This window comes from Vipera berus, assembly GCF_964194415.1.
Source record: "Vipera berus genome assembly, chromosome: 2".
NCBI lineage: Eukaryota > Metazoa > Chordata > Lepidosauria > Squamata > Viperidae > Vipera > Vipera berus.
In genome coordinates, this window is record NC_138203.1 from 183,095,433 (window position 1) to 183,164,964 (window position 69,532).

At 39.6% G+C, this 69,532-nt stretch overlaps 4 protein-coding genes across 5 annotated transcripts; 2 read left to right on the forward strand and 2 right to left on the reverse strand.

Annotated features, from left to right (window-relative positions):
• The first annotated feature begins 7,459 nt into the window (after nt 1-7,459).
• LOC308664145 (uncharacterized protein) lies at nt 7,460-11,821 on the forward strand. The gene is made up of 2 exons (XM_081321153.1): nt 7,460-8,204; nt 10,721-11,821. Exons 1-2 carry the CDS (start codon nt 7,805-7,807, stop codon nt 10,744-10,746), a joined length of 426 nt encoding a protein of 141 aa, XP_081177279.1. The 5' UTR covers nt 7,460-7,804; the 3' UTR covers nt 10,747-11,821.
• A 1,685-nt stretch (nt 11,822-13,506) lies between these two features.
• C1QTNF2 (C1q and TNF related 2) lies at nt 13,507-23,613 on the reverse strand. 2 transcript variants are annotated; one of them, XM_081320980.1, is made up of 3 exons: nt 22,211-23,613; nt 17,793-18,044; nt 13,507-14,884 (listed from the first exon to the last, which is right to left on the reverse strand). In XM_081320980.1, the coding sequence occupies exons 2-3, from the start codon at nt 18,034-18,036 to the stop codon at nt 14,271-14,273; spliced, it is 858 nt and encodes a 285-aa protein (XP_081177106.1). In that variant the 5' UTR covers nt 18,037-18,044; nt 22,211-23,613; the 3' UTR covers nt 13,507-14,270. The 2 variants fall into 2 exon arrangements, with proteins under 2 accessions (XP_081177106.1, XP_081177105.1); XM_081320979.1 differs by lacking the exon at nt 22,211-23,613 and having other exon boundaries at nt 17,793-18,389.
• Nucleotides 23,614-23,716: 103 nt separating this feature from the next.
• SLU7 (SLU7 homolog, splicing factor) lies at nt 23,717-42,826 on the reverse strand. Its single transcript, XM_081320978.1, has 16 exons — nt 42,758-42,826; nt 40,392-40,563; nt 39,493-39,646; nt 39,084-39,164; nt 37,061-37,225; nt 36,381-36,449; nt 35,378-35,425; nt 34,826-34,957; nt 33,513-33,610; nt 32,732-32,799; nt 31,515-31,654; nt 30,018-30,179; nt 27,960-28,064; nt 27,774-27,845; nt 26,013-26,126; nt 23,717-25,213 (listed from the first exon to the last, which is right to left on the reverse strand). The coding sequence occupies exons 2-16, from the start codon at nt 40,538-40,540 to the stop codon at nt 25,034-25,036; spliced, it is 1,737 nt and encodes a 578-aa protein (XP_081177104.1). The 5' UTR covers nt 40,541-40,563; nt 42,758-42,826; the 3' UTR covers nt 23,717-25,033.
• Nucleotides 42,827-43,944: 1,118 nt separating this feature from the next.
• PTTG1 (PTTG1 regulator of sister chromatid separation, securin) lies at nt 43,945-48,106 on the forward strand. The gene is made up of 5 exons (XM_081316380.1): nt 43,945-43,976; nt 44,357-44,468; nt 45,026-45,195; nt 47,242-47,332; nt 47,630-48,106. Exons 2-5 carry the CDS (start codon nt 44,378-44,380, stop codon nt 47,785-47,787), a joined length of 510 nt encoding a protein of 169 aa, XP_081172506.1. The 5' UTR covers nt 43,945-43,976; nt 44,357-44,377; the 3' UTR covers nt 47,788-48,106.
• Nucleotides 48,107-69,532: the final 21,426 nt, after the last annotated feature.

Consider the following 69,532-nt stretch of genomic DNA (forward strand, 5'->3'; position numbering starts at 1 on the left):
GGACAGAAATCGGAGGTGACTGAATTATTAGGCAATTGTGCTCAGCATGAAGATAAATGTATTTAGAAAAGCTCAGCCTATTGAACTCTTGCTAATTGCTGAAGCCGGTGGCATCCAGTGCTTAGGGAGAATAAAAGCAGTCTACAGCATATCTCACTGTTAATTTTGTTTGGTTCCAGACAGTGGCCTCAGCATGTCACGCTTGGAAATTCCTAGGTTGTAGGGTAGACCAAACAGTAGTGTGCGTGTGTGTGGGGAAATCTGACAAAATACTTCCATACTTTTGTCAAAGAATTTTGTGAACAAGTCAAACTCAACTCAAGAGAAAAGTCACCTTTTAAACAAATCTTAAGTTTGACTTCACACTGTATCTTAGGAATTATAGTTTGATGAGGAATCAGAATAGAGGTGAAAGGGATCTTTGAGCTCATCTAGTACAAACACCACCACCCCAAGTAGGAGACCCAGATTGTTAACTTGCTAACAGAGGTCTTTTATCCACACTCCCTAGAGAGTGATAATTATAAAATGTTACCTGATATTAAATGTAGAGAACACAGAGATGATCTTGGAGAAACTGCTTGGCATCCATTTAGAAAACATTATTTCAGTATAGGACAATTAGAAACAAACTCAAACTAGTTCTGCCTTAACTGTCTTGAGTTAAGAAGGAGGAGGATAGAGAAAACACAGGCTTTCAGGATTCTGTTACTATAGCTAATATCAATAAAATAGAGTTCCAGTTATTCTTGTGGAGTCTGTTTTTTGACTTGGTCTCCCTTGAAGGGCTGACAAAAACATGCTTAACATCTGAGCATTTTGCAATATTGAGGGCTCAGATGCACAGTGATACTCAATATGGCCATTTGGGAAGGGGTGCCTTCAAGTCAATTTTGACTCCTGGTGACTGGTTTTCTTGGCAAGGTTTTTGGGGAATGCTCTTGTCTACTTCCTAGAGTGGAGAGAAAGTGACTAGCCCAAAGTCACCCAGCAGGCTTTGTGCTTAAAGGTGGGATTTGAACTCTAGTCTCTCAGTTTCTATAGCCTGGTGCCTTAACTAAACTAGTTTTCAATGTGACCGACAGCAAATACTTAGATATTGAATCTCAGCCTAATGCTAATGCAGTAAATTAGTTCAGACTTAAGGCTGGTGTCCTATTGCAGATAGCCAACTTGGAATGTGCAAGGGAGGAGCAGTACTTACTGATATTGATGTTTATAAGTTCGATTGAGAAGAGTAGTTATGCTTCATACTCCTGGAGGGTTTTTCTCACTGTTCAGTGCTATTTCTACTATCCTTAAAGTTGCAACAAACTAAACTGACATGACCCTGGCTGTTGTTGATTTCTAACCTACCTATTGCCTCTCTTCTCAGTCATTGTCCAGTCACTTGACTTCCCTACAGGACAATGATTGCAAAAGCCTAACAATTTTATCCACCCTGGATGATACTGAAATAAAGGAGATAATGCTTCTTTGAAGGATGTTAAGTTGCCCCTCTTATGGTCTAGGGACAAGAATGGTAAAATAGCTAGCCAGATAGCCAGATGGATGGATAGATGGATGGATGGATAGGAGAGGTCCTTGGTGCTCTCTGAGCTTGCTTGTTTTCTTGCAGACATTTCATTAACCTAACTAGGTAACATCATCAGTGCTACTAAGGAGTGCTGCTTGCTGTCAGTTTATATTCTGGTGTCTTGCTCTGTCAGTGTGGGTGGGGGTGGTCTTAGGGATTGTTTGGTTGGGCTGTTTACTAATGGCTCTTTAACAGTTTCTTGACTGAGGTATTGCTTTACTTGATTGTTGGTCTGAAGGTGACCTTGGAGTTAATCTATGCTGATCTGAGTGCTGGTTACTGGTGGGGAGGTGCTGGATTCTTTATCTAAAGACTTTAGATTTATGTATCTGTTGTCCTTTGGCAAAATCTTGTTTGTTTGCCAATCATTGGGCAGATGAAAGGATAAAATTGATAGGTTATTGCTGAGAAATACAGGCAGTCCTGGATTTGCAACCATTCATTTAGCAACCATTCAAAGTTACAACAATAGTATAAGAAATGACTTATGACTGGTCTTCACTCATTACTATCACAGCATCCCCAGTCACACGATCAAAATTTGAGCACGTGGCATGTACTTTAAACAGTTTCAGCGTTCCGGGGATCAAATGATTGCCATTTGCAACCTTTCCAGAGGGCTTCCAAAAAGCAAAGTCAATGGGGGAATCTGGATTCCCATAACAACTGCAATGATTCACTTAACTATGGCAAAAAATGTCACAAAATCAGGCACAACTTACTTAACAACTGCTTGTCATAAGTCAAGGACTATCTATAGGAAGGTCAATGAGAGAGATTTAGGAAGACTGACGCAAATGGAAAATATCCCATTTAGTTAGGAATGCTGACTTGTTTATAGAAGGTGAGATAACTTTGTTATTGGGAAATTATGTATGGGGTGACTATTTCATGAATTATGTTTTGGATCAGACATTCTAATTTAGCCCCACAACTATCAGCCTCATACATTCTAAGGCAGGATAGAGGAATAAAACATACAGCAAGTTTGAACTACAACACTAATGAACAGCATTCTTTCCTACTTTTGCCCATCAGTGAATTTTTTTATCATACTTAAGAACATAATATTTAAAACTAAAGAAAATAATGTCAGTTATGAACCAAATAACAACATATGTACATTTACTTTTGAGCTATTCATGAGGTATTCCCAAATAACATTTTCAATTTTTGCAAGAACATCAAATACTTTCACACAGCTAGAACAATGTATTACCTCATTTTCTTTTGCATAAAATGGATAGCTAAATGTTAATATATGTTTCTTTTCTTTCTACAATCATAGTACTTATATATACAGATGAAAATGAGATATAATATCATGAAAGCCTTGAACACATCTTTGAATAGTACAAAGAATGCAGACCTGAAATTGAGTTAACTGAGGAAGAACCAATGTTCTTTTAATATATTCTCAAACTCTCAGAAATAATGAGATCTAGAACAGACTTTCTCAACATGTGCCCATCAGATGTGTTGGACCCACATCTCTCATTGTCTGCAGCCAATTTGGCACACTGATTGAGGAAAATCAGAGTGTAGTCCTGGAGGATATTAGATGGGAGAAAGTTATACATTCTAGTCTTACACTTCAGGGTTTTTTTGTCCAATAGCACTGGCTGGGAAAAATCCAAGTATGTATATTGTACAGCAAAATGTGTAGATAACAAAATATGCAGGAATAAAAATACCTATAAGGCAGTTGATTCATGTTAAGCTTACAGTATAGCCATACCTATTAGTTTCTTCATATCTAAACACAGAGTTCATGAAGGTATCAGAGAAAACAACAACACCCTACTATTTTTTTTCATTTTGTCATTATTGCACAACAATTTGCCCTGGCAGTATATAAATGAAGAAAAGTTATAGATTCCAAACATTGCTAGATTTTCATCTATCATACCATGAGAGACAAGTATTCTAATAAGTAGTTGCAAGAAGCCAGAACTCATAGTTGTAATCTTAACACCTATCTAAACAATATCACTGATATTATACATAGACTTGGATCTCTTGAAAAGTGTTTATTGCTTGGAAAGATGGATGGAAAAAAAGAGATGGCCAACAGCAAGGTAAATGGTCTGAATTACTGAAGGATGAACCATTAAAAAACCTGAAGGGTCAACTTGGAGAGAGATTATCTGAAGATCTATGTGGTTGTTGAGAGCTGATATTGATTTGAGGGCACAAATCACTGTGACGTGGAGGTTGACAGGATTTATTTTTCTCAAGACCTTCATCAGAATACAGCTCTAAAAATTATTTTTCTAAGAAGACTGTGCGGTTAAAAGCTCCAGGATCGATAAAGGTGGTGTTTGGTATATTATAATTTACCTCCTAGAGTTTCATTATAGTGCTGACTTGCACACAGCTTCTCTTGTAAAATTGTGAGGTTGATTCATAACAATGTAGAGAAGAGATTATAGCTACTCTTGGCAACTCATCAAATATAAACAGTATTTAATATTAATATATATATATACTACTAACAACATAAAAATGCCATTGCCTATGACTTTTTAAAGAACAGAGTGAGTAACGGAGACAAAATAATAGTTACCAAACACATCTGAGATCAGTAAAAAAGGCAAACTCTTTCTAAGTTGATCTCTTGAGAACATCTCACAACTGCCCAACTGTCAAAACAACAGAATCTTGGAATACCCAGGAGAAGCTTTCTAGGTTGCAAGTCACCTTGCATGCCAATAGCACAGATGTCTAGCCAAGATATGCTTACCTTTGTTCACATGCTTACAAGTAATAGTGAAAGCTTTTCAATATGCTCGAAAGATTGTAGGAAGAAAGTATAGCTCACATCAGAGAAGAAAATATGAAACCTCTTTTCCTGAATAACGGATACAGAGTTCCTTACTTTGAATTTAAATGCTCGTTGTAGAATTTTGCAATCTCCAAAAGGACGTACTGATGCATTAGAGAGCTAGCTAAAAGCTTGAAAAACATCAGACAATTTTAAAGAGGCAGTTGTAGCTTTGTCATCCATATATCATGTATATGTATGGGAATCTTTCCATTGCCACCTCTAGTGTGTGGGGGACAACATTCCGCTGCTTCAATCTTGATTCATCTGGAATACATCATTAATGGCACACTTCAAAGAGCCCCATGAAATATGAGAGAGGCAACAGGCTTTATATATTTACAAAAGATACTCATTTCCAGAACTTAAGATGTGCAAATGGAAAACCATCTGATGTTTTAGTTATTTGCAAGTGTGCATTAAGAGCATGTACTAAAACACTCCTAGTTCTGTTTTGAAAACAGCTTTAATTCAAAATTGTATTTCTGGCTCAGCATTTTGCACAAAGGAAAGTAAAGAGGGCCCTACCTGTTTAGTTTCTGAGTGGCCATGTGCAGTGAGCACTGTTGTGAAACTTCAGAATGATAGTAGGTTATTTGGCCAATAAGTTGCTGAGTTTCTGCTTTTCTTTTCTTCCCTTACTAATTTCACTTTAGATTTGCAAGAAATATCAGGTAAAATATCAGTACATACAAACATCTACCAAAATATATTCAGTTTATTTTGTGCCTGAATAAAATGGTTAATCTTTTAAAGAAGACACAGTTTTATGCTCAAATCACAAAACCCTCGTATCTTTTTCCACTGTCATCATCCTCCAGCTATATAATTATTTGGGTGGACATATGCATTATTTACCTGGGAGGATTTCTTATTTTTCTGCTTCTGGGGCACAGAGATACATACACATCTTCTACTTGACAATAAGCTTTCAGGTCAGGTGAAGCAAGAAAGCAAGAAATACATGCCACTGTATTTCTTCAGTATGAAAGTCACATCTAGCAATATTTTACTATAAAATTTTGTAAAGCCATAGGCAAATTTCACCTCTGTGAGTTATCTGCTCGGGTTCCAGTGTCTACAGAGAGACTACAGGGATCAAAGCCTTTCTGGATTTAGAATTCTCTCTCTTACACATGGAAGGATGTGAAATCTATCAGACATTTTCCTCACAGATCTCTGCACCATTTTTCATACACGTCCCAACTTCTTATGATAGAAAATACTTTGCCTCTACTTTACACTTTTTTTTGTTACTTTTCTCCTGCTTCTTGGTTTTGATCAATAATTTAGCCTGATGAAAACTCTGTGGAATTTGGAACATTGTCCTTAGCTACATGACATTTTAAAGGCTTAAAGTTACCACTATAGTTGTTTTTCCCCTTCTGATTAACTTCATCTGCGGACTTCCACAGCACTTTATTCCACCCCAGACTTACTGCCAGATAAAGAAACAAAATCCAACTCCACAGAGAAAAGAAATAAGATAAAATTCCTACAGCCTTCTTTCTTTCGGTACAATACAGCATTTGTGTGCGTGTTTCTGGTGGCATACAAAAACAGGAGTAGCTTCAGGAGGAAAGAAAAATTGTAAAGGTTTCCCAGCTATTTTACAGTATTCCTCCATCCATTTGAGTGGGAAGATAAAATGCTAGCATTCTGACAATTTTGCAATTAAATGCTTGTTCTTATAGTTGTATCCATGAGATGGGCAAAGATGGAGACATGTTTAAACAATGCATGCAGGAAGAGACATGACTCAGGAACAGGATCCTGTACTTCTATGGAGGGGAAGGGGAGAGAATAATGGCTAGCTTGAGCCAGGAGAAAGCGTGAGGCAAGCATTCCCATCAGTGGAAAAATGGACTATTGAGAAGGTCTGCAGAGTTGTAGAAATCAACTATTTGTGATTTCCATTAGATCAGAATGTAGAGCAACCAATTTTTGTCAAAAATCTTGGCTCTTAGAATCCACTTAAATCCTTCCCACTGCCTGCACTCAATATAGGGCTTAAGGCATCTTTGCACAATCTGAATTCATTATGTTGGACTAGATCAGAAGTCCCCAACTTTTTGGGCACCAGGGACCAGTTCCATGGAGAGAGGTTTTTCTGCAGACCAGACAGTGCGTTGTTTTGTGTGCTGCCTGCATCTCGCGGATGGGGCTTTGCTTGTTTGTGTGGACCGGTTGCTGGCATGCCATGGCCCGGTTCTGGTCCACAGACCGGGGGTTGGGGACCCCTAGACTAGACGGTTTGAAATTAGTTCATGGTTGTCATTAGTGATATGACACTTAATCACTCTTAAATTAATGCAATATTTAGATAGCATAGCCCATACGTTGGAGATATTCAACCTAGAGATACAAACTGTAAACCTCACATGTTGTAAAAGGACAAAGATTAGATGTCTGGAAGTTCCCTAAATGATTATACAGTGATCTAATAGGAAGTTACAGTAGGACAATTTTGAAACATGATTTCTGTTGTGTATGTAAATAGTTAGCAATAAGCCATGGAAGAGATTGCAAACACAGTGCAGCTTTGTAAGGTTTAAAGCGGGAAAATAAGGTGCAATCATTGGACACCACAACCAAGGAGCGGGAAAACAGACTGTTTGTATTGGTTACAGTTCAAACGCTTTCTCTATAAAAGGGTTGCAACATTTGACAGTTGCCAGTTGACTTTGTGTATTCAATAAACTCGTTCAGTGTTAACCACTCTGAGTCCTCGTCAATTCGAACCAAACAACTGGCGACGAAGGTGGGATTGACAGAAGACCAGAGATTAGGAAGAATTGTCGTGAAGGCGGCAAATTCAGAGCGAGTCACAGTCAACCGAGCGGCCGCGGCAGGATAGGAAAAAAAAAAAAATTCTCCGAATGGCGCAAATCGGGTCACTGAAGGAATTCGACCCTAACTTCCCCGAAGATTGGGAAGAATACATCGGTCAGGTCGAAGGATTCCTGTTAGTGAATGGAATCACTGACGACCGAAAAAAAGCGGCGGCACTTTTGACAATTTGCGGCACACCGGTCTACAGAGTTGCTGTCGGGCTGTGCCAGCCACAACCAGTCTCCAGCGTGCCCTATGCCGACCTCCTCACAAAACTAAAGGTTCACTTTACTCCCCGAAGGTCCGAACTCTTTTGGCGGCGCATTTTCGAGAAGAGAAATCAGAGACCGGGGGAGTCCATACAGAAATTCGTCGCTGCCGTCAGGGAAGCCGCAGTACGTTGCAAATACGATAATTTAGAAATTAGAATTCGGGACAGAGTCGTGCTGGGCTTACGTGATGAACAATTACAAAATAGAATAATCACCAAACCTACCGGCGATTTACAGGAAGTGCTCGACGAACTCCTAACGTATGAGTCAACCGGGTATCGCGACCCCCCCCGCAGTAGCATGGCGGCAGCACCCGAAATTAACCAAGAGGGCTATGTGGACTGCGGGGAGGTGGATCAGCAGTGGGAGGAAGAGATCGCCGAAGTCTCCAGGCGATTCGGGAAGATGGCACCAAGACAACTCAGAAGCGAGGGGCCTGAACCTGGCCGCCGGCAACAACCCGCAACACCGCAAAGACCACCGACCGGGGCACAACGACCGTGGCGGGACACCGCAACCAGACCGCGCGACAACGACACCCAGAACCGATGTGGCAGCTGTGGCGGCAACCATCCCCGCGCTTCCTGCCGATTCCGCACCGCCAAGTGCAGGGCTTGCGGCAAGACCGGCCACATCCAGGCCATCTGCAGAAACCGCGTTCGGGACTCCCGTCTGAACGAAGTCGATGTGTGGCCAGAGGGTAAGGTAACCCCCAATGCTAGTGGCAAGGAGACCCCTAGAACCCGGGTGAAATTTCCAAACCTAAGGGAGGTGGCCCGAGTCAATCGGAGACGGCGGGGAAGGGGGCACAATTTTCCGGACGGAAAATTAAAAATCACAGTCCTTCTGCAAGGGGTCCCTTGCAGAATGGAAATCGACTCAGGGGCTTCAGTGTCGATAATTTCCACTGAAACCCTTGAGAAAATTGAACAACTAAGCGGAAAAAGAATTCCACTTAGTCCAACAAATATTCAATTAATGGACTTCCAAAAAAGTCCAATAATCGTAAAAGGAAAGACCAGCCTTAGAGTAAACTTTAAGGGGTTTAAGGGGGTCTTAGATTTGATAGTTACGGAGGGAAATAGGACCAGCTTAATAGGGCTTAATTGGTTTCCTGCCCTGGGAATTTGGATAGGGGGAATAAATTCAGTGATTAGAAATAAGACCCTCGAATCCGTCTGCAAAGAATTTGCAGACGTATTCGATGGATCTCTAGGCAAGTACAAAGGGCCCCCCATTAATTTTAACCTAGACCCCTCAGTAAATCCAATCAGGCTAAAGGCCCGGAGGGTACCTTTTGCCTTAAAAGAAAAAATCGAGGCCGAGCTCGACCGGCTTGTAGGCCTCGGAGTTTTAGAACCTGTTGAGGGCGGTTTGTGGGAGACGCCGATTGTCACACCCCTCAAACCCAATGGGGATGTGAGAATCTGCGCCGACTACAAAGCGACCCTCAACATTGGAATGAAAAAGCATGCTTACCCGGTCCCGACGGTGAAGCAGGTCCTCGCCACGATCCAGGACGCCGCCATCTTCGCCAAGCTCGACTTGGCGCATGCGTACTTACAGTTGACTGTTTCCAAAGAGGCTGCAGAGGCACAGACAATTGTTACCCACAAGGGGGCGTTCCGAGTCCACAGACTGCAATTTGGAATTGCAGCAGCTCCAGGCATCTTCCAAGAAGTGATGGAGAGGACCTTAAAGGGCATACCTGGAGTATGCCCTTACTTTGATGATGTCCTAATAGCTGGAAAAGATGAAGGAATGTTAGTAGAGCGGCTGGAACAGGTACTGGGTAGATTTAGAAAGGCTGGATTAAAATTAAAAAAGGAAAAATGTAGCATAGGGGTTAAATCCACTGATTTTTTGGGGTTCAGGATTGACAAAAGCGGAGTCCACCCTACCCCTGAAAAAATTAAAGCAATAAAAGGGGCTCCTGAACCACGGAACAAGGCTGAGCTACAGGCCTTCCTAGGCTTGGTAAATTTTTATCACACTTTTGTGCCACATAAGGCTGCCATTGCAGAACCACTGCACAGGCTTTTAGATAAGAAGACCCCTTGGCATTGGCAAGACAAGCACAAAGCGAGTTTCCAGACCTTAAAAGACATCCTTTCCAGTAGCTCAACTGTAACCCACTTTATAGAAAACAGACCAATCTACCTGGCGTGCGATGCTTCGCCTTACGGCGTTGGGGCAGTAATCAGCCATTTAGACACCCAGGGAATGCAAAGACCCATTGCTTACTACTCCCGCACACTAACCAAGGCAGAGCGGAACTATGCTCAAATAGACCGGGAAGCTCTAGCCATAGTGGCAGGAGTTAAAAAGTTCCACGACTACCTGTATGGCAGGAACTTTACAATACTGACAGACCACAAACCCCTGCTGGGACTGTTTACCACAGATAAACAGACTCCCCAAATTATGTCTCCCAGGATGCTGAGATGGTCCATCTTCCTCTCAGCATATTCATTTTCCCTCCAATACCGACCAGGTAAGGACATGGGTCACGCAGACGCTCTTAGCAGATTGCCCCTTAGCACAACTGAGGAGGACCCTGCCCCAGTGGGACAAGTAATGTCCCTACAAGATATTCCTGATCTGCCCCTAACTGCTAAAGACATAGCTGAGGCAACCAATAAGGACCTCATCTTAAGGAGAGTAATGGCCTGGGTCATGAGTGGTTGGCCCAACGCCAACCCGGACGTAAAATACAGTCCATTTTTCAGAAGGAAAGATGAACTATCAGTTCATATGGGTTGCTTACTCTGGGGAACTCGTGTAGTAATTCCAGAAATCCACAAATCAGCTATTCTATTTGAATTGCATGAGGGACACCCCGGAATAGTAAGGATGAAGGCCCTGGCTAGGAGTCACTTGTGGTGGCCAGGATTGGACCACGACATTGAGGAATGCGTTGCCAATTGCCATCTGTGCCAACGTTCCAGGCCTGAACAACAACACATCCGCACACATAAATGGGAGCTAGCTAGGAATCCTTGGTCCAGGATTCATATTGACTTCGCTGGTCCTTTCCAGGGGTTAACGTTCCTGGTAGTGGTCGACAGCTACTCTAGATGGCTAGAAGTAGTACCGGTCAGTTCAGTAACGGCAGGCAGAACAATACAGGCATTAAGGGGCCTCTTTGCCACTCATGGGTTGCCGGATTTAATAGTGTCTGATAACGGGCCACAATTCACATCTATTGAATTTCAGGATTTCCTCAAGGCCAACTCGATTAAGCATAAGACTTCTGCACCCTTCCACCCCTCCACCAACGGATTGGCTGAAAGGAATGTGAGGACCACGAAGGACGCGCTTAAAAGAATCATTCGAGGTGACTGGCATCAGAGACTAGCTGAGTTCTTGTTGGCTCAGCACACAACCCCTTGTTCGGCTACAGGGAAAAGTCCAGCTGAAATGAGGTGGGGCAGGAAAATTTTGACCAAGTTGGACAGACTACACCCCGACAGACTCCAACCAAACATTGAATTAGACATTCCTAACAGAACTTTTGAAGTGGGGGACTTGATTTGGGCCAGGAACTACGCCCAAGGGGACAAATGGATTCCAGGGGTGGTAACTGAAATCTTAGGTCCCCTATCATACATCATTGAGGGGGAAGGGAATAGGATCTGTAAAAGACACATAGACCAGCTGAGGAAAAGATCTAGTGGGTGTGTGCCGGCTGAGGGGGACCAAAGCTCAGTAAGGGGAAACAGTACAGACAACATTAGGCCAGAAAGTGGTGTAGAGGTTGGGCAAGATGACACATTCCCTGATGCCCAACAACAACAATTCAGTCCAATTGATTGGGAAATACCCCTGCGAAGTAGGCCAGTGACCACTGAATACCAAACACAACCTAATACACAAGGCAGTACATCTGAAGCCAGTAACCCTGAGCCCAGGTCTAGTAGTAACCAGCATAGTAACCAGCAGCCAAGCAGTCAACCAGGAAGAAGGGTCCCTAATAGCCAAAATAACAGATACCCGTCCAGAATACATAGGCCACCAAAATACCTAATGGATTTTGTAAAGAAATGACACCAACTGGGGGGTAAGGGGTGTTGTGTATGTAAATAGTTAGCAATAAGCCATGGAAGAGATTGCAAACACAGTGCAGCTTTGTAAGGTTTAAAGCGGGAAAATAAGGTGCAATCATTGGACACCACAACCAAGGAGCGGGAAAACAGACTGTTTGTATTGGTTACAGTTCAAACGCTTTCTCTATAAAAGGGTTGCAACATTTGACAGTTGCCAGTTGACTTTGTGTATTCAATAAACTCGTTCAGTGTTAACCACTCTGAGTCCTCGTCAATTCGAACCAAACAATTTCAAAGCATATTATGGTACCTGAATGCCTTGTTCAACGATAGGCTTCTTAAATGTTGCTTCATCTCTAAGGATTATTCTTTTAATTTTTATCCTAACACATAGTATTCCTTGTTATAACAGCAGTTTTTATCCTGTAGTCCACAGCACGATGCTATCATATCCTGATTTAAAATGGCCTGCTGGTTTATTTAAAGAATTGTGGTGAGAGAACTCTCTGGGAAAATGAAATGCTTCTAGTTTCATTCTAGTTTGCTTTGATTCATTATATGTTCTCAAACATTTGTGAAGGGCTTCATAACATGATTATAACTTCCTGAATCATTGTAGTTTATTGAAAATTCTGGTGAAGCCTCTGGTTTTGGTAAATCAGAAATCCTGGATTAGAAATCTGACCACGGTACTCAGATATATCATTATCTAATGTCTGAAGCATAACCTAAGGCAGGGGTCTTCAAACTTGGCCCTTTCGTGACTTGTGGACTTCAACTCACAGAATTCCTCAGCCAGCCTGGCTGAGGAATTCTGGGCGTTGAAGTTCACAAGTCATAAAAGGGCCAAGTTTGAAGACCCCTGGCCTAAGGCATGAATGAAAAAAAACTGCAGCTGAGAAACCATAGAAAACATGATGAACTAGTCAAGCCCCAGCTGTTGGCTGCACAGCCCAGAGACTCTTCTGTTTGAGGAGTATATTAAACAGTCACCCTCTGATATTAAACTAGCAGAAGGTTCTCTCCCCCCGCCCTTGGCCATAGGAGCAGAGCAAAATTGTGAATGAGAGATAGGCAGGAGGAAATGGTTATGGCCTAGGCACCCAGGCAGATCCTCTGGGTACCTGGCAGGACAGCAAAAGAGAGGAGAGGAAAGAGCAGAAAGCTCCCAAAATATATCTTTAAATTAGTGTGGTCTGGGTTTGATCCTGAAGTGCTGTAAAATACTGGTTTTTCATGTACATTGCTTCCATTCACAAGAATAGCTACCAACCACAGTGACTTTTTAAAAAAAATGAACAAAAAAGTATGTTATAAGAAACCACCTGGGAATATGGTCTTCTAGAGCTTTCAATATAATGCTTTGTTATTGAACTGTTAAGCAACAAACTCTTTCTCCTGGTCAATTCAAGTCAAGAGCAATTATAGTTATTTGGCTATCCCTTACCTTTAGGTATTTCCAAATGAAATAGTTTAAGGCAAATTGAAAATATTTTCTCAATGCTCGGAAAGAGAATAGGGATTAATAAGATTAAATCTTTTAAAAATCAGAAAAATCTAGATTAATGTGGCGTTTCCCTTTCTTGCTATTATTGTAGTCTGCAGTATTAACATGTTATTGCACAATAAAATCATCCCGTTAATTCTATTTGGCCTGTGGGTACTGGCATTATGCACTGGCAATGATGGAGTGGGAATCCAGCATCCCTTTCTCAGGAGAGCTTTAGATCAAGTCATTGTTACAGATTCCAGTTATACCACTCACCCTATAATGCTTTGCTAGCCAACATACAATCAGTTCCTAATGAAACAGGATCATGTGTAGAATAATCGATGCCACATTTGATTCTTTAAACATGTCAGAGCTACTTGCTTATATATTTGGTTTGAGAACCAGATACCATTTATATTTGCTCATAGAATAAAGGAGATTTTTCAGGGAAAATGGAGTACTTGTGAATATTTGTGACGGTTTAATAGTAGCATATTTTTTTAGCATATCAAATCCTTTTGGTGTTATTAAAAACATGTAAAGTGATAAAGAGAGACGATGTCGTGCTGCCCTGAATTTAGGGGAAGGACCATACACTTTCAGCATTGGAACACATGCTTTACAGCAGAAGATCACCAGATGCATCTATGGGTTTCCTGATTAAAGATAGCATTTTTGAAAAGCACATTCCTGAAACTCTCAAAGGCATTGTCCTTCTATGCAGGCATTCAGAAACTAGGCAGATAAATTCAGTTCTAGTTTAAGTAATATCTGACCATCATTTGCAGCACAGGATAAGTATCTCTTTCTATTTTAGAGAAGGAGCATCAGCATTGGTAGGTATAAGATAAAAATTATTTCTTTTGTGTTTTGCAGGAAAGGACATTGATAATAAGCATCTCGCATACTCAGGACCACAGAAGACTTCTCATCCAGATCATGGAGTCATATAAATCGATAAAAAGTTATCTCTTTTTCTCCCATTCCCTCTCATTTGGAAACCATTTGTGAATGCATATCTATGGAAAAGAATAAATCTTTAAGGGTCTGTACCATCCGAGACAAAGAAACTCCAAGATTTAGATTAATGATATAAATATTGGAGGAGCTGTAGGCCATTGTCCTCTGAGGCCTGCTTTTGTGGCTGAAGGACTTCTTCAAAGATAAATGTACATAATTTTCCATGCTTCTTGTCTTCCATTAGGTTTGTTGAGGTTGGCAGTCCCCTTTACATTTCATTGAGATAATCCTGATCAGCATATATCAGAAAGCCAGTAAAAATGCTATCTGTCCAGTAAGGATCATAGAACAGCCCATTCTGTTCTGAGTAATATATCTGCAGCCACACTTCATCCTTCTGCTTTAGGGAAAGGATTGTCGATCCAGAAGCAATGTCATGGTTCCCAGTGTTGGCATCAAATGTCTTTATCCTGTACTGACCATTGTAGACCAGCCCAATAGCCAAGTGTTTATTGGCCAGTGTGATATCGTAAGTGAAATAATAGACGCCGGGGATGTTGCATATAAATTTCCCACTGGAAGTGTTGTAATTTCCACCTTCATTCATGAGGATCCTGTCAAATTTGATGGGCAGTCTCTCTTTTGGGTAACTTTTAGTCACAGCAACAGAGAAAGCTGATCTGGCTTTCTTGACCTTGCATTTGCAAGGGCCAGACATCCCAAGGTCTCCTTGGGCTCCTCGGGGCCCTTTCTTTCCAGACCCCCCGCCTTTTCCAGGGAGGCCCTTGGGGCCTTTTAGACCACGGAGACCAGCTTTGCCAATGGCTCCTGGTTTTCCTTTTGGTCCTGGATGGCCTGGATTTCCCATCCTGCCTTGGGTACCTATGAGAAAGAACAATCACAATGAGTAATCATACAAGGGACTCATGGGTCTTTGGAACAACCAGAGGGCCAAAATTGGTTCTGCAACCCAGGAATTTCCCACCTATTTTGAACTGCATTATTTTATGGGAACAATATCCCCATCTTTTTTGTCCTGGTCATTGTGTTAAAAAATGTGGATGAGAGAATATATTCTCTTCTAGATAGGTATTTGAAAGAAAGGAAGAAAAAAAAAGGATTCACACATCCTGTAAGTTTGTTTTATTCTGGGCTTGTCATGATATGTAACTATTACTGAATGGGTAAATGAAACCACTGCAGCTTCATGAACAAACCACCGTTGTAAAATTCAGGCTTATTGTTCTGTGGGATTGGAATCAATATTTCTAGCACAAATTATTTTTGTAAAATCTACTACATCAGACAAAGCCAAGAAGTGATTTTTTCTTCTCTCTTTGTACGTTTATTTCTTCTTTTTATCTAATAACGAAATTTAATAAAAAAATTAAAAGTGGAATATCTCTAGCAGAAGGATGCTACATAATCAGTAGCTGTATGCTAAACCTCCCAGTTGAATTATCGTTCATATTTGCAGTTATTACTACCTGTTTTTATGCTAAGTAGGGGTTGGATCAGAGTTTTTTTGCAAATGGAAGGATCCCAAGTGAAATTTCATCCAAACAATTTCCACTCTCTTGCCAATTCTTCTGCTTTCCATACCCTAATTGTTTTGAAAGCTCTGTCAACCTTCTGGAGAAGATTTTTTTAGAAGGAAGAAGGTAATTGGTGAAAATCATGTCCCCTTTCTTCTAACAGAACAAAACTCAATTAATTTCAAAGTCCTCTCTAAGTGAGGAGTTTGTAGAAGGAGCACCATGTTAATCTATGGTAGCTGAAAATCGGAAGGAGTGGTCTTTTCAGAGAAACAATTTTTTTATTAAAAAGCATACACTTTTAATAAAGATTACATGGAATTTTGCCAACACAATTGAGTGAGAGATTGCTGAATCTACATCAAAAGGTTTAAAGTTGTCTCAGAAGGTCTTAACAAACACAAGTATTTCTAACACATTACATTTGTTCATTGATAAATGAGCTGTAATTTGTCCCACATGTAAGCTATATTTCCATAAATATCCTGTTTTCTCCACCTCATCCCAATTTAAATCCTATATTAAATCCAAAAATCATTTGAAAGCCAGTCTAAGTGGTGATTAAGGCACCTGGCTAGAAACTGAGAGATTATGAGTTTTAGTCCTGCCAAAGGCATGAAAGTTGGCTGAGTGACTTTGGGCCAGTCAGCTCTGGTGATAAGCCAGTAGTTTAATTTCTGTTGCAATCAAAGGATCAACACTTGGTAGATCTGGAAAAAGTGGACCCTGCACTTGCAAGAAAACACTAAGATGAGAAAAAAAATCCAAATTAAATCCTTCATGTGTCTAACTGCTCTGTGCATCTGATAAAGTCAATTACAGTTTGCAAAAATGTAGACATTATAACATCTGTTAGTCCAAAAATGTGCAAAAAAGGCTTTTCCTGATATTTGTTAGTGGTTAAGAGTCCTCTTGGCAGGAAGCTAATTCTCCATCCAACCCAGAGTTAGATAATTTCTATTTATAAACAAAGTCAGCCAGACAGTACAATTACAGCCCAATTTGGCCTCATCGTTCCAGATACAATCTTTCTCCTCTGTATCATCCCTGAGCAGGCCTAGGAACCAGAAGAAATATTAATATCTGTGTCCTTTCAATTTCATTTAGTTTATATTGTGGTTTTTTTTAAAAAAAATTAAACATGAGCCAAACTATCTAAAACCTGCCCAACCATGTCCAACTGATAAAAAGCTCAGTTAGAATTAAAAATACAGAGCACCTAAAGAGCCTTCTTGGGTCATTTTATCGTCCTCCTTCAAACATATACCTGGACAGACTATTTATACTTGCTGTTTAAAACTAAGGAGTCATCTTACCATCCTACCACACATCTCAATTCTGATGGAGATATAGAATAGACCATTTGACAATGATACCTATGTTTTATTGTCTGGGGTCCCACAGTGTGCTGAATATGAAGTGCAAACTCGTGTAAATAAGCCATTATGGTTTGTAAACGAGGATAACCTATTGAATTAGCATGACGTGTGAATCTACCCATAGTTAATTGTGCAACCTATAATTGGTGAATATAGCCTCTGTTACGTGGAGGACCATATCAGACTTTTCTTAATATGTCACATTGTTCCCAAAATGAGCAGGTTCAAAGCCTGATTTGGGAAAGAGTTTCAGTGCTTTTTTTTTAATGATATATGCCTTAAACCAGCGGTCCCCAATCTTTTTCTGGCTTTGCACACCTGTGGTGGTGGCAGGTGAAGGATGGTTTCCTGTGAGCGCAGCTTCATTTATGGAAATGGAGCTTCATGTGCGCACGTGCTCACCTGCTGCTTGTGCAAGTGGAGCTGTGCTCACATGACCCGATTCCAGGCCATGGCCCAGCGGTTGGGGACCCCTGCCTCATATAGCTATAACGCTGAAAAAAAGAAATATTTTACTATTTAAACTCTACTCCCCAAAGTGTGCAAAGTTTTAGCCCCAGCTGCTCTGGGAAGTTTTGGGATACCATAAAAGAGTAATCTTGGTGGGCTGAATGAAGCCTCTGAATTTCACCTCTATCATAAGTTATGATTATGGACTTCTGAAATAATAAATTAAGATACCATTAACCAATACCTTGTTTGAATATATTAAAAAATGATGTTCTTCCTTAATTTGATTTTGGAGAGAGGTAATATGTGGGAAGGGCTTATGAAAGAAAATGGATTTAGTACTGTAATGGCTGATTTAGACTTCCCCATTCTTTTTAGACTCCTTCTGAGATAGAAAATTATCTTGAAAAAGAAACTGTCTCTTACCTTCCTCCCCTGGTTCTCCTTTCTGTCCATCTTCTCCATCTCGTCCATCTTTTCCTGGAAAACCCATCCTTCCTATATTCCCAGGAGCACCCGGAGCTCCGGGAGCACCTGGAGGGCCTTGTGGTCCTAGCACACTGCAGATTACTTGCCTGGAATTTTTCTGAATTTCTGCTTTCGCAAAGCTACTGAGAAATTGATTAGCTATACAGGGAGTAATCCAGGCAACCAGAAAAAGGAAGATCATGGTGATACCTGCAAGAAATGAAACAGAAGCAATTAGGGGTGCATGTTGCAAGAAGCAGCTGGGACTGGCAGGAGCATTAGAGGAGTGGGACATGTTACATAATTAACAGGACAACTCACTGTAGGACAAGAGTTACACTAATATCAAAGAAATAGTGGGATAGAATCATTGAAGAAAGGTTGCAAAAAGAGGGACAGAATGAAATGTGAATGACAAACATTAAAATAATTTTTTATTTTAAATAATTAAATAGAATTGTTAAATTGTCCCACAGCGAGTTGTCCATGGTGAGTTGTCCTGCAGGGAGTTGGCTGTGGCAAGTTGTCCCATTTTACACCCAGAAGGACCCTTTTTGCAATGTTACAGGAGTTAGAAGCATAGATCCACCGATAGTTGATGGAATTATAAGCATTAAAACGAAATGAAGAAATTAAAGGAAGTGGATTCTGTGATTAATGATGGTCATTTCCCAGGCAATTGTTAAGTAAAAGGTAAAGGTAAAGGTTCCCCCGCACATGCATGCTAGTCGTTTCTGACTCTAGGGCCCGGTGCTCATCTGTGTTTCAAAGCCGAAGAGCCAGCGCTTGTCCGAGGACGTCTCCGTGGTCATGTGGCCAGCATGACTAGACGCCAAAGGTGCACGGAACACTGTTACCTTCCCACTGTAGTGGTCCCTATTTTTCTACTTGCATTTTTACGTGCTTTCAAACTGCTAGGTTGGCAGAAGCTGGGACGAGTAACAGGCGCTCACTCTGGTACGCGGCACTCGGGATTTGACCCGCCAAACTGCCGACCTCTGATCGACAAGCTCAGTGTCCTAACCCACTGAGCCACCGCGTTAAGTAGTAGCATACAAATACACTCTCTCTATTGGATAGCTGATTTATGCAAATAGTGGGATTTTTCTTTAGCAAGACTGTTTTTTTTAAGCCACAAGACATAAAATGGAAGGCTGAAATGCTTCCCCACTTATTTCAGATTTGCACCAATTTCTTTGTACAATGAGACTAACCTACCTGGCTGGTGTACTGAGACTACCCCAGCATAATGCAGTGGCCAGAGTTATGGGAAAGTCTAGGTTCAAATCCCTTCTCAACCACAGAGCTCATGGATGAGTTGGGGCCCTTCATTCTTTCTCATTGTCCAATCTCATAGTGTCATGATGAAGATGTAAAAGTAGGAGAGATCCCAAGTAGGCGTTGAGGTTTCTTCAAAAATGAAGGATGTAAATTCATAAATGAATGAAATAATAACTGCAAAAAATAGCAGGGCACTGGTAGAAAGTAATAGCATGTATCATATTGGAAGATTAGTAAATACATAAATTTGTAAAGGTTTGAATAATATTATTAGGTCCTGAAATGATGTTGTCAGACAAGATACGGGGAAGGGGAAGTAGCACAACTGGCACCTGACACAAGATCTACTTCCTTTGTTGGTATTTGTTGATGATCTGAGTGGAGCCATCCAGTGTGTTCCCACATTTTGTGTGATTTCTGTGGAGGTGGGGAAGCTCCAGGGTAATACTGCAGAGAGAGTTTTACGGTGTTTCTCTGGAGTGGCGGAGAAACATGAAGGAGCTTTGGCCCTTTCTAAGCTTGGATTTTCTTCTTTCAGTCACAGTGAAAATTATTTTCATGGCTGTGAAAGGACATCCTACAGGGGAAGAGCAGAGACCATTTCCCTTGAATCATCAAGCGGGAGTTTTGACCACCGGACAGACGAGAACGTTTTCTTAGGACATGAAAAATTTGCTTACAACTGGGAGCGACAAACTAATGACCACCAGATAGAAGATGTGTCTGAGTGCAGATCATGGAGAAAGAGACACAGATATATAAATGTGTGTATGTGACAGAGAGAGAAAGAGATCTCATATTTTTTTAAAAAATGCACTGGAGTGTAATTTTTTTACTCCAAGTTAAAGGGAAGAGTTTTAAGTTTAAATGACAGAATATAAAATCAAACTATGACCACTTCCTAGAATAACTTAAAGGTAAAGGTTCCCCCGCACATGCGTGCTAGTCTTTTTCAACTCTAGGGGCCGGTGCTCATCTCCGTTTCAAAGCCGAAGAGCCAGCGCTTGTCTGAGGACATCTCTGTGGTCATGTGGCCAGCATGACTAGACGCCAAAGGCGCACGGAACACTGTTACCTTCCCACCGTAGTGGTCCCTATTTTTCTACTTGCATCTTTACATGCTATCGAACTGCTAGGTTGGCAGAAGCTGGGACGAGTAACAGGCGCTCACTCTGTTACGCGGCACTCGGGATTCGACCCGCCAAACTGCCGACCTTCTGATTGACAAACTCAGCGTCCTAACCCACTGAGCCACCGCATCCCTACCTAGAATAACTTAAACTGGGGGAATTAGGAATGATAGAAACAGTCTGTATGTCTTCAGAGAAAAGGAGCAATGGAGATCAAACACAATTTTTTCCTCATTGCAAATTGCTTGTTGGAGAAATGTGTTATGAATTATTTTTATGTACAGAGTTCCACCATATATATGCACAAGCACGAAGCCAAAGACACCAGCCTGAAGATGACGAGTGGGACCTCGTCGAAACGTCGCCAAGACACTATCAATCTTGCACAGGAAAAGACCCGAATATGCCAAGACCTACACACACACACACACACACACACACACACACACACACACACATATAACCACACAAGAGTTAAGACCACACAGGAGAGTGGGAAACTGAAAGAAAGATAATGATTAATGATTTTTGTCTTTAGACTAGTCTCCAATATTTTCCTCTATTTCATGTTGTATGCACTGAGCTAGTGAAAAATTCTCACTAAGGCACACTGAGTCAAATTATTATATTTTGATACATGAGGCAAAGCATAAGATAATAAGATAAAAACATAAGAAAAATAATAGTCCAACATAAAAATATAAGATAATCAGGTAAAAAACATGATAGAGTCAAATTTTGAACACTAGAAGGAAGCTTCCAATTAAAGAACACATAAATCTGACTAACAGTTACAAAATGATGCAGAATATTGAAAATACTGAAGGATATTTTTAAATAACGGAATCATTATTTAATTACTATTAACAATGACAACAGAAATATCTGCCTCTATGGATAGAATGTCTCTAAAAGATATTATGAAAGAAGAACAAATTTTACCTGACAAGACAAACTGAACTGAAAGTGGACTTAAGGATAAAAGGCTACAAGAATGACATGGAAAAGGGTGCTGGGCTGGGCATACAAAAGAATCTTCCCTTGAGATGGGGAGGGGAGGAGAAAGAGACAGGATATGCCCAAGAACAGTTAAAAAATCTGGGAGATTAACCAGTTTAATGGCGAGTATGTGGGAAAGAAAAGCATATCAAATTTGTTTGCCGGAGATATGGGAAAAGAAAAACTCATAGTTTTAATGGAATACACAGTGTGATTAGTTATGGAAAGTGAATCTGCTATTTTTTAACCTCTTAAAGTTTCTTTTAGCAGCTAAAGAGGAACAGATGGATCTTATTAGAAATGAATCTCTCCTTCATTTGTATCACAAAAGCCATGGCAAATATCTCTCTGGATATTTTTTGTTGTTCTCTTAGTTTTATTATTTAGATACTTAAAATGAATATTTTATTTCTGGATTAATTTTATCCCTTCCCTAGAAACAGCAAAGATTTTTTTGGGGTGGGTGGGTTTCTTTCTTTTTTGGTGTTATATCTTTATTTTAAAAAGTTTCTTGGTTGAAATCAGATGGGTTGTTTATGAGAGCACAGAATCCAAGACAAATCATTGGTGTTCAGTGAGAGAAATGTGCAAATTAAGGACTATCGTGGCCACCTCACTTTTATTTTTACAGTTTTAAAACTGAGCTCATCAGAATTTTACCTTCTGTCATTGATCATGTGTGACCTTATTCATGGGAGAGTCACAATTCCAGCGATTCCTTGGCAACACTTTTTTTTTGCATAAGACACAGACTTTGCAACTGCAATTTTAAAACTCAGCATTTTTGCACTGTACTTTTTCTTCCAGCGTCCTGTCAGTGGCATACAAACCTCAAGAAATCAACTGTTTTAAGGTGGCATGCTTACTTTAGCAGTAAATTGCTCCTACTTTTAGCTTGCATAGCTTCTGGCTGAAAGCCCTACTTAAAAAATGCTTTAACAAAGTTAAAAATAAAATGCTACTTACCAGCACCACTTTCTTCAAACAGCGCCTGACATCCAGTCGAAATCTGCTGAATCTTAAACAGATGTCCGTCAGCAGGACCTTGTCCACTTTTGTTGGGAGTTACTGCCACAAAGCACTTCCTTTAAATGAAGCATCTGGAAAGCTTGCCTTCTCAAATAAAGTTTGTTGAAGTTGCTGCCTTGCATTTGCATCCCAGTTTCTTCCAGCAGCTTGTTTTTTTGGCTCAGCTTTGCCATAGGCATATTTTGATTATTGTGTAATGTGTTTGAGCGTCTGCCTTGAGTCATGTGAGATAGGGAAGAAAACCTTCCACACATGTGGCTAAACACTTGGAAAAATCCCTTCTCCTGTGTCAAAGGCTTCCAAGGATCAGGAGCTTTTCAACATGCTACCTGGTGATGCTAGATGTTTTTGTCTTAGCAACTAAGATATGTGGACTTCAACTCCCAGAATTCCTTGGCCAGTCCACGGCTTAAAGCTTCTAAGGAAGAGGATCATAGCCCATTACTGGTCAGTGGGTAGCCCTTAATCTAGCTCAGAAGTACAGTGGGACAAAAAAGTATTTAGTCAGCCACCAATTGTGCAAGTTCTCCCACTTAAAAAGATGAGAGGCCTGTAATTTTCATCATAGGTATACCTCAACTATGAGAGACAAAATGGGGGGAAAGAATCCAGGAAATCACATTGTAGGATTTCTAATGAATTTATTTGCAAATTGTGGTGGAAAATAAATATTTGGTCAATAACAAAAGTTCATCTCAATACTTTGTTATATACCCTTTGTTGGCAATGACAGAGGTCAAACGTTTTCTGTAAGTCTTCACAATTACAGGCCTCTCATCTTTTTAAGTGGGAGAACTTGCACAATTGGTGGCTGACTAAATACTTTTTTGTCCCACTGTATTTCTAATTCTGTTGCTAACCATTTTGCCAAATTTCAACAGGAGCAGGTATCATGTATTTACTTTTAAGATCAGTGATATACTGTAGTGAAAAGAATTGTGCAGATGCTCAGTGACAAATACTGTACATATATTAAGGAAATCTTTCAAATATGTTTTTGTGGCAAGATTCTGAAGGGTTCTGGAACAAAGGGAAATTGTTTAGTTTAACTGTTGCTTTCTTGCTTTTTGTAATCGGTTTCTGCACCAGAGAAATTTCATGCAAGTGTGGGAAACATGTACATCGATGCGATATGCTGAAGGAGGGAATAAGGGAGTGAACAGGAATGATTGAGGTCTTCTTTATGATGTAATGGCTCTGTTGTTTGATTTTCATTGGCTAACAAAGTTTATAAAGTAATGCTACCAACTTTCTAAGGCGTGGCACTTCTGGATGTAACTTTGCCGGCGTTTCAGATTGTTGGCCACCCAGCTGCTTAATTTGAAAAAGTAAAGTGCTGCTTGATCAAGAAGTCTCTGCTTGGGTTATCTGATTAGATTGATATGGTATCTCAAGTTCATGTAAAGGGACTAAGACTTTACAATTCCAAACCTAATGCATGAACACTTTGGAGAAAGTTTTATTTAAATAAACAAAGCTTCCATTTATAAAATACACACATTTAACAAAAGGCCTTTTAGCCACCTAGAATGCATTCTTTTTTTGTTAAAGAAATGTAAGGAATACTACAACTGTCATAAATACATGCCAATTGCTAAGCGTCCGAATTCTGATCACATGACCACGCGGAAGCTGCAACGATTGTGTGAAAAATAGTTGTTACTTTTTTCAGTGCCATTGTAACTTCAAATGGTCACTAAATGGTTTTAAGTAAAAAAACTACCTATAATCCCAGTTCTTGCTGTCTTTTTCAAGTGTGACATTAAATGGTGCAATAAAACTGACAAGAGTATATGTTTGTGATCTTTTTACTTGTTTCTTTATGTAAATCAGTGACCCCTCACCACCAGGATGCTTTGACTGTGCTTTATTGTACTTCTTTTTAGTTGTCCTGTTTCCCAAGCTTTAGCCCCCTTTGTTCCAGCCTTGGCAAACTGAAATATTAGAGCTATGTTCTTTACTGGAGCATTGTTGCTTCTTATGAAATCTGGGAGAGTTTGTGCAGCGTCCAAGAGATCTTGTAAACTATTCTAACAACAAAACAAAATGCTTAGCTTAGTCTATATTAGACTTTATGAGGCAAGCCAGGTTTTAGCTGCTCTGTTTAGATTTGTATAGCTAAAAATCCTTAAAATGTTCACAGATGTGAAGCAAAAGAACAACACTACGATTTAGTTTAGGCTAAAACGGGGCTCATATTTAAAATTAGCACTACCTTGTTTATAATTAATAAAATATGCCAGAACATAGTCCAATATTTATGTGGTAAATAAACTCCAGTGTGATTTGTATTAGGACAATCACAGATGGTGATATGCTATTTTGGATATCAGCCTTCTACCACACGCACTAAAGAGAAGGAGAGGTAGATGAAGACTGTGGGTAGGTTCTCCTGCTGTTAGCAATTACAATGCTTTCAGTATAAAATAAAGGAAAGGTATAAGAAAGATTATGTGGAAAAACATGGGATAAGAACTGAACTAGAAAAACCCCCAAATATGACAAAACGAAAAACCTTTCCTGGGCTGCATTGGATGTGGCTCATGAAAAGAATTTATTCATTCAGCACATTCCAAAGATTTGAGCAAATCTGCTTAACAAATAGAACTCTGGCTGGCTCTTTTTCTACTTGGGGAGCTCCAGGATGGCTGGGCCATTGTCTAGTATGATGCGAAAGAACAAGCTACCTCAGCTAACAATTTGCTAAGGGAAAGTGACCCACGTACAACATTGATCCATTTACAAGTCCTTTGCCCCAAACTACTGCCCCAGAAAAGAGGCCATGGGGTCATCTGGTCGCTGGCGCTTCATTTGGTAAGCCTCCATTTCCTCCTCTGTTGGTTCTCGGTTTTCATACATGATATTATATGGTCTCTTTCTCTCATCTAATTGCATGATTTCTTTCACATGAAGGAGACGGGCTTCTTCTGCATTCAGTGCCTGAAAATAAAAATTCACTCCTGTATTACAGTGGCCCCTGGAATTACAACTATGTTTAAACAATCTAGTAAGAAGATGGAAAGACTCAATATAGTACAAAGGCTGAAGCTGTGCTGAAAAGATAAATCAGGAAAAGTAATGAGAAATCTGGAAAAAGCTGCAATCCCATAATAGATCACATGGTTCAAGTAAAAGTCAGATTTGATCCAAAGGATTCCAGTGACTGGCCAATATAAAATCTTCAAGAGTTATAGATCAGAACAGTATAAAAAAATCATCTCACAGATGATTTCACGGAAGTGAAACATATTTTCATCTAAGCTAATAGTGTATAAATTATATCATATTGCAAATTTATTCAAATTTCACAGACTACTAATAATTAATGCTAAATATAAAAGCTTCAGCATTCCTTGACATTTTCAGTAATCAATAGGAACTTGTTCCTATATAGCTGAGAAAATGCAGCTTGCTATTCCAATATAAGAATATAATTTCACAGTGGTATCAAAAGGGACACAACAAGAATTTCGATTCTCTTTATTATGCAAATATGTTCTGATTGGAAAAGGCAATTTCTCTTCCCTAAATTCAATATGGGTCTGTGAAAATAAATATGGATCTATGAAGATCTGTTGCTGGAAAGACAGCTGTAGGGGAAGGAAGTTCCAGCATGAGAATTGAGAGAAATAAGCCTCTACTCTCATGTTGGAACTTGGTATGCCAGATAGTCTGTACACTTCAAGAGGATTTGAAAATTCTGCAGGATTAGTACAGTTGACAAGGCTTTTAGGCATACCTTTTTCAATTTTTCTTGTTTCTTTCTTTCTTCTCCCTCGCTATCAGAACTTGTACTCTTCTTATGCTTTTTCTTTTTCTTCTTCTTTTCTTCTTTTTGTTTTTGTTGGTGTATCTGTGGCAAGATGATAAAATAAATGCAGACAGACATGCATGTGGGTACTCTAGGCTACAGGCAATGGGTACTCAAGGGAGTTACATATACATGAAACTGATGACCTAGAAATTTCCTCTTAGGGACAGATACTTGTATCTGTATCACTTACCTGGCAGACTCCTGTCCTGCCTGAAAATTTCAACAACTGCAATAGATGCGTAATTGCTGTTGTACAATAGCTGCATTTTAACTGCCTAGAAAGTGTTATTGTCAAGCTACGAAACCTACTGGCTTTAGGACCGCTGCGTGCTTCTAGTTTGCCAACAGGACGGGGAAGGGGAGGGGGAGAGGTTTGAATCCACAGGTGTCCTTATCAACGTGAGAGCCAAAGCAATTGAAGAGTTTTGGCGAACTGAAGTTTCTTCTCATAATAATTGCTGGAAAATGTATTGGGACAACCTGACTTGAACTGTCAAGAGAGGGGAGGGAGGGTTTCGTTCTTTTAATTAACTGCTTCCCTGCAACGCTCTCTACATGGGGCTGCCCTTGAGGACCACCCGGAAGCTCCAACTGGTACAGAATGCAGCTGCGAGAGTTGTGCTGGGAGTCTCCCGATACTCCCACGTTACACCTTTGCTCCGTGAGCTGCATTGGTTGCCAGTTGCCTTCCGGATGAGATTCAAGGTACTGGTAATGGTGTTCAAAGCCCTTCATGGCATGGGGCCGGAGTACCTTAGGGAACATCTGCTGCCGGCATCAAGCTCCCTGCGCCCTGTGCGTTCCCACAGAGAGGGCCTCCTCAGGGTGCCACCGATCAGAGAATGTCGATTGGTGGCGCCCAGGGGGAGATCCTTCTCTGTGGGCGCTCCGGAGCTGTGGAATCAGTTGCCGGTAGAGCTCCGGATGGCGCCCGATCTTCGCTCCTTTCGTCGCGATCTCAAGACGTTTTTGTTTGTACAAGCCGGCCTAGCCTGATGGGGATCGGTGGGGTTTTTATTTTTTGTATTTTTAATTTTATTTTTGGGGTTTTATTATTGTATTAATTGTTTTAACTTGGGCAATTATTTAATCTTTTTTTAATGTTTGTACTTTGTATTTGACTTTTGCCCTGTGAACCGCCCTGAGTCCTCAGGGAGAAGGGCGGTATATAAATATTATTATTAAATTAAATTTCTTCTTCACTTTAATCCTACCGGTTTGTTATTGCTCAATAAAGTATACATTAGAGAACGCAATGGCTCTGGTGTTTTGCTTGGTTGGGCCTTTCAGCCGGAGGTTGACAGCTATAGCAGCTGCCATGTCTTTAGGGCTTCATATAAGGCAGAAACAAGTAACCTGAAGTCCATTCACACTTCACAACTTACTTTTTGATTGGCCTCTAAGATCATGCCACTGAATAATGGCAGAACGTTTATTTTTTACTTTTTGTAAATTAAGCAGCAAAAAGTGTGGCACCTCCTTAAAGCTCATATGTACTTATTTGACTTCCTGCCCTCTAAAATAGAAAAAAAGGGAGCTGCCATATCCTGTGACATAATTATACCACTGCTATCCCTTCTGGGGCCTTTCTATCCCAAAATAGCTTCTCTTGTCCTTGTCTGGCAATAGGCTTGTAGGAAAGCCATCCATCAGAAAGAAAACAAAGCAATAAAACTAGAAACCCACCTCCACTAGAGTTTTGGGTTTGGTTAACTGCTCGTCCTCATGCACCTCAGTTAGCAATTCTTCACTGGCATTCTGTGTGTAGGAAAAAGAATGAGGAAAAAAAAACCAATTGCACAAAGAGAGTTAAGTATTAGGTTTGTTTTAAAAATGTCATTTTATAGTTCCAGTAAATAAACTATATCTTACAGCAATTTCCTTTCCAGCTTCTCCTGTACAATAGGAAAACTTGACAAATGAGTAGCAGCATTTATAGCCCCATCTTCCTTCTTTCCAGTAAGAACCCCAAATACACTGTAAGGAAAACAAAGGAATTAACTGCTTATAATAATGGCTCACAATTTCATGTAGCACGTTTCATAAAGGTTTTTTTTGTTTCCCAAAGAGATCATGGTAAAATTTAAGAAATACTCTATTCTTGAAGAATACAGTATTTAAATTTCTATACAGGTTCGGTATAACCTTCGACAGGAGAGAAATGAGCAGAGACAATGAAAAATACACTAATCAGTTGAGTCACATGTAATAATTCCTTTGTATCAAGAACCAAACCCTGTTCTATTATATTGGTTTATTTGAAAGAGTTAGCATCTGCTTAATTCTAATGAAATCAATGGAATCTAAAACATATGGGATAGATTTTACTTGCAATATTTTTCACACTTTATCCTCATTATCTTCCCAGACAGAAGGTTCAAACTGCTAAAATTAGTTAACAGGGCATTTCTATAATTACTTGATGAACGTTCTCCTTGCATTTAACCTTAACCAGTAAATATTAAATGCCTTCTCATAGAATATTTTGAAATAAATAAGGAAAATAAACTGGTGGTTCAATGAAAGAAATGTCAAGCCTCTAGTTCAAGGAAACACGCTGCATCTAGAGTATAGTTTCAATTCTGCTAAAAACTCCTTCATAACAAATGTTTCACAATATTCTCTAAGAACTTATTCATGACTAACATCAAACACTTTGTGATGACTAACACCATAGTGTTATGAATGACTAACAAAAAATAGAGACTTAATGTTTAGATAACAAACTGATTGAACATTACAAACTGATTTCTCATGTTTTAAATTTGATTTTGAGTAAAGTTAGTAACCAAGCCCCAATTCAATCCGTTGGCTTCATCTTAATTGTGCCATGAAAATTCCCTAATGGACCACATGCCACAGAACAAGATTATGAAGACAATAATAGAACAAGACTATTTCCTAACGAAAGCAATCCTAAAAAGTAATTTAAAAAAATCACTGAAGCCAAAAATTATATTGTCCTCTAGATTTTTGCTGGCCTTTTGCAATTGTAAATCTCAGAATAATCCTGAGCAGAGAATCCTTGTTAACTCTTTATTACTTGAACAGAGTGATTTCTAAGACAGAGCTTTTTTATTTTAGGTCAGACCAGGCATTTTATTTTTAACCAATGACAGCAATTCACTGAGAATGACGTATTGGGGAGAGTACATGCCAGGGCAGGGCTGAAGTTATCAGCATAGCAAGTCTTTGATGTATGACCATTCTTTCATATGATGGTGCTGAAAGTATGGTTATAATCGATCCTCAGAGTTCCAGCCATCCCAGCACCCTACAAGTCATGAAATTATGATCCAAGTGCTTGGGAACTGATTCACACTTACGATTACTTGCAGCATCCATGATTGCGGTTTGTGACCTTCCCTGCTGGTTTCCCCATAAAGTCAATGGGGAAGCTGGCAGAAAAGAAGTCACTAGGATAAGTCTCTCCAACCTGTACACCCTCTCATAGCCCGTGTGCTCATGCTGGCCCCCCGCACCCCTGTGCGCCCTCCGACTGCCTCCTTCAAACTGCAACATTGCACCTCCTTCCTGACCCACACGACTCTTACACACCCCTGGCCATGCCTCTTGTGCACCCCCCTCCGAGCTCCCTGACTGTGCCGCATCTCTTGCACACTGTGTGCCACTCCACCCTCCCTGACCCTCTTATGCACACCCTTGCCATCTCCATGCACCCCTTTGCTCCCGCCCAGCAGCAGCCACTTACTTCCCTGCCGGCCTGGAGCTTGCAAGCCGTTGACTTCGGTGGTGGGAAACCAGTATTGCCTAATGACTGTGGGATATGGTTAACAATAATGGCAACTGAAGACTGCAAGGATTGCCATCACTAAGCAATGCAGAGCCTAGTTACACTTATTCTACGTAGAAAATATTTGAAATTAGTTCAAGAACCACAAATTGCCAAGTCCTGTTTGAGGAGCTTACTGTGTGGTTGTTGATCATTACATCCTCCTCATATTTAGAGCGAGCAACAGCCTTCTCTTGTCCTTTAATAACTGTTCCATGCCTAGAATACTCCACATAGTCTTCTGTCTGAGCAAGTAACAATTCTGGTGGTGGGGCATCCAGATGTTCTTGGCCTCCATACTACAAGAAGAAGAAAAAAAAGAAGTCTGAAAGATTCATTTGCAGGACTCCCTTTCCCTGAAGATATCTGCCTATTCACCAGATTGGATAGGATGGAGAGGCTCCAGATCCCTTCCTTTAAATGTGGCTCTCTAGCAGGTCCTAGGAAATGTGCCTCTCCCATAATGGTCCCTGCCTTATGGAACAGCCTCCCCCCAGTATCTGGTAGGCCCTCAGAGTCTTTTGGATAACTGTAAAGTGCTGACAGGGACGTGGTGGCTCAGTGGGTTACAACGCTGAGTTTGTCAATCAGAAGGTCGGCAGTTTGGCGGGTCGAATCCCGAGTGCCGCGTAGCAGAGTGAGCGCCTGTTACTCGTCCCAGCTTCTGCCAACCTAGCAGTTCGATAGCACGTAAAGATGCAAGTAGAAAAATAGGGACCACTACGGTGGGAAGGTAACAGCGTTCCGTGCACCCCTGGCGTCCAGTCATGCCGGCCACATGACCACGGAGACGTCCTCGGACAAGCGCTGGCTCTTCGGCTTTGAAACGGAGTTTCCCTAGAGTCGGAAACGACTAGCACGCATGTGCGGGGGAACCTTTACCTTTTTAAAGTGCTGACTGGGTTGGAACAGGGTGAGGTTGCAGCCCTAGTATGGGTTTTTTTTTACATACACAGTGAAGGATGATTCAGGTGCCAGGGTTTGTCTTTATTGTTTTTGTTGCTGTTGTCTTTTATCGTTACTGTGAACCACCCAGAGTTGTGTTTTAAGATGAGTAGCTGTATAAATTTTTCAAATAAAAAAATATATATTTTTGTAGCATTTTACAAGCTGCGTTCCGTCTATAAGATTCCTATAAAGGAAACAGGACCGATAAAGATAGGCCATGTGTTACGATGAATCACGTAGTGACTGCTCAGAGTTACAATGGACTCCCCCCAAAAGGTCCTTACAACCATGGTTCATAAGTTCAGACCCCCGCCCCCCCGCAATGGTCAACATGTTTAAAAAAACTGCCTCAAAATCATCTGAGAATTTAAGTTCCCTTACATAAAAACATCAAAAGCCAAGAATTACATAAGTTTATTGTGACTTTGAAGCTAGATATGTTTATAATTGTGAAGCTTTTAACTTTCTCTGGTGATATGTGCGATTTCCCCCCCCCCATTTTTAATTGATTTATTGTTTAGAGTAATATTGATCTGGTAAAGTCTCCAATAATTTGGACATCTAATTACTTTATAGAATTTTAATTAATTTAGAAATGGGAAATGACATCATAGTGTTGCAAACATTTTTTTCATCTACAATGGTAAAAAAACTTCAAAAAGGATATTCTGAAGGAAACAATTTACCCTCTCTAAGATGCTTTCTTTCTGCTGCTGTTTAAAGTCCTCTTTTTTCACTTTGAAAGATTTGTACAAGAGTTCAAGTTTTGTAGGATCTGCTTGAAGATGAACTTCAGAGCCTTTTTCATAGGCCTCCCAGGCGAATACTTTAAAATAAAAAGAAAGGAAAATATTTTGAGTTTTTCTGAAATACACGAATGTTGAACTATTAATAATAGGCACTTAGAAAATATTGTGAAAACTCTCTGTTGAAGGAAACCCTACAAAAGAAGATTCTTCCTCTGGGATGCTTCAAGAGACAAAGGGAGGAGAGAGAATGAGGAGGATAAGCACTCATCATCCCCGCCATGTCCATTTCTGGACCAAGAATCTGAGAGAAGTAAAAGGGACTGGAGGACATTTCACTTCATACCACCCCATCCGTCCGTCTGTCCCTCCCTTGATGTCTATAGGTTAATTCACTTCCAGCTCCAATCTGCTAAGAATTCATAAAGGTAAAGAGAAAGGTAAAGTTATCCCCTGTCTAGTTGTATCATACTTATCTCTATTTCTTAGCTGAGGGAGCCAGAATTGTCTGAAGACATTTCTATGGCCACGTGACCTGCACAGCTATACACCAAAGGCACACAGAACATTGTTACCTTCCCACCCGAAGAGGTACTCGTTAATCTACATGCATTTGCATGCTTTCGAACTGCTAGATGGGCAAAAATTGAGGCAAGCAACAGGACCTCACCTCACTGTGCAGCACTTGGGTCTTGAACCCAGCCTGTTAGCTTTCTAGCTGACAAGTGCAGCATCTTTAACCACTGAGCCACTGCACCCCCTAAGAATTCATGAAAGCATACATTTTCTTTCTGTAGTCAGTGGCTAACAGTATAGGCCACTGTACTGTATTCTGTAGTCAGTATAAGGAAAGCGTGCGTGTACAGTCTGGAAAGGTATATGCACAGCACCTTTCAAAAAAAGCAGTGGTTTTAATATATCTTGGGAAAGGGCAGTGTTAGAGGACTTTGCCTGTAGTATTCCCCCTCCATCTTTGTTTGGGAAATATAGTAACAAATATGACATTCCTTGCAGTAAACTGGGCACCTATGAGGGAGATGGGCAGTTAAGAAGTGTGATATATATATTCTTCCTTAAAGAATAATCTTATCTGAAACAAATTTAACTTAAAAATAAGTGAGCAGCATTAAATAATTCACTTTAGATTTAGTACTTACACTGAGTTTGGGCCATGGAAATGGTGGCTCCTGTGTAACGAACAAAGTTATCTCCTGCATAACTGACTCTGTAAACAAAAATGGTTATTCTGTAAGTATTTAGCTTGTGATTATATTTTGCACAAACAGAAGCAAAGCAAATACAAGGCATTCTGATTAAAAAGTATAAATTTAATAAGACCCATTCTTTGTTCATTAATGCGATTCCGGAATTCATTATTGCTTCTCCCATTGCATTTTGATTACAGCAGCCAATCTTTTCGGTCATAAAATGTCATTTTAAATTACTCTGTTAGTAATTTAGATCAATGTGTTGACAGAGTAATTTGTAATTTATCTGTCATCAAAATGTATCATGAGAAAAAAGCTCCAAATAAAACCTGAGTAAGAAAAAAAGATAGACATTCTTCTGCAGCAAAAAGTCCATTTCAACTACATGTAAGGGATTAAAAACTTTTTCCTATACGGCATGGTTATTCACTGTGACTTAAAAGCTTTCTGAAGATAATTACAGTAATCTGAGACACTTGTTTTACGGAGGTTATATGGTAGGCAACTAATATTCATCCATGTTCGCCACCAACTCTCCTAGGTTTTCCAAGATCTATGAGCAATCCAGACAATCTGCTTTGAAGAAAGAGCACTATGACACACTTCTCTATATTTAAAAAAAAACTTTTTTCAAACTGAAGATCAACCAGGAGAGACCTTCCCATTTACCAATTCTAGGGCAGTATATACAAGACTTAGTATTCGCTGGAGCAATTTGAAGTTAACTTACTCATCTGGATTCTTTCCTGCATTGGCATAAGGATTCTCCCTCATTGCTCTGGTTTTAGGATCATAGTAGGCAGAATTGGGGTCTAGATTTCGTAGGTACTAAAAGCAAGAACACAAAAATATCAACTTGAAATTCTAATACAGCTAATAACACTATCATTTTAATATAGCTATTCTGAGATTATCATGTAGAGGTACCCATGAAATCAGATAATCAATATTGTGAGTTCAGCCCACCCAAAGTTATGATTCATTACAGCTATCACCCATCACTATATCCGTTACCAGTTCTCTTTCATCCTTTTAAGGAAGGAATGCCATTCTGCAGAAAGGGAAGACAGCTGTAATTCTGTATCTTAGACTATTTTGATCATTTTACACAGTACTGAACTATTTACACTATTACGTTGCATATGCTGAATTCACACAGTACCCCAAGCCAGGGCTTTTCAACCAGTGGTACGGGTACCACCTGTGGTACATTGGCACCTGTCAGGTGGTACGTGACCATCCTAGAAAAGTGGTAGCAGGGGAGGGGAATGAGCTGAACCGGTGGCAGCACCGCACAAGCCTGAGCGAGAGATGGCTGGAGCTGCAGGGCTCAGCGGAAGTGCCAGGATCAGCGCCAGGCTCCAGCTGGAACTCGGTGCTGATCCTGGTGCTTCTGCTGAGCCCAGAAGAAGCGCCGATCAGCTGGAATGTTGCAGCATCCCCAGGGTCTTGTGATTTATATTCAGATGCTTGGCAACTGATTCATATTTATGATGGTCACAGTGTCCCAGGGTCATGTGAAGTGACCAAATCCTGCTGCAACCACCCAGCAGACGGGGGGAATAAAAAGCAAACACCCCCCCCACCCCCGCTGCCAATCCTCAACAGAAATGCTCACAACAATGAAAACCTCGGGCAGGAGGAAGAGCACCGCCGGGCGGGCAGGCAGGTGTCTTGCTTGGCTGTGGCTTGGAGGGCACTTTTTTCAGTGCCATTGTAAGTTCAAACAGTCACTAAGTGAACTGTTGTAAGTCGAGGACTACCTGTACTTCATCACTTTTTTCCTTTTTTTTCCATTTTGATCCTCAAGTTTTTGACACCTTGCTACGTGACTGGTGGTACTAGGATGTTGCCATATCCTAAAAGTGGTACAATGGGTGAAAAGGTTGAAAAGCCCTGCCCTAAGCCATAGAGTGGAATTCAGTTATGATCTGATGATACTACTGATGTGATAAGAAGATAAGCAGAAGAAAGGTAAGCCTTTTAGAATAATATGGAGAATATTAGCCTCAAAATGACAGTTCTTGATGTTGTCCAGCTTACTTTAGCAATATCCTCTCGAATACGCAAGTTTCGGACTGTAATGCGTCTTTTGGAGTCAAAATTCTGTCCAGGCATATCAATATCATCTGCATATTTGTCTTCATCTTCATCTTCACTGTTATGATCTCTTTCCTAAAAAGAGACAGTGTGGCATTAAGTAACAGGTGTGATTTATTTTGCATCAGTAACACATATATTGAATTTTAGATGAAATGTTTTTAAAAAATAGTGCTATCAATACAATTTTATTAGTGATTGATTGAATTAGTTGGCTAAGTACTTTGTAAATAAAAAAACAGATAATACTTGAGGTTGTTAGGTATTTAAATTCTACTTTGAGCCAAAGTTTCATTATATCACTTGCCTGAAAAACTGCAGCTGTAATGAAGAGATAAATCTATATATCTCCATATAAGAAGGCAAAAGGATAAAGGCTACTTAAAAATCAAGGAATGGTACAGAGAATTTAAAATCCTTTATGTGAAAGACCTACTTAGAATAAAAGTGTACATTTTGTTTTTGTTTTTGTTTTTTAAAAAAAAACAGTCTCACCGTTTGTGAATTTAGTTCATCTTCACCCCATCGATGTCGTGGGGAACTCTGAAGCAAATCAAACAAACAAACAAAATCTCTCAGAACCAGCACAATCACAGAACTATAGAGTGAAGTTATCAGAAGAAATGATAAATTATTTGAGAAAAGGCAAAGCTGTATTCTGAAAAGAAAGGCCTCCACTGAAACTCGCAAGCTAGACCAAGGTGGATTATTAGCTTCATGCCATTTTATTTATCTAAGACTTTTTTCTCAAAATAGCTTGTCACAAAATAAATAGCTAGAATATTTCTTAAACACCATACTTACTCTTAAAATCAAGAATGAAAACATTAATACTTTTAAAATAATATAGAATACTGTCAGTTCTATAAATTGGCGTGTAGTTTAGATTTTAAAAGTAGTTGTTAAAAGGAGATAATGGATCAAATTTGTCGTAGTGCTTATGATGGCATCCTTGTATTGGTTATGTAAAGACCAAGTTTACAAAAGGACTTATCTATTACCAAAAATAACATATGCTCATATAGAGAGAAGAGAGTTCATTCTGTATGCAATTTTAATTTCTGACATTTCCAGTTCAAAAGATCAGGTAGCCAATGATGCAAAACGTTCCTGTCTAGATTTGGGGAGCTGCTGCAAACTAGAATAAGAAATGTTTACTTAACTGAATAAATAAATAGGTTCCCAAGCAAAGGAAAACAAATTCTAAATAACGAAAATATATTTGCATCCTGAAATAGCTCTGGTTCCTCCAATTCAGAAGAATTACATAGAGTTTACACTGCCATCTAGTGAAGCAATTAAGAATTTACTGCAAAATGAAAGAAGTCAATGCATTCCTTTAACTTAGTTAACAGGAAAAAGCTTGACCTTACATAGATTTTAGCCATATATTCAGGGCTTTGGGGTCAACCACATCCAATAGTAGCTAGAAAAAATATTTTAAAAACAGGAAAACAGTGCTTTTCCCTTCTGATTTAGATGTTTTCCCCCGACTTACCACTTGCTCTGTCAGTTTTCCCGAAGCCAGTTCTTCCTGCAGTTTCTGAGCTTTGAGTGTACGTTTAGCCTATACATTAAAGGAAAAACAGGGTATTAAAAGATTTCCTAACTACTTCATACTTATAATGAAAGAATGTTCTTCTTAGTTTTGATGAGCAAGGCATTATGATTTAGAATCGATAATATAGAAGTGTAAGCAATTTACAAACAGAAAATTTACTTCAGTATAAGTCCATTGTTACTAGTTTGCTTAACTCTGTCTGAAATCTGTTCCTCCATTTCTTCAATGACTTTCTCAAGACTTGAGAAGGTTTAGCCTCTTTGGTGTCTTAATTCAAAGGCAGCCAATGAAAAAAAATCAATGCAATCAAAAGTAAAGGCAGCCAAAGATTGAGCATGGCGTGTAGGAGGATTCACTTTCGTTTCCTTTTTTTTTAAGTAATGTAAATACTTTGTGGTTAAAGTTTGGGGAAGGGGGGAACCTTAATTATTAGAACACTTGGAAAATTAAAATAAATGAATCCATAATAGTTCTGACACTATTTTTTAAACATGTCTACATGTTTATATTAGCACAAAAGTCAATTCTGGATGTTATTTATTTTTATACCAACATGACACAATCACACAAAGATACTGTTGATGTTATATCCAGAGAGAGAGAAAAATTCTACTTACTAGATCAACCTTGGCATATTCTTCTACAATCTTCATATGCTCTTCTGGGTTATAACCATTCCAACGGTCTCTTTTCCCATCATAGTCAAACATCAATTGAGGCTGCATGTGCTCATCTGGTGCAATGTTCGTTCCTGTAAATTTTGCTCCAACTTTTCTAGGTCTCTGAAGGGAAAGATATGCAATGCAATCTTTGCTTCTCAGAAAGAAAACGGCCTACAATTATTCCTGTTTCTTAGCAGATATTAGGGAAACAGCCCCTCCATCACCACATAGCACTGATGTTTCTTCTGCTTTTTCCTTCCTGCAGACTCTTTCCTAGTGGCATTAAGTTTTTTTTTCCAGGTGTAATGCAGCTGTTGTATTTATGTGAATGAACTACAGCTCCATTGTTAACACTGAAACCAAGGACCATGTGGGACAAATGAAAATATCTCCTTACAAAAAAGTAACTGCTTTGATTTCTTTTAAATGAAAAACACTACAAAAATGTTGTAAATAAAGAAATAAACAGGAACTTCAAAGACCTAAAATTTGGAATAATAAATTAAAATGCTATTGGTTCATCTATTGGGGCCTGGACCCCTGTATCCCATAGTAACCTCACTGCAATAACTGCATAAGAATATGCCTTATTCCCTGTCATGCGGTGGAAGCTTTGATTTCCTAACATCAAAAGCCATCCCGGTTCTTTGTGACTGAAAAATACGGGAAAGCCAGTTTAACAATTGCAAATAGCCTTGATTTAGCTATATTTAACAACATACTTAATTCTCTTGCTACTTTACTAAATTCAGTCGCCTTTTTGAAAACTGGTTCCTGTTTGCCATCTGATTAACCTCTTCCTAATATAGGCAGTCCTTCCTTAATGACGATTTGTTCAGCGACCATTCAAAATTATAGCAGCATTGAACAAATGGGACTTATGCCCAGTCCATAAAGTTATACCTCTTGTAAGTGCCTCCACGGTCACGAGATCAAAATTTAAGCATTTGGCAGTCCACTTGCAACCACAAGGACACTTCAATTTCACCCACCTGCCTATCTCCCCAACATCTCTATTCTTTCTGCTACTCTGTGCATCAGCCTTCCTCGGCAGCAGTACTAGGGCTGAAGTAGAGGCCTGGAGCCTTTAGAAGCCTCAGCTGAATGCTGCCCCCAAGCCTCCACTTCAGGCCTGGTGCTGCTTCTTCTGCAAAGGCCCTGCCACTTCCAGCTGGCCTTCCCCGCCTTTTTCCTTCCACTGCTGAGGAGGCACACCTCAGGTAGAGGCAGCTCAGGTTTCAAAAGGCAAGCTTAAGCTGCCTCTGCCTGTGTGGAGAACATACAATGAAGAGTTAAGAGGTAAAAAGGTGACGGAGGAGAGGGAATGCCTTGTTTGCTGAGAATTATAGCAGCTCCTTTCAAAATGCACGGGCTGAGGGTAGAAATAGGAAAAAGATGTCACTGTAATTCTCCTATGTGGCCCAGCAAGAGGGGAGCGCTCTCTTTCTTTTCCCCTACCTCCTGAGCTCTGTGGATCTTCACAAGGTAAGCAAGTATTGTGAGGGCCGGAGGAGGACCCTGTGGAATTCCCCAATGTTTTTGGGGACCTAGCAGGATGTGGTGGGGAAATAGATAGGAGGGCATGCTGCATCTCTGTGGTTGGTTGGAAAGGCAAATGACTGGAGGAGTTCTGTAGAATTTGTAACTTTGAAACAGGAAGGGTCTGTTGTAACTCTGAACGGTCATTAAATGAACTGTCGTACCTTGAGGATTACCTGTATATACAATTAAATGTTCTCTTAAAAACACAACGTAACATCGATCTCGCATCTAAAAACATACTTTCATTTTGAAAAAAAGTGAGAGACAGCAAAACAAGAAGAAAGTTATTATGGAGTATTGAACTTCTGTTCTTATGTTCCATGAAATTGCCTCTTCCAATTTCAATTCTATTAGATACTAATTTCTAAAATACATACAGACTACAAAATTTTACCTGACAGATAAGAGTCATGTTGCTTTAAGGAATTTTATTTACCTCTAGGCAATCTTTCTTCTTATGGGTCAATGCACCACAGTTCTCACAAGCACCTTTACGGTATTTGGTTGCAACAGCATTCTAAAGACAAAACAAATAAGCTATTTGCAGCAATAAGAGTATTTAGTTTGTCCTCTCCTATACAAGAATATAGAATATGGTAGTCCACTCTAACTTCACAAAGAAATTACCTAGCTATATAAATTACTCTAAAATGGTAATTGCAGGGAATTTTAGCCAGTCACAGCTAATGAACTATGCCCCTTCACATTTGAATCTAATAAAATGTAACGTACCACCACTGACTTTGACAGCTCAAAGGCCAGTCATAATAAAAAAGCCCAACAAATTGGCTAGCACTTGTTAATAGTCTCGTACAACAGCATCACTTTTACATATAGCTACTTACCTCTTTCACTCCTCGCTTATACCATTCTCCTAGTGATGTAAATTCTTCTTGTTTCTCTGGCTGAGGTCTCTGATGTTTCAGTGTAGGTCTTTTTGAAGGATCTATATACCATGGCACTGAGGAAATGTACTGGGGAATGTGGGGATTGATGTCTCTGTAATAAGTAGTGTTACAATTAGATGAAAGGTTAGGCTCCAGTCATTAAGTAGGAATCGCTAAACGCAGCACTTATTTTCCATTTTTTTAAAAAAAATTCAGGAACCATTTCCATCATACCATACTTTTAAGATCTCAACTGCAACTTTATCTGTGTAATATGGGGAATGGAGGAAGGTTTTCACAGTGAGATGCCCATGTGGCTCAGTAATATACCTAATACATAATAAAATATCTTCACCTACATTGTCACAAGCTTTCTGTACATGGATTCGGTCTCTGATTGGTTTTCCTGCCAAAGAAGCATTCTGGCCAAGACTAAGATCCTTTGTCAACACCAAAATATTGTCTTATTATTAGGTTAGGACTAAGTCTCCTCCCACTTAAATCAATGGGGTCTTAGTCCTAACCTAATAGAATCAGAAGTGTCTACAATACACTTTTCAGTTCCAAGATTTTTAAAATTCTGAACTAGAGAATGTATTGTAGTCTCTTTTGTTTGTAGCCATATTAGATTTGACATTCCAAAATTTAAATACTCCCAATTGCCTACCCTAGGAAAAGGCAGCACAGATCAAAGATAGAAAGAAATCAATTAACTTTGCTCACTTCGTTGCTTAGATCAATATCTATTTAATATAAAAATAAACAAATTCTTTCAGAAGCAGTCCCACACTTAGTTTTGTCATAACATGCTAAAAAAAGCTAAACAAAGTTGTATTTAGATTGCAAACAATACTTACTTTCCTTCTTCATCCACTTCAGCTGGTGCATTTCCCAGTTTTCGCTGTTCTTCCAATTCCTTCTTCTTTCTCCAATCTTCTCTAGTCATCTTCTTGGGTTCTTCCAAGCCATTTGATCCTCCAGGAGGATTAGCAGCTATAGTTTCCATGCTCCCAGATTCTGTTCTTCGGCCTATGAATAAACACGTTTATATTTGTTAATAGGTTTTCAAATCATTTTAATAAATACTAAAAATGTCCTCACCATTTTTGATTAATTAATCTAGCCTGAAAAGCAAATTCCTTCCCAAGGGCACCAAGATATGGATGGATGATACGGAAGACCAATTTTTTTTTCCCTTTGAGAGCAATCCTTGGATCAAGAACCAGCCTAAATCAAGCTTTCATGCTATTTTTAGTTGTGAGGGCTAGCACATCACTCAAATACTTCTGAAGTGTTTTCTTATTATAACTTTATACCAATTTTGAGTTTAGTCAAGACTTTTAGTTTATGATTTATGACACTTTACTGCCATTTTTATTATTTAAAAAATCTTGCATTTTACTTTGTAATTTAACTGCCTTTTGTAGATATTACAAACTTTTTTTTGCAAGCGTACATATAATAGGAAAATGGGAATATGAACTTATTTACTGATATGGAATTTGGCCTCATTAGTACAGGCATTTTCAACTTACGACAGATCACGAAAATGGAACTTACAGCCCAGATTCAAAATTCTGATGCCTGTGACCCCCATGTACAGAAACATGACCACACTTTGGGCATTAGCAACCAGTTTGCATTTATGGCTGTTGGCAGCACCCTGCAACCACGTGACTTAACAACAGTTCTGACAGAAACCAGTCTTTGTTCGTTTCTGGCAAAACCCACACTATAGGAACCAATGGGTTCACTTAATGACCACGGTGTTTGTTTTACAATTGCTGCAAAACAGGTCATAACATTGGTTATGGGCATGTTGTGACCTGCTTTATGATCATCACAACTTACATTCAAAATTGTGAGCTCAATTGCAAGTCAAGGACTATCTGTACGCTGATTATACCCAATCATACATCTCTACCCATGCTGGACAGGTGATACTGTTCAGGAGTTTGGTCAGCACTGGGAGGCTCTAAGGGCTTTGGGCATGGTTGGGGAGAAATTGGCTGTAACTCTACCAAAACAAAATAGTTGTGGATCATTATCCGTCTGTTGTTTGGACAGGTTAACCCCTGCCCCAGACAGAATTATTGTGCAATTTGGGGATCCTTCACTGCAACTGGTCCAGAATGGGTGCCTTGTGCTTCCCCCAAGTTATAGCGCAACTGTTGCAGGGTGAACTCTACTGGCTTCCAGTTGCTTCATAGGTGCTGCTTATCACCTTTAAAGAAATACATGGCACAGGGCAGTTACTTATGCGACTGCCTCTCTCTCTCTCTTTTGAGGGTATCTGCCATCCCATCATCTGACCTAGGTTAGTTCCACTTCCCTTCTCTTAAAGGCTGTCATATGTTGGGGCTTTGGAGATGCACTTTCTCTATAGCTGGTCCACAGCCTTGGAAAGTTTTTAGCCTTCCGGAAGATTATGAAGACCTGGCTCTTACCCCAAATACCGGGCTTAGATGGGGGTTGAGTTAGGAATAATAGTGTGGTTGGTCTGGCACCTGATGGGAAGGGTTTTCTATTGTTACTCTGGTTTTTATTGGTAATTGTGAACTCTCTGGATCTATATGCGAGACAAATAGCCATATAAATTCTAAAATGAGGACCCAGATTGTTGGGGGCAATAAGCTGACTTTGTAATAATGCCGCTTGCCCCCCCCCGCCCCCCCAAAGCCCTAATAAGCAGGCATATACATAGAATGAAGGCTATTGCTAAGCACATTGATTTGTGCTTTAGATTGTAAGCTGCCCTGAGTCTTCAGAGAAGGGCGGGATATAAATGGGATTTTATATATATCTATCTATATCTATATCCGCACATACGGTGTAAAGTATCATTGAAGGCATTCCCCCCAGTCGGCTCAAAAATGTTTTGGGCTCTAAGACCCATCAGCCCCAGTTTACCTGCCCAACAACATCAGGACCATGACACCTATAACCCAAGCTCCCGGCCAGCGTGAGTTGCTTTGAGCTTTATACAGCAGCGGGCAGGAGAAGAGGCAATAACTGGAACTTGCTCCTCTGCTTTACGAAACTTAAGAGTTCTGAACTTCCCAGGTCTTGTTAACGATGAGATCCAGAATTTAACTACCTGCCAAACAACTTAACCTGGGTTAAGTTCCCCGTGTAAATACACACCGGTTGCAGGTTTCACCCGGGAAAAGCAAACGAGCCCCGATAAGTCTCTCCGACCCAAACGAGAGCACTCGCCACTTACCCAAGTCACAGATCAGCCTTCCTACGCCACCGGGCCTACGACGCTCATTGGAGCCCCACTTCCGGTGTTTTTCCGCTTCCCACAAGGCAGAGCAGCTGCCTTCTCGTCACTCCTTAAAGGGGCCGCGTCCTATTTTAAAAAACGCTCTGCTTTCTCCAACGACGTTCCATTCCCGGATTTTGGCTTTCAGTAACCCTCTTTTGCGGACGTAAGCTTAAAGCTCTTCAGAGTCGGCCTTTCAAATTCATTTATTCCCAAATGAATGTGTACATTTATAAAGCCACGAGGATCTGAAACTCAAGACTTGGTGTAAATGCATTTTCTTTAATACAAGCCGCTACTAGAATCTGACGTTGCTGCGATAAGATCTGTTATTTATTACGGCAGAAGTTTCCATGGATCTTTGCCTTGTGTTTTTTTTTAAAAAAAATCTGACAAAGTGAAACGTGTAATTTACAAAACTTTTTATTTCTTCATGGAGAAACTCTGGCTATGTAGTCGCTAGACACAATGACTTGATGGCACGTAATCATAACGTATGACTAATGTAGTCAATCATTATATATGACTACATATACCGTTATTTTGGCAACGATTTAAAAGTGGGTTGTATTGCCTTCTTCCGGACTTTCTCGACCACGACTGTAGCCGACAGTCGTGGTATCCCTCGGGTACCACGTATCCAAGTCTTAGCCACGACCAACCCTGCTTGCCTTCCCAACCCAGATAAAATGAATCAGACGCTACTAGCTAAACTTACTTGGTCGTAATTCCCCGTGAGTTTCATGGGACTTTGGTCTGATTTAGACGTTCACAGCATCACAATAAAATACCACGATTCCATGCTGATTATGTTGCGATAGACTAAAACAGCCATCCCTCTGAAATATATATTTTTAATTAAGTTATCCTGGAGTTTGAAGTTCCTTTTTTTACCCCACCAGAATTTGATTATGGGATCAGGTCGGTATCGCTTTCGTATCTCGCAAGTCGACATCACGCTTAAATATCCCGCCTTGCCTGCAAATGAGATTGAAGACAAAGTAGTGTAACCTCTACCTCTCCCCCGCCAACATTGGTTTAGAAAGGGAGCCAATCAGGAATTTTAACATCTCAACATGAAGGAGCAACAGCCAATCAGGAAGGAAGGTAATGATTTAAAACAATCCGGTAGAGAAAGACGGGTTGTACGTTTTACTTACACGAAGTGTTTGCCGAGGTAATGAATCAATAAAGGGGTGATAGATTTAGAACATCTTTTCCATGATAGCTAGTTTAATTTTCGTTTCTATTTATTCCTAATGTATTACGTTTTAAAGGCTAGCTCTGTTGCAATATAAAGTCACATTTTCAAATTGTTGAAGTGAAAAACGTTTACTGTAAAAAGAAGAGATGAATCTTGTATGGAATTCTTAGTCTTCCCACCTGAATCGACTAGTCTGAACTAGAATAACTAGTTCTGAAAGATTTTGAGCTTAGAAGCTGCTATCCTAGCTATGTAATATTCTAGGAGAAAAGTACATTTGCAGTCTTGTATTGATGTGAGAGGTTTAGAGAATAAACGTAGATGTGCTATAATTTTGTGGGTATCTGTTTTAGGGATCATTTGATGCCATAGGAATGGCAACACATATCTTCATAGACAAAGAGAATGGAGAAACTAGCACCACTACTGCTACTAAGGACCGACTAAAACAGCTATTGGCACCTTGTGAGTTTGCATTTATATAATACAACTAGTATAAATGAGCAAAAAAAATCTTTCTCTAAAAAGGCTCACTCAGCATATTAAAAGTTTTGGATGCTGTCTAATCAGAATGCTTTGTTATTTTAAGAGGATAGAAGATGAAGAGCTACCTAAATATGATATCAGTGTGGCTGTTGTGTAATGGACAGCACTGAGAAAAAGCCAGCTTGAGATTTTAGGTGTAACTTGGTGACTTGTGAAAAATTTAAAGGGGCTATCTTTTTGCTTTGTAGAAAGGGCCACTGTGTGCATTCTGCCTTGTATGGAAAGAGCTGAGCTAAACTGCAGGATATTGTCTTAGTTCACCAGACAAGCAACTTTTATTGAAATTATCTAATGGTCATAAAGGGCAATGTGGTTGTACTAATTCCTCCCTAGCCCTATTCTGACTTATCCAGTTGTATGATTTTAGTGCATTTGGGGATGCTAAACCTATATTAGAGAAAACCTACTTTAATAAAAAAAATGTTGGAATATTAGATCTAAATGGCATTGTGTAACAGGACTTTCCCCCTCTACAGCAAAAGTTTTTGTTGAAAGGTCTCATCCTAAAACACCTCTTGTTGGAAGGACAGCTAATGTGAATCTAACAGAATCTCAGGCAGGCAGGAAGGCTCTGGGAAGTCTGAACAAACCTCTAGCAACAACAAAGAATCAGTTCCCTAAAGGAAAAAAGCTCTTGTCAAAAAAGGTTAGTAAAGCTAATTTTCTGTTGGATGCCATTGAGATGCTCAGACAGAAGAAACTAACAGTATTCGTGTCAAACAACTTAGAGTAATTTTAAACCAAAGAATGAACAGAAAGCTTGAATCACAATTTAGAGAAGTTGAACCTAAAGCTTTAGAGGTGTATCCCAATCTGCCATGTATAACAAAAAAAAAAAATCTTGGAAGCTGATGGACAGCCAGAAAAGCAATAGAATTGCACTTCTATACCATTTCATTGGAAGGGAAAGGAAATTGATATCTGTGAGATTAATTTGTGGTGGGGGGTGGGAAAGTGGAAGGAAAGATAAAACAAATAGACCAGAACAAGGGTGATATTTGAGACTAAACAGAGGGGAAGAGCTTTAGTAACTTGGATTGTGTGAAGGGAAGCACAAACCATGAGCTTGCCCTACAATTCAAGAAGATGGATTAAGCCTAACAAAAGTTATAGTATGCGTTTACATGGAGAAGAAAAACAGGTCCCTGTGTAGGTAGTTTCCAAACTAATTTAGAGTCCCAACAAATCAGGATGATATTTATTTATTTTTTATTTTATTAGACTTATATACCGCCCTTCTCCCGTAGGACTCAGGGCAGTTCACAAGGTTTTTTTTAAAAACAATACAGCAAATTACAAAAATTAAAAACAATTAAAATGATTACATTAACCTTGAAATAAAAACCCCAATTAAAATACAATTGAAACCCCAGTTAATACTCTCAGTCCAGGCCAGAAAGCTCAAAGAGCCAGGTCTTCAGGTCCCAGCGGAATGAGCGAAGGTCAGGGGAAATATATGGGGAAATATTCCAAGTAATAAAGATTACTGCAATGTTCAGATTACTTTACCATTGCTGGTGCATTCTTCTAATGCCGAAAGAACTAATTTTTCTCTGAACAGCAAGGTTTTGTTTTGATGCAAAGTCTTCAGATCAGGCTAGATAGGCATATAGTTTTATTCTTAACAAAATAGAAGTAGTTTGTTATTTTATTATTGATGTTTTGTTTCTTATCCATGTTCTAACCAGCTCTTCCCCTCTTACCTTTTTGATATTAACCAAAGTTTTCTAGGTGTCTTGTTTTATACCTCTTAAGTCCAGGAACTGAGGGCCAGAATGCTTTCTTTTTCATATCATTATCATTTGGGGATTAACTATTACTAACAAACATGTCCTGCACCGGATCTAGAAGAGCCTTGGTGGAGCAGTGGGCTAATGCCTCCTTAAGTAACACCAGCTGCCTGCAATTAGTGCAGGTTCGCATCCCACCAGGCTCAAGGTTAACTCAGCCTTCCATCCTTCCGAGGTAGGTAAAATGAGGACCCAGATTGTTGGGGGCAATAAGTTGACTTTGTAAAAATGCCGCTTGGGGGCCCCGAAAGCCCTAATAAGCAGGTATATACATAGAATGAAGGCTATTGCTAAGCACATTGTGCTTTAGATTGTAAGCCGCCCTGAGTCTTCGGAGAAGGGCGGGATATAAATGGGATTAAAAAAAAATCTCTTAAAATATCATTAAATTTATGTTCATTCTTCCTCCTTCCCTTGGTCTATCAGAACATATAAACAAATGATTGTCAGATTTTATATTTAATGAAAGCATATAAATTACTGCTAACAATATTAAATATAACTGTTATTATTTCACATTGATAAACAGTGATCTAAGACTTGAAATGGGTAGTTCACACCCGTAGAGGCAATGCAAGGGAATTCTTGATAAGGACAGTAATTCTGTATACGTTCTATATTCTACTGAAGCCTTTGATCACTGGAGGTGAAGTGACTACATGAAAAAACACTTGAGTCTCAAATTTAATCTCTGTCAACTTCATGTAGAGGAATAAAACTTTTACCTGAAAGACTGGAGCTTCTGCTTAATGGGTCTTGACTATAATGGGGCACTGTGGGCTAATAACCTAGGCTAATAACACTGGAATAAAACAGCCTCTTATATACCCCAGGTATTCACGTGCTACAATCTTTGTCTTGAGAGGGTGTTGTAACTACTATTTTTTATTATTCTTACTTAGGCAAATGAAAATACAAGCAGAACTGAAGACAACAACATGGTTCCTGAAGAATATCCAGAGAAGGAGAATCTTTTTTCTTATAATCCACTAGGTAATGCTCAAAAGGGAAAGAGCTTGAGCCTTTTTGGCAACAGAGGACTCATTATGGAATAATCAGGTTTCACAAATAAGTATCTGGACAATTAGATGTGATATCACTGATATGTCATCCTGTGTATAGTGCAGTAGGCTTCCATTCTTGATCAAGGGTAATAAAGATCATGAAAAGTTATATTGACTAAATTTAAGCATAGTTTTAACCAGGTTTATCTCTGACCTATGCTTTAAGATCAAATGGGAAGTTGCATTTCATTGTATTCTGTTCTGTTCTACTGCTTTCCATTCATAGATTTTGAGAGTTTTGATGTTCCTGAAGAGCACCGGCTGAGCCATATGTCTTTGACTGGAGTTCCTCTTATGACATTTGATAGTGCGCCTGATAGATTTGCAAGCAGCATCCCTCTGCCTGCAAAACAACCTTTAATTTCATGGGACTATGGTAAATAGTTAGACTTTATTCAGAAAATCTAGCAGCTGTGATGTTTTTTTCTTTGTTTTATTTATTTATTTTTATTTTAATTCCATTTATATCCCGCCCTTCTCCGAAGACTCAGGGCGGCTTACAAGCTTAGCAGTAGCCTTCATTCTATGTATATGCCTGCTTATTAGGGCTTTCACACACACCCCAAGCGGCATTATTACAAAGTCAGCTTAATTGCCCCCAACAATCTGGGTCCTCATTTTACCTACCTCGGAAGGATGGAAGGCTGAGTCAACCTTGAGCCTGGTGGGATGCGAACCTGCACTAATTGCAGGCAGCTGGTGTTACTTAAGGAGGCATTAGCCCACTGCTCCACCAAGGCTCGGGTGTTCAATTGGGTTTTCAAGATGTACTAAAAGTATAATTTCTAGTTTTACTAGCTAATTTTTGTCATGTAGGCTAATGGTTTTGCAAACTGAAGTCCTAAGATACTTGGAAGGCACCAGGTTAAGAAGGGCTATAATTGAAAAAAGGTAACAGTGGTTTAGGAATCATCCAATAACAGCTACTTTAAGAATGATTAAGTAGACACACTTTTTAGTCACTTAAAGCTAAATCAGAGAATATAACTGACTAGAGATATTATAGTGTTTTATTTTATTTTTTAGATTGTCTGCAGTCAACTAAAGATTTTCTGGCCACTCTGGATGACATAGTAATTGATCTTCCGCCTCCCTTGTAAGAAGTGAACAAGCTATATTTTAAAGTTTTATTATGAATAATGTTGTAACTCATTTCAATGACATAATAAAGAACTTGTAGTTGTAACTCTTGTCTTGTTTGAACTGCTGGTAGATTTGGGGAAAAGAATTTCATATAATGAAATTATTTATTTACCATTTACCATTATTTACCATTTTTACCCCAAAGAAAGATAATTCTGATTTTAAGATGAACCCCACAAAGGAGAATATAAAAAGCAAACACACCAAAGAAAACTTTTTCAGCAGCAGTTTGCAGCCACTTGTCCATTTCCCTTTTTATTTCAAAATCATCTACCTTTAGCAAACATAAGAATTTCTTCTGTCATATTTACAGGTAATAATTTGAGAACAGATCACTTTTCTATAGGATAAGAATAATATGTATGTGCTTTCTATCTTGCCTGCTGGTCTGATAAAATGTGCAAATGTATGCCCTTGAACATACAGTATTTAATATCGCAGACATGGTTAGCTGGAAAAACAGGTGCCAAGTTTTGTGTCAACTGAAACTTCTAGATTGGATTTGTACAATGTACTAGGTCAGGGGTGTCAAACTCAATTTCATTGAGGGCCGCATCAGCATTGCGGTTGCCCTCAGGGGGCTGGGTGGGTGTGGCCAGGGTGGGTGTGGCCTACTGGGTGGGCGTGGCTAGAGTGCGTATGGCCTACTGGGTGGGCGTGGCCAGCTCTACATCGTTCGCATCAAGGGTGCCTACGGGGGCCTGGGCAGGAGTGGGACAGATCTGAGGGTCTCTGGCAGAAGGAGGGTCTCTGGGCCAGGGCCAAGGCAGTGGGGGCCAGTCCCTCACTTTTTCCAGGATGGCTTCGTGGGCCACATGAAACCACTTCGCGGGCCGGATCCGGCCCCGGGCCTTGTGTTTGACATGTCTGTACTAGGTTAAAAAGTGATTGACTAGTTTGTTGTTGAGGGTTGTATGCAGATTTGGCCCCTGTTTAAGTTATAAATGTTTAGTGTGAGCCTAGGCAGCCGATTTCATTCAGTGAAGCAGGAGTTAGCATGTTGTATGAACACAGTGCAAATTTAATTCACATATAATTCTGAACTTCACTAAAGATCTGGGCCATGAAACTAGGTTTAATTGTCATGAGCTGAACTCAAACACCACAACGTTCCTTTTATTGCCTTTGCTATTCTGGCAAAGAGGTTGTATTACACAACTGAAATTCTAACTTCAACCTCCCAAATCGAACAATGCTGTTCTGGGTTATAGAAATGGCTTGTGTAGTTGAGAATGATTACATTACAATGACCCCTATTCTAAATGACAGGCCACCAACTGACATTCCCGCTGACCAATCTATGTACCAGACAGGCACAGGTATAAAATGATTTTTTTCCCCCGTGAAGCAGAGATACTACCGTAATCTGATTCATTTAACAACTGCAGTTAACAACTGGCAAAAAGGTTCATTAAATTGGGAATCCTGATTTAACAAGAACCTTGCTTAGCAATGAAAATTCTGGTTCCAACTGTGGTTGTTAGTCAAGGACTCTGTGTAAGCAATCTGTAGCTACATTGGCTGATTTTGTCCATTTTTCCCCTTTGACTGGAATTGTTTGCTATTATGCTTTCATTGTCTACTTTTTTTTAGGAATTTGCCTTCACTGTGAATTCCTTTTTACAACTGCTGCTTCTATCACTATTGCTGTGATATTTTCATATTTTTTCTTGAATCTGAAGAGGTTATTGGGCTACCTTTGATTTCAGTTTCCTTTACAATCAAGGACTACAGCATGGGTCCTCAACCTGTGGTCTGCGGCATACTACCAGGCTGCAGCCTATTGGCCACCGGCACATGAGTGGCTGGTCAGTGTGCGTCTATGTATGTGTGTGTTCAGCCCCACTCATGCAAGTGTCCGCGGGTGTTCATGGGTCCAATTGTGTGAGTGTGGGCATTCATGGCTCCACTCGCACAAGCAATGGGTGTTCATGGGTATGCATGTGTGTGCACGCATTTACCCCTCCCACAAAACCATCTCTTTTTGCCCCTCCCCCCCGCTCAGGGCCACCAACGCCGAAAGGTTGGGGATTCGACTACAGAATTAGATGATCACTTCTCCCAAGATTATTTCCCCTTTCCATTTAGGTTTTTGTTATTGGTTAATACGAAGCACAACTTCTGCCACCCTGAAGGGGCAAATTTGAAACAACACAAGCCAAGCATTTTCAGGAAGGGCCGTTTCACAGTTTGTCCACACTCTTGGTAATTAAGGTAATTAAAGTCTTCCATCACAGCTACTCAATGCTTCTTTGAAAAAAATCTATAGCTTAGTTGTAAATCATCCAAATAAAGCCCATTAGTATCTTATCCTTGATTGGGCAGGCTTTACTTTTATTAACTTTAAGCTAGATGTTCTCTGAGGTATTGCCAAGTTTATTCATTTGGATTTCTGAGCCAGTGTAGATATTTTAAATGCAGAAATTTTGCCTTTTGTCGCAGTTCATCTTTGATTGTTACATTCCAATAATCTGAATCATCTTGCCAATATCTGCTTCGCTTCTGAAATTATATTTATTTTCTTGTTTTAAGAGTCGAAAGTCATCTTGTTTCCTAAAATCTGGGTGTTATTAATGAGCCAATGTTATTTCTGAAATAATATCTAGTGGTAATAAGTTCCATTATTGGATTATCTGTGATGTTTGTTTAGGAGTTTTGTATCTCTTTTTTGCAATATTAGTTTAACACTTCTAACCAAATTTGTCATGTTTTGATAAAACCCGTTTACTTGTCCTTGTGAGGTACAACCCATCCTATGTTTGTAATCCTTCAGTCACTAAATTTATGTTATGGTCCTAGAACTTACTGAAAAGCAAAGACATCACCCTGTCAACAAAAGTGCGTATAGTCAAGGCTATGGTCTTCCCAGTTGCAATGTATGGCAGTGAAAGCTGGACCATAAAAAAGGCTGAGTGCCAAAGAATTGAGGCCTTTGAACTATGGTGCTGGAGAAGACTCCTGCGAGTCCCTTGGACTGCAAGGCGATTAAACCGGTCAGTCCTAGAGGAGATCAACCCTGACTGCTCTTTAGAAGGCCAGATCCTGAAGCTAAAACTCAAATACTTTGGCCACCTAATGAGAAGGAAAGACTCACTGGAGAAGAGCCTAATGCTGGGAAAGATTGAGGGCAATAGAAGAAGGGGACGACAGAATGAGGTGGCTGGATGGAGTCACTGAAGCAGTAGGCATGAGTTTAAATGGACTCCAGAAGATGGTAGAGGACAGGAAGGCCTGGAGGAACGTTGTCCATAGGATCGCGATGAGTCGGACATGACTTCGCAGCTAACAACAACCTAGAACTTAAATCTTGTCAACATCATTTGCATAGCCCTTTATGACTTGTGGTCTTCGCCTGGCTTACAGTTTCTTTCCCCCCCCCCTGTTTTTGGTTTTCTATGACTGAAAGAGACCATATGAACCATCGTGTTCTTGAGCTTTCTTCTTAGAGCTTCAGAGTTCATAATGGAGGATGTCACTGTTCTTTGCAGTATTGCTTGTTCTGATACGATTTAGCAGAAGGTTGCAATTATTAAAGAACATGGTAAGAATTGGAAATTCACATTCACCGCTAATGTTCACAAACTGATGGACTCATTCAGCATATCTTATTTATTATTTATTTATTTATTAATTTAATTTATATACCGCCCTTCTCCCGGAGGACTCAGGGCGGTGAACAGGGCAATACATAAAAACTAGATACAAAAATTAAAAATTATTAAAACGTGATTAAACAATGCCCATAATAAATTAATACAGATTAAAAATTGAAGTCCATTTATAAAAATCCCACCCCGTCCCATCAGGCCAGGCCAGCTTGTTTAAAAAGATGGGTTTTAAGATCGCGCCGGAAGGAGCGGAGATCGGGCGCCATCCGGAGCTTTTCACCCTGAATGAAAAATAATGTCTCCAATGTTCTAATTTGTGCTAGAAGTTGGCATAGTTTTAAGCATTTAGTAGGCAGAAAGTTGCTGTGACAAACTGTTCTGCTGTTATTGTTTGTGAAACGGAGCTCTGCAGTGACTTCTCATTAATGCACTTTAAGCAATGCATGGTAATTAAATTTTTGACTGCTGAAGGAGTCCTTCCAAGTGAAATTCAGCGCCAAACATAGATTGTTTATCGTGATGAGTCTGCTGATGTGAATATTTACCTTAATGGGCCCAAATAGATAATGATGGTGAACGAGAAGAACAGATTTGTGTGATCAAGAATGAAGTGTATGAATTATGACAGCAACTGATGAGTTTCACGTTTAACTTGGTAGTTCACTCAAAGGGAAAATGCTGTCAAGCTTGGCATTTCACAGGAACATTATTGATGTTTTTCAGTACTGGAAGGTTTACACAAGATGGGTTCATTGCATACTGACAGCAGATATCCAAGTGTCAAGAGTTCAAATTTGCTACCAATTGCTGTCCTGTCACAAAGATGAAGGAGAGGATTTTTTTTTGCAATATCATGGTTACAGCTTGGGTGGGGGGGCGCGGAATACAGATGCAGGATTATTGATGTAGATTTCCTTAAGTGTAGCAGCTCTATCATTACAACAAACATTTGAAACAAAGTTAAGCAGAATTTGGAAGAGCAAGACATTTTGCTGCAACATGACAACATTGTGCCTCGTACCTCATGAACCACCCAACAGATGCCTGGCTGCTATCTCATGTGCCATACAGACCAGACATGCCAGGAAACTTCTATCTTTCTCCACGACTTTTAAGGTACATCTTTATGGGCATTGGCTTGACCCATATGAAAAAGTGGAAAAGACTAAACTCCACCAAGTGTGGAGTTCTTTCATGATGGCCCTTAGAAGCTTGTCTAAGACTGACAAGTGAATAGTGAATGATGTGGATGATGTGGAGAAGTAAATACAGGGAACAAAAGAGCTAATTTCAAGGATTATTTTCCTGTATCCCTATTTAAACTAAAACAATGGAGGTGAATGCATTAAGTTCCATTCAAACTTTGCATTTGAGTTTGGGAAAATTAGTTCTAATATAACATCATCCAGCAGAACCTAACATTTCACTTGTGTAATTTATTGAAATAATCATAAAAATCCCATGTGTTGTATATAGCCATAGAAATTGTATTCAGAAATGGAGATAGTGATGACTGTTAAACAGGAATATCTGTGATGAATATTTAATTTACTTTGCTTCTGGAACCTTTAATGTTGATTTATTGCTAAAATAGAATCTTAAGCATAGAAGCAAAGTCTTCAGACACTTAAAATGTGGTGCAACTACACACTATGAATATATTTAAAGTTTGGTTGTTGTTTCTTTGGGGCATCGGTTAAAGCTCACCTTTTTAAAACTTCATTTCACAGAGAATTACTTACACTTACCAAATGTTTCTTGTTCCAATATAAAGAATGTCAAGAAAAGGCAAGGGGGGAGGGAAAGAGAGTTGAACTCACACTAATTTCCTTATTCAGGTCTGCCTAATTACCATTTTTCTGGCCCCTCAGCTTGGAAATGCCTATGGGTAATATATAAAGTGAATCAAATAAAAGAAGGGATGGCAGCCACACCCATAGTATCATACCTAAAGGAGGGAGGAAGGGAGGGCTGGATACTTTGAGAGTAAATATTTTGCATTGATAGAATAAATCTATTTGGAAAAGATGCTTAAGAAGTTGAAAGCCAGTGTCCTTGAACACTGACATGTATTTTGGAAAATGAACTTTTCTGGGAGTTTCATATTCTTTGCCCATGGCTGCTAATATTATCAAGAAGTTTAAGGTCCATGGGAACATAGCCAACCTCCCTGAATGTGGCCACAGGAAAAGAAGCAATGGATGGAAACTAACCCACGAGAGAAGCAACCTAGAACTAAGGAGAAATTTCTTGACACTTAGAACAATTAATAAGTGGAACAACCTCCCTCCAGCAGCTGTGAATGCTCCAACACAGGAAGTTTTAAAGAAGAAACTGAACAGCCATTTGTCTGAAATGGTATAGGGTATAGGGTTTCCTGCCTGAGCAGGAGGTTGGACTAGATGACCTCTAAGGTCCCTTCCAACTTTATTATTATTATTAATTGCCCCCACTCAACAATCCTATTCTCATGATCCTTCAGAATCCTCCTTTTCCAGATCACACAATTTGGGAGGCTTCTGAAGTACTGCAAGAGTCAACTCCATCCTTGTGATCCTTGAGAAGAACTTCTGAAGGATTGCATGAGGCAGTCTTGGTAGAAAGGTTGTGCCTTGCATTAGGCTGGGGTGTCTATCAGCATTTGAAGAAAAATTATGAAGTTTAAGTGACATGCTTTGTGTGCACTGGTGGGCTAAGTAGCTGGGTAAGGCCTCCTGGGACATGGTAAATTTCCACATGCTGGTGAGCACTGTAACCATTTGCTTAACAACCCATGTGATCACTTAATGACCCCAATTAGAGGTGCCAGGATTGCTGTCATTGAGCAAAGTGGACATGTGGGTGTCTCACTTAATGACCACTTCACTCACCAAATGAGATTCCAGTCCCTATTGTGCTTGTAAGTCAAGGACTACCTGTAGAAGATGACCTTGATGCAGAAATGCAGAAACCATTCCCTAGGTGAAAGGAGGGACTGAAATATTTCTAAGTTTTCTATTGCAGTTTAATATGTTTTAAATCCAGAATGTTCAGATGACATTTGGAAGCAGCTCAGACAGACCCCTCCATAATTCACTGAGGTATAAGAAGAATGAAATGGAGGTGCAGCATAATCAAACAGGCAAGACTCGGTTATTATAGCCATCATTAATAAAAGTAGTTTTAGCCTTCCTGTAGATTTGGATTCTTGGTTTGGTCTACATAATGAGGCTGACAACTGAGGAAAAAGCCTTGGGAGATTCTATTCAATACTTAATGCTGAGGTCAATGAGAAGCTATTTGCAAGACCCCTTTAGGTATGGTTACTTAACAAGTTGTAAATCCATGGCTGTACCCTCTAGCACTTACATATCTTGTGCATAAAGAAATAATGAGAAATCTTACTGAAAATTTTACTGTGATCATTTACTGAGATATAAGTACACTATATCCACTATATTTGCTCAGTCTTCCAAACTAAGAATTCTTTCATAGTTAAATGACTCATAAGAAGATGAGTAAAGGATTGAAGTGTTTTTTTAAATGAATGTTCAACAATTTTAGAAACCATGATATCTGGAGATTAAACTGTTTAAGTCACATTTACTTTCCTGGGTTAAACTCTAGGAAAATTGGTGCTACCAATTTCAGAACAGACTTTACATATTGCATTGTAATAATTGGTTAGAAACATATGATATTATAAACTCTGTTTTATTTAGATAGTTTTGAGCTTTAATGAAATAAACTGGATGAAAAAGCTATGGTTTTTCTTGTGATAAATTGTCAACTCTTATCTCCATCTTTTTTTTGGTAATTGCTAGAATTAGAGGTAGCATATTATCATAAATGAGATTGGGAAAATTAGATTTAAGTTTGGGCTTTTGAATAATTAGCTCTGTAATTTGAAGTTCTGAATTTCAGAACTGTTATGTAGATTCCACAAACAACAAACACCATTTGTGTGGTGACCCGAGTTTCCAATAAGAGCTAGAGGGATGTTTTTGATGCCCTTTGAGTACACTGTTGTTGAAAGAAAAGTCTTCATCGTGGTTCAGTCCAAGCTGGGAATAAATATGGCGACTGCTTTAGGAAGAAGGTTGTAGTTTATTGAAGAGGAGAGTCAGAAAGGAAGATGGTTCTGGGAGAAAAGAGAGTGAACACATGTAGGGAGTGGTTTTTTTTAACCCTCTTGAGCCTTTTGTTTGGAGTGATTTCCTGTTCCTGTTTGAGGCTATTTCCGGTGTCGTGTATTCTGAGCTGAGTCTGGGTTTGCCCTTTGGCATCTGTGGGTTAATCCTATTATGTCCTGTCTTAGAGTTTGGGTGGGGTATGTAGATTTTAGGTGTCTTTGTCTTCCTAAGCTTCTAGCTCCAACTTTCCTGGATTCACATCTGCATCTGGTCCCTGTTTGGGGGAGGGAGACCTGGGGCTATTAAGAAAACTTGGCATGCTTTCCTTCCTCTTCAAGATCCTTTGAGGAAATATATTTTTCTGCCCTTTTAATATTTCCACACTGTACATTGTTTTAAGCGAATCTGTGACAGCTTTGTTATATATTTTAGCTAATTGCTCTAAGTGATGCTGAGGGATATATTGATATTTAAACCAAAGCTGGCATTGTTTTGGGTGTGCACACATGTAGAAAGCTTAAGAGTAGAAGAATTATGATACTGGTGGGAAGCAGATTCCACTCCCCCCCTGCAATTAAAGGAAGTCTAGTATGCTGATTTCTTGCACGTAGAAACCAGCAACTTTCTTCTCCAGCATGAAGGAAAGTATAAGCAGTCGTTTCTCTCCACTGATTCTGTAGCCAGAACAGCTTCTGTCTAGTCAGAGCATTAGGAATGAGTGATCGCCATGCCCCCTTTTGTTTTTCAACTCATAAATCTTTTCTCCCAAGGAGTCTGCTCCTATGTTTTGATCTTCTCATAGGCCATGGTATTGAACAAGAAAAGAAAAGTGCCTTCAGTATGTATTTAAATGGCAAATACATTCAGATGAGTTTCCGTTGTCAGTTACCATGCAGCTTGGGAACACAGAGCAATAGGCCCATTGCAGAAAGCTGCTGCAGATATGGGGGTAATTGTGCTTAGAAATCTAAGATAAAACAAATTTGGCTCAATGGGGGCATATTTAGCACCCTTTCAAACAAATAACTACATTTCTTTGTTTTATTTGAATTGAATTCAGTTTTCCTTTGAGGTAAGGCACCTAGTTGAATATAAAACAAATAACCTGTGATGCTTCCAATTTCATTCAACCCCGCCTTTCATATTCCCAAATGTATTAAAAATTATATCAGTGCTCTCAATTAATAAAGCCTTGGTGGAGCAGTGGGCTAATGCCTCCTTAAGTAACACCAGCTGCCTGCAATTAGTGCAGGTTTGCATCCCACCAGGCTCAAGGTTGACTCAGCCTTCCATCCTTCTGAGGTAGGTAAAATGAGGACCCAGATTGTTGGGGGCAATTAAGCTGACTTTGTAATAATGCCGCTTGGGGTGTGTGTGAAAGCCCTAATAAGCAGGCATATACATAGAATGAAGGCTACTGCTAAGCTTGTAAGCCGCCCTGAGTCTTCGGAGAAGGGCGGGATATAAATGGAATAAAAAAAAAATAGCAATGCTGGGTTTCTTCAAAAATAATCTCACCAAGAAAGAAATCATAAACTCTAATGGGCTTCCAAATTATTCTGCTGGTAATGTCTTTCACACGAATACATTTTTAATCTTGTCAGATACTGCAGTTTTCAAATTGATACAATTTCTCTGGTTATTTATTCGAAAGCATTCTGAAAAGGCCTACAGTATTTGCCTTTCAGAAAGATTTCAAGATCCAGTTGATCCATTTGTTATCTTGGAGATGCTCATAAAATGTTGAACTGATAGGCAATGAATTCAAGTTTTTCCTTGGCTCCTTCTCTAAACAGTATCAAGAGATTTGTCTAAGGAAATGAAACATTTGACTTCTCGGGCTAAGACTCAGAAGGGTGTCTAATCTTGCCTGAATTTATCTCATTAATTATTTCAGTCTAAGATGTTTTATTTAAATTATTGTTACCTGGTCTAACTCCTTTATGCATATGAATTCAAGGATGCCACAAAAGCCGAAATACAATCTGTTGTAATTGTCTTCTATGCATTGGTTTCTGTGTAAAGATAAATTGTGCAGTAACAAATAGCAAGCAGTTGGATTCTGCCTTATGTTCATGACCTATAAAGCCCTAAATGGCATGGGCCCGGATTATCTGAGGGAGCACCTGCTGCCAGTGTCAATTTCCCATCGTCCTGTGCGCTCCCACAGGGAGGGCCTCCTCAGGGTACCGCCGGTCAAGGATTGCCGACGGGTGATCCCCAGGGGGAGGGCGTTCTCTGTGGGCACGCCTGCCCTATGGAATCAACTGCCAACGGAACTCCGGACTGCCCCGACCTTCGTTCGTTTCGCCGGGACCTAAAAACCTGGCTCTTTGAGCTATCTGGCCTTGACTGAGGGGTTTTAATGATTTTAAATTGTGATTTTAACTTTTTGGGGCTATACTTAATTTAAATTTATTTTAATTTTATATTGTATTGTTTTTAAATTCTGCCTTGTAAACCGCCCTGAGTCCTTTGGGAATAGGGCGGTATATAAACCGAATTAATAATAAATAAATATTATCTTCATGGTCATATTATCTTCCCCTGAATGAAAGTACCTTAATGTTTGAGGAACCTCTGGGCAGGCTTGGAAAAAATCCATGTTTCTTTCACATGTTAGGAATCCTTTGCTGGATATTGGTTCCTTGTGTTCACTGAAGACTTGTTCCTTTTACTATGCATCATCTTGCTGTTTTAACTTGGTTAAAAAGCTTAGTAAGAATGTTAAGTTGCCCGTCTGATCATTTGTATTCTGGAAGATCACAAAGCTCATTGATAGTTTACTTCACTTTTTGATGGCAGAGGGACATAGTTGTCAATGTCTATGGAGATTCTCAGTCAACCAGGTCATGGTTATCCGAAAGGTGCATATTTAAGAGGCAACTGGATTTTCTTGTTTTTTCTTTGAAGACTTCTCATCAAAGAAGATTCTTCAGCTCTGACTGGATGGTGGGGAATGGTAGGATTTATATTCCTTGCAGACAGCTGGTTATTTGCATTCTTTTAGATGGTCATAAACCTTTAAATGGCCTCAGTGACTCTCTAAAGAATGCAAATGATCAGCTATCTGCAAGGAATATAAATCCTTCCACTCCCCACTATCCAGTCAGAGCTGAACAACCTTCTTCGATGAGAAATGATACATCATCAAAGAAAAAAAGCAAGAAAGTCCAGTTGCCTCCTGAAAAAGCACCTTTGGGATAGTTGTCCATGGTTTTCTTATTTACAGTTAACAGAAAGATTTAAAGTAGATAAAAGATTTTATGATATTTCATAGTGAAAAGAATCTGAAAGGGAATTTTGTGTAAATGACAAATATGCAATTTTTTAAAAAAATATTCTTTATCCCACCTTTATTATTTTGTAAATAACTCAAAAGTGTGGTGAACATGCTTCATATTCCTTCTTCCTCCTATTTTTCTTTACAATTGATTACCACTGTTCTACTGTGGACTCCCTAAATAGTTGACACACTTAACTTGCAATAGGTTCTGAAACTGGGTTCCATGAAGCCCAAGGGATTTGAAAGGGTCTGCAGGATTAAGAAACTTTTTTTTGCAAATGATTAAGGATAAAAATCAGAATGTACCTAACTATCCTCTCACGCATGTCCATAGCCATTTTCTAAGGTGGCTCAGAAAGGGCTTATTAGCTGATCCTTTTGATCAGGGTTTTCGGGAATTATTAGTTTTAAGAATCAAGTTTCATAGTTTTTAAGAGTTTGAAAACATCAGCTCGAAATACTTTAATTCTATGGCCTTTACTGTTTTAGAACAAAAACAGCAGCCTCTCCTTTGTTCCCTCCTAGGGTAGAATATGGAGGAATCTGGAAGTTGACATCTGTTATTTATGTTTAAAAAAGAGGGAAGAAAAAGTGTTACTTATGACAGAGTTTCCTTTTAAAAAATATTATTGATGTCTTCCTTGTGGCTGATGTCATCAAACCATAGCTTTGGATGTAAAGCCATTGTTTCAGCCAAACCATAGTTAAACCCAGTGCTTTTTTTGTCATAGAATGCATGGAATGGTGTTCCGGCACCTTTTTTTGTGAAGGGAAGAACTGTCTCCTTCTAAGCTGCCAGCGTGAGTAAAGCTCTGGCTTGGTGAAAGGCAGCTGCCCGGGGAAATCAGGGGCAAAGAAGGTTGACCCGGAAACACTTCCACGGCCCTGAAAGCAGACCCTCTTCTCTGCCTTGGTTCATGGGGCTTCCCCTACCACAGCCGCCTGTCCTCGCCCCCACGTTGGCCGCCAGGGAACAGGACTGGCTCCTGGAGTGAATCTCTTCGAGGGACCAGGCACGGTCCCAAAGCAGCAGCACTGCCGCCACCTTAGTTGCTCTGGCTCCAAAGGAAACTTCTGTGTCATCAGAGGCGGAGGAAGACGAGGTGGCAAAAGACATCCCGGCTCCGAACAAGTGCCCTCTCAAAAGCCGCGGCAATGGCATCCGTCAGCTGATGCTGCTCACGTGATCTGGCCTTGGAAGCTCCCTAAAGCAGTCCCCCCCACTCCGTAAAGGGCTTTCAATTAGAGCTGTGTGTGAGTTCTGGCACCTTTTTTTTTAACAAAAAAAAAACACTGGTTAAATCTATTTGCAATTCATGGTTTGGATAAAATATCTGAGAATAATTGAAAATAAAAATAGGTATCTTCAGTCCTGCAGCATTCTTGTGAAGTGGAAAAGGAGACTAGCATTGGCAGGTATTGCTAAACTATGATCCAGCATGTGTATTACTGTGATCTATATTTGCAAAGGGTGTTATGTTGTCCATTGTTCTGGTAATTAAAATAATTCTAGATTGCTCATAGAATCTGTATATCTTGTGCAAATGATTTGTGTCATTAATGCCATTCCATTACAATAACTTGTACAGTTTCCATTTATAATCAGTGTAGTGTTATGTATAATCAGGATGATTTGGTAGAAGAAATACATATTAAAATATAGGTAGTTTTAGATATGTTTAGGAATACGTAATCAAATCAAGTGTCTCATTGCCTCTGAAATAAAAAAGGTCTTGATTTATTATAAACTCTTTTTTTGTTACATAACTCAAACCCAAACTCTTGCATTGCATCTTGGGAATGTCGCAAAGTCTGTTTTCAAAGAAGGTCAATTATTATGGTGCAGAAAGAAAGCAACTGAGTCTTAGGACAAATTGAATGCAAGACTGATCTAAGCAAATTGCATTACTTTTCCTGACCTTAAAATTATCTAAGGCTATAATGATTTAGAATGAACGTTACATTGTCTAACAAAAGTTCAGTGGACTCCCAAGTGTTATGTTTGTGCTTTTGCCTTTCTGTGGTACTTTAATAGTGCTGTAGGCTATAAACACATGTTGTTTTGTCTCCTTATAGAGCAGAAAAATAGGTAATTGTTCCAACTTTTAAGGAGGGAAATGAGGCTGAAGATCTTTCCAGAAAACAACGTCCCAATTTCTATGAACATGGAAATGGGCTAATTACACTGAGGTGGGAAAGCATGGAAGAAAATGCAATACATGTAGAATTAGTGACCCCACTTCACACCATGCTTAAGAATCAGGAAACAAATACAGGTAGTCCTCGACTTACAACAGTTCATTTAGTGACCGTTTGAAGTTACAACAGCACTGAAAAAGTGATTTATGACCATTTTTCAGACTTATGACCAATTGCAACATCCCCATGGTCACCTGATTTGCATTTGCATGCTTGACAAGAGGTTCATATTTATCACGGTTGCAGTATACCAGGATCACGTGATCCCCTTTTGCGACCTTCTGACAAGCAAAGTCAACGAGGAAGCTGGATTCACTTAACAACCATGTTACTAATTTAACAAACGAAGTGATTCATTTAACCAATGTGGCAAGAAAAGTCATAAAATGGGGTAAAACTCACTTAACAAATTTCCCAGCAACATCAATTTCGGGCTCAGTTGTGGTCCTAAGTGGAGGATTACCTGTTGTCATGACCCCATCGGATCCCAGTTCAGAGGAGGAGGAGGAGGAGTTGGAACCAGGAGTGTCTGATGGGAGTGGCACGTCTCTCTTGGAATATTTGGAGAGGCCAGGGGCTGAGGACAATGCTGTCCCAGGCCCCTCAGGCATTGGGGGAGGTGGTCAACCAGACAGAGAGCTGCCTGCCCTCACAGACACAGGGGAGGATCAGCTGCAGACAGGCAGTGGTGCTGAGAGGCAACAGATCCCCTCTGATGAGGAACAGCTGCCTGCCCCACTCAATCCAAGAGCACATGGGAATAGAGTGGATGCAAGCTCAAAGGAGGGCTGTGAGGCTACTTGGGAGAAGGTCGCCCTGCCCCTCCTCATAAGCAACACCTGACATGGGTTGACTTAAGAAGAAGCTGGGGGAGTTTGTCTTTGTCAGGAACAATTGTTTGCTTTGGGTTATTTCTTCCCTGGCTTTGGAAAAACTCAGCCTTCACTCTTGTTTCTGCCTGTGCCTTGCCTTTGGTCTTCTGGACTTGCCTTTGGTCTTGTGGACATGCTTTGTCTTGTGAACTTCCTTTGGCTTTGTGGTCTTGCTTTGCCTTGTGGACTTCCTTTGGCTTTGTGGTCTTGCTTTGCCTTGTGGACTTCCTTTGGCCTTGTGGACTTGCCTTTGACCTCATGGACTTGCCTGACCCTGCAGATTTGCCTTGCCTTTGGACCTTGACTCTGGACCTTGCCCCGTGGCCATCCTTCCTCTTTGCTTTTACAAATTGCTTTTGTTTGTTGACTAGTTACTTCTTTCAATTAGACAGATTTCTTTTTAAACTGGCTGAAGGCTTTTTAAAGTAAGAAGGTAAACAAAAATTGTAGTTTGAAAACCAAAAAATTCCTACTGGCTTTGTGGAAGGATTGGCAAGAAAGATCTTTGTGTTTCTCTGTGTGTCTTTGTGTATACACACGTACATGTACACACATACATTTATATAAATATGTGTGTGTATATGTATTTATGTACGTATGTGCATTCGTACGTACATACATACGTATGTGTGTATATAAAAGACCCCTCCCCCCACCTGCATATGAAGGAAAGTGATTGGCAGTTGCTGTTCTGGGACAGAAAAGTGGGAAGGCACAGCAGCAGGATAATTATCTGGTGGGAAGGTGCGGTAGCCCACAATTTCAACAGACTTTTTTGCAATCTGCTGGAAATCTGTCTAGACCTGATAGTCAGTTTAATTTTAAGTGGTTGTAAGCACAGAACAGGACCAGCTTAAAAACTAAGTGTATATATAATCTAAGAAACATCTAAACAACAAGCTGCAGAGTAGATAAAGGGGCATAAGTATGCATGTGGGCATGGAGGATTATCAGAGGGCATGTAGGGTTATTGGAGGGCATGTAGGATTATCACAGGGTTGTGACATACTTTGTCTTTGAGCACAAAGAATCAGATTCCTCACTACATTTGCTCAGAAAGATCTTGAATTTAGATAGTCTCCTGTTAAAACTGCTTCTCAGTGTAGCTTTGGAGTAGGCAGCTATATTAAATCACCACCATCACCATCGTCTTCTTCTTATACCTATAATGAAAGCAAATAAGCAGTAGACAGGGTCTATAGCAGTGATGGTGAAACCTTTAGAGACCGAGTGCCCAAACTGCAACCCAAAACCCACTTATTTATCACTGGGTGCCAGGTGGGATGTGGCCCACTGGGTGGGCGTGGCTGTGGTGGTCAGTTTTTTTTTAAATCCTACCTGAAGTAGAAAAGTAACTTATCAAGAAGAAACAGCTGACTCAGGAATTCTGGGAGTTGAAGTCCATGAGTCATAAAAGAGTCGTGGTTGCCTACCCCTGTCCTAGCCCATCACCTATGAGGATGATGTAACATTTCCATGCTTTTTAATTATCTTTATTATTTTATTTTTATTTTATTTTATTATTTTTTAAAAAGGAAGAGATGAAATTAAATACGTTGCCTTCCCAGGAGACTAGTGTTGAATGAAACTGAAAGCTTCTTTTCCTTAGTGTTTCTCATGTTTCAGTGACTTCAAAATATATTCCAAGAATGCCAGTGCATGAAAGGTTTCTGGCCAAACTGAATTTTCAACTTCTGTACTTTATATTTTTGAACATTTTGTCATCCCACTATAGTTGGTCATTTGGTTGGAGTGTCAGAAGCTGTTTGGCAGCAAAGTATAGTTTGAAAAGATTGTTCAAATTCTTACATTTCTTTTTTGTTGAAAGACCAGTTGCCAGGCAAGTTATGTTAAAATGAAGGAGCAGTTTCAGTGCAAAATGAAATGATATTTTATAAAATGATATTTTATACTTAGACAAATATGTTTTTATCTGCAAATTTATTGACATGTGCTACACTCAGGTGAGCCTAGTATTTTTCTGAAGATGGGCTATCAATCAATGGGGCCAGAAGTCCCATAGGAGATTGATCAGTCAGAAAAAGCCAGATTTTATTAAAGCTTTTGGGTTCTTCTTGCAAAACAATTACATCTTTACCTTGGATTTGAGTACAAGAATTCCAAAAACCAGTACCTGAGAAATTTTCAACTCATCTCTGAAACTTTTGAGTATGCAAAGGCTCTTAGAAGTTCTTTGCTGGAGAGATGGAGAATGTATGTAATTAAGAAAAATGTAAGCAAGTGTAAAAGGGGTGGAGCAACAAAATGCAGTGAAGAAAATGCAGTGAAGTGCAAAGATTTGGTATTGGAAATCTCTTCTAAATATATACTATTCAATTTGCATGTTGATGTTTACCACACTGAAATTCATATTCAGTAGGAATTTATATGAATCTAAATAATCCTAGGATGACTGCTTCACATTTTCTCTGTAATATATCTTCTCTTGAATTAGTGTGATATTTTTGAGGTAAAATCATCAGAGGCAATCTAATTTAATTAATTTTAAAACCCAAGTTGGCTGTATTTTATGAAAAATAAAATATGAGTTTTACTCTCCTCCTTCTGTAATGATCCATTAGGGTCGGAAACTTTACCAGTCTTTACCCACTAAATATTTTGAGAATCTTTATTTCTCTCATTAATGCCAACAGCTAGAAGAATGTCAGCAACAATTGGGAGACTGGGCTTCTCAATAGTTGCTACTGGATGGTAGGAACATATCATGGGGACTTAACTTTTTTGGAGGATTTAATATGATGATTGTATCTGGACATAGTTTTGTATCATTAGGAAGTCTTCCAAAGAGTTCTTGGATCTATTAATTTTCATTTGTAGTATAATGTAGATTTGTCTATGGAGATTCTCAGTCATCCAGGTCATGGTTGTCCCAAAGATGCTTTTTCACGAGGCAACTGGACTTCCTTATTTTTCTTTGAAGATGTTTTGCTTCTCATCCAAGAAGCTTCTTCAGCTCTGACTAGATGGTGGGAATGGAAAGATTTATATTACTTACAGACAGCTGGTCACTTGCATTCTTTTAGAGAGTCGTTGATACCATCTGGAGGTTTATCTGTTTATTTGTGAAGAAGCTTCTTGGATGAGAAGCGAAAATTCTTCAAAGAAAAACAAGAAAGTCCAGTTGCCTCACGAAAAGCATCTTTGGGACTATAATGTAGATTGAATATCAGAATTTACTCTACTTTCATACAGCAATTATGGGCTGCATTAGGGATCTGATTGTCTACTGCACATTGTCTAATTCACCTTTGTATCATAGCTATTTTATTGTGTTCTATAAATGGAATCTCAATGTGAACATTTATTGCAGAACTGGAGTCAGTTGGCCACTACACATCTAATCCAACATGGAATTTTCTGGAAGTTGCTAACAAAAACTCATTCCCTTTCACTTGAAACTTGTAAATTTTTCATAAGAGATTTTCATCCTGCTCTCTACTTCCAAGAAATATTTTCATTGTGCAATTGATTTACTGCCATAGAGTTTTACAATTATAATTATGATGTGAAAGTCCCACTCAGGTTTTGCTATTAATTTTTTTTTCTCCTTCCGCAATGAAGAATCACCAACAATACAGTTTATTGTTTTTCCTTCAATTGACTTCATTTTGTTGCAAATGCTGGTCAACACTGAGATACATTTCCTATGTTCTAAAGCAGTGTTTCCCAAACTTGGCAACTTGAAGATATGTGGACTTCACCTTCCAGAATTTCCTGCCCAGCATGATGTCATTTTGATTGCTAGTACTAGGAACTGTCCAGCTGGAAATATTGCTGAAGCGATTCTATTTGTTCACAGAAGACTTTAGATGTAAGAAATACTCTAAATTTTATCTTTTATGCCTTTAGTATTGTAACCTGGTAAGCTGAATCAACACAACATCTTTTGTCATGTTGCTTGTTTGTTAGCCCAGTAATCTGTTTCCTTTGGATGATCATATTATATCTCTGCTTCCCTCCTGGTACCTGCGAGTTGAGAAGCTATTACTTCTAAATATGGAGATGCTAAGGGCTATTGGCTATGTTCTTCCTTGATTCATCCCTTTGACTGGAGCACAGAGTAACCTGCACAATATAATCTTACTGCTTTTGCTACCCTTGAAATGTCCTGCTACTTACATTGGAGAACACTGAATTACATTTGTTGTGTTCCCAAAAAAGAATGGATGTTGAATGATATTTGGTATTCTTTGCTTGAGACTAATCTGTAAAAGGCAATCAAAAGTATCACTTGTAAGTGAAAGGTTAACACGAGGTGTTTTTTATCTTAGGAAAAAAAGTCACGAATCACTAATTTGCAGCAATTAGCAAATTAGAAATTATAGCTTAAGTTATGTGCACTAATGCAAATAGAACAATGGATACAGAAATAATTCAACATATCTTATAATGCAATTATGCATGTACATCAGTTTTCCATACTCAAGGTTATAAGAGCTCATAATTATTGTACAGCAATTGAACCATCAGTTTCTTAGTAAAAATATCCCACTCTCCTCTTCAAGTTTCTCCTTAAAAGTTGTATCTGTCCTTTCGTAGATAGGGCTCGCAACTTGGGAGTCCTCCTAGATTCACGGCTCACTCTGGAAGATCACATAGTGGCTGTGACTAGGGGGGGCTTTCGCCCAGGTCCGCCTGGTGCGCCAGTTGCGGCCCTATCTAGGCCGGGATGACTTATGCACGGTCACTCACGCGCTCGTGACCTCTCGTCTGGACTACTGCAACGCTCTCTACATGGGGCTGCCCTTGAGGACCACCCGGAGGCTCCAACTGGTACAGAATGCAGCCGCGAGAGTTGTGTTGGGAGTTTCCCGATACTCCCATGTTACACCTCTGCTCCGTGAGCTGCATTGGTTGCCAGTTGTCTTCCGGGTGAGATTCAAGGTACTAGTAATGGTGTTTAAAGCCCTACATGGCAGGGGTCCGGAGTACCTTAGGGAACACCTGCTGCCAGCATCAACTTCCCTTCGCCCTGTGCGCTCCCACAGAGAGGGCCTCCTCAGGGTGCCACCGATCAGAGAATGTCGATTGGTGGCCCCCAGGGGGAGATCCTTCTCTGTGGGCGCCCCGGAGCTATGGAATCAGCTGCCGGTTGAGCTCCGGATGGCGCCCGATCTTCGCTCCTTTCGCCGCGACCTAAAAACATTCCTATTCGAACAAGCCGGCCTGGCCTGATGGGGGATTGGTGGGTTTTTTTATTGTGGTTTTATTGGGGTTTTAATATTGTACTGATTGTTTTAGTGGGCATATATGTAATTCTTTTTTAATTTTTGTAACTTTGTATTTTTATTCTTGCCCTGTTCACCGCCCTGAGTCCTTCGGGAGAAGGGCGGTATATAAATATTATTAAATAAAATAAATAAATAAATAAATAAATAAATAAATAAATAAATCAGGCAGTAGAGTTCCTCTTCTTCTTTGTGTCCAGTGCAACAGTGAGAACTATGGTTTATAGGTCTTCCTTGTGCAAAAGTTCACAAATTAAATATGGGTATCTAGGTTATCCATTCTATATATGCAAGCTATAAAACTCAGAGCCCTTTAGAATTAAGATTTGAAATTTCATGGCAGATAGGTATGCATGATTGCTTTTTCCCCCTGGAACTTTGGGAAGGATAAATCACCTGTGTATCTTGTTTGCCATGCTTTTAGAAAGTTGACTTACCAAAGTTGACTAAAAGAAACTGTTTGATTTTACTGGGAATTTAGGAGTTTAGGATTGAGGTATTCAGGTTAGGCACACATTCCATAGACTTCATTTCTCACTATAAATGCTTCCCCCCCAAATTGTAGTGTGTTTGTTTGGGAACCTTTACCACTTTCAAAATCTACATAACTAATTTTTATAAACATTTAGAATTCTGATTTTTAAATTCTAAGAAGCATAGGATCACATATTTATAGAATTACATTGGATGAGGGCATTTCCTTGAAGCATTCTATAATTGTGATATCCATGAAGGTATTTGGACAAAGTCTGCCTGGGACTTTATAGACTTTTTAAAATAATCTTCTTGAAAACAAAAGTCAAATCAAATAGGCTTTTCTAAGGGTATACATGGAGCAGAAGTAGTTTTCAAAGAGAGAATGTCAAATAGCCCATTTAGATTAGAGATGACCTGATCAAGTGATTCTAATAATATCTGTTTCACATGAGGCTGAGTCATAGCAATAGGAATCCTGGGATGTGTATTTATATAATTATTTGGCTTCAGAAAAAATGTTTAAGATAAGATAATCTTTATTGTCATTTTTTACTATGGACACAACAGCACACATAAAAAATGAAATTTCGTTGCCCACTCTCAAAGTGAAACACATACATGACACACACCTAAACATACTATATGCAACATATGTATAGACCCACACCCCTACATATACATTACAATAAAATATTAAATACTGTCCATCTTGAATATATAACGGAAGGAGGAAGCCTGAGAGTTCACAAGGTTAATGCTGTATGGAATGAAACTATGGCTGAATCTGGATGTTCTGCTGCGGATACCACGAAGCCTCCTCCCAGAAGGTAACAAGGAAAACAGATTGTGAAGAGGATGAGTAGTGTCCCAGATAATCTTACGGACCTTGTTCAAACAACACTTCTGTGCTATGTCCTGGATGGGAGCATCATTACTGATATACAGGACACTGGGAATAGATTTTCTGCATGTCCAGATATCAACATCCAAGATACCTTAGAAGATATTTTATACTTAAAAGGACATTTAGTACTGGAAGGTGAGGTTAGATCAGCACTCTGGTAACTACCAAGTTGGAAAGGTATGGGAGCGGATGGAATATCCATTGAAATATGGCAAGCAAAGAAAAAGAATAAGTAAAGGTTCTAATGCCAGAAAATCTGGAAAAACACCACAGTGGCCC

Excerpts from the sequence above, each read along its gene's own strand:
- LOC308664145 (XM_081321153.1), top strand. The coding sequence starts at position 7,805 with ATGGCGGCAGCACCCGAAATTAACCAAGAGGGCTATGTGGACTGCGGG. Across the intron at positions 8,205-10,720 it reads AGTCGATGTGTGGCCAGAGG|GATTTCCTCAAGGCCAACTC; the intron begins GTAAGGTAACCC and ends ATTGAATTTCAG.
- PTTG1 (XM_081316380.1), top strand. The coding sequence starts at position 44,378 with ATGGCAACACATATCTTCATAGACAAAGAGAATGGAGAAACTAGCACC. Across the intron at positions 44,469-45,025 it reads AAAACAGCTATTGGCACCTT|CAAAAGTTTTTGTTGAAAGG; the intron begins GTGAGTTTGCAT and ends CCCCCTCTACAG. Across the intron at positions 47,333-47,629 it reads TTTTTCTTATAATCCACTAG|ATTTTGAGAGTTTTGATGTT; the intron begins GTAATGCTCAAA and ends TTCCATTCATAG.
- C1QTNF2 (XM_081320979.1), bottom strand. The coding sequence starts at position 18,129 with ATGTCCCACTCCTCTAATGCTCCTGCCAGTCCCAGCTGCTTCTTGCAA. Across the intron at positions 14,885-17,792 it reads AGGAGAACCAGGGGAGGAAG|GTACCCAAGGCAGGATGGGA; the intron begins GTAAGAGACAGT and ends TCTTTCTCATAG.
- SLU7 (XM_081320978.1), bottom strand. The coding sequence starts at position 40,540 with ATGGAAACTATAGCTGCTAATCCTCCTGGAGGATCAAATGGCTTGGAA. Across the intron at positions 37,226-39,083 it reads AGAAGAAAGATTGCCTAGAG|AGACCTAGAAAAGTTGGAGC; the intron begins GTAAATAAAATT and ends CTTTCCCTTCAG. Across the intron at positions 25,214-26,012 it reads AACAAGAAAAATTGAAAAAG|GCACTGAATGCAGAAGAAGC; the intron begins GTATGCCTAAAA and ends TTTTATTTTCAG.